Genomic DNA, 72,089 nt, shown 5'->3' with positions numbered 1-72,089 from the left:
ACCTGTACTATTACAATGATTGCAGCCACAATAGGAGGGCCAATTATTATGGAAAGAAAAATGCCTTTTATCATGTCCCTGAAGAATAACCATGGTGTTTGCTGTAGGAAAGATGATAAAAATGTAAGGTAGCAAACAAATATGAATTTTAGAACAGATAAACTTATCAATATCAGGAAAAATGAGATATCAAATCAAGTCAAATGTAGTGAACTAGAAAGGTAAATGAGATCATAGATAGACGGTAGATTTGAAAGAAAGATGTGAACCTTATTAAAACCATGACGGGCCTCAATCACAAAAGTTTTGTACAGAGAAAAGGGCAAATCAGTTGTCTGCACAAAATGTAGAAGAGCACAATAAATTTCATTGAAATAAAGATTGATATAATGATTTCCAATGGACAGTTATCACAAGCACCAGAAAACTACTATATACCACTGATCCTCCAAAACCAAAATTTAGTAAAACCAGAGAATATCAAATAGAGGAATATTGGATTACAGAGCACCCAAATAGTCCTGGTGAAGCTGAACATGTACTAAAACTGGTAATCTCCATTACACATGATAGACCAGTTTACAATATGAGTTAGGCCTAAAAGCTAAGCTAACTCAAGGGGTCAAATTGCTCATGTTTTATAACAATTTCTTAAACTATAAGCCAATGTGGGATCGAAAGACACCAGCTCACGCCTAAGATTAGATATTAGGAGCATGGATAGAAGTGGTGGTCCAATATCAGAGATCTCAACATAGTACTAATTCATACCTAGACATCTGGAGCGTGGAAAAAAGTGGGTGGTCAAATAACAAATTTAAAGTAGGCTTTGATATCATCTTAGAATTTGTGTTAAACACTAACTGAACCCCAAAAGCAAAGTTAAGGGGAGAGAACTGCTCAAGCTCTATAAGGACTAGTTCAACTATATCTCTAGTCGATTTAAAATCTCAACACCAACCTCATGTCCGGAATTTGATTTCGAAATGTAGCCCAATAACATAGATCTCAACAAACCCAAAGTCACTTCAGCCTCAAACAAAACAATAAGAAATGTCAAAAATGTACCTGCGACCAGATCATCAAACCAGCTAAAAAGCCAAGGGTGTGAAGTATTTCATTTTCTGCATTGAGACCAGCAAGTGTCACAAAATCTCCTGATTTCTGCAATCAATAGACATCCAACAGCAATTTTAAATTGAAAACATATGAGTTCATACTTCATAAACACTGCACTAAATCCTCACCTTCCAAAGCCATGGTAATACTTTAAAGTACAAAATCGTAGAGTCTGTCACAATTGTCACAAACGAGTGAACAAAATGAAAGCGGCTGCAAAAATACAGAAATGGCAATGTGTAAAAATTCTAATGAAAAAAACAGCAACAGAAATATGCAATTCTGAAAAAATCCTATAAGAAACTTTAAGATTACACCATGTTACCATCACCCAATGAAAAAAAATCATATGCGACAAAGAACAAACCTCTTATCAAGACTATAGGCTCTAGATTTCTCAAACTTCTCTTGGCTGATTACTCCTTCTAAAGACTTAGGAAGAGAAGGAAGTTTGTGTGCCGAGTGTTGTCGCAAATCCAAGTAAGTTTCAAAAATGTACATAAATACCATAAACCCTGAAAATGAAACAGCATATCATATCAGCTTCACAATCACAATCAAGGTAGTCAAGCACTAGATCTTAAGTAGAATCGGCCTGTGAAATATCGTAAAACTAGGATTGTAGCACGGCATTAAGATCTTACCGAAGGGCAAAACGGCAATTTGACATATATATCACACGCAAAAACATGAAAATGAAAATTATAATGCACGAACAAAATAACCTATAAATGACAGAATTCAACCAATTTAATTAATAACACATAACCATCCTTCCATAATTTAACAAGTTCAAAAGACTTTGTTCAAAATAAGCAGTTCAAAAAACATAAATCTAACTACCAAGTCTAATCATTTAAGATATTATGTATTCACATATCAATATCGTCAAATATAATCATATAAAAGGCAACTTCGGCATGTAAGATCGGTAGATCTTAAGACCCAGCACTCGATCTTGACCACAATGCAGGAAAAAGTTTTTCTCCAATTGTAGCACTAAAAGGCAACTTCAACACGTAAGATCGTTTGATCCAACACCCGAACTTGACTACACTGATCACAATTGTAATTGCAATTTAAAACCCTATCCAACTCTAGGTTATTCATTTCAACCTATACTTAACTAGCAACAAGAAAAGACAAAACATGGTACAAAACTGAAATAAGACAACATTGTATTAACGGTGGGAAACCAAAGAATTTCCATTTTCAAATAAAACTCCAATCATACAATAACAAAAACAGAAATGCGTATTAGTTTCAACCTAAAAGAGGCACACCATTTTCAATTCAAATATCAAACAAAAGGGGCTAAATTTGACGACGAACTCAGAATTCAGAAGCTAGCTATAAACCCTAAACCCTAAATTATTGAAAAAGTTTATTTCGAAGAAAGAGAGAAACTTGATTGGCAATAACATGATCCTGATTGAAAAAGAGAAAAGAAAGCATGAAACGAAGGTGCTCACCGACAACAGCTTCCATGTAGGGAAACGCCATGGCTGACAGAGTCGGTAATGTACTCAGCTTAGCTATTAAGAAACCGAGAATGAGAAAATCGCAAATTTTAGTCAGAGAAATCACTTATATATAAAAGCAAATAACTTTTTTTTTAATTCAAAATAGTAGAGTATAAAAATAGAAAATATACATTTTTTATTTTATTTTTTAAAAACCAAAAGAATACAGCATATTAAAAATCCATATTAACCAAATATGTGAAATTACAAAAAAGGAAAATCATCAACAAACCTAAAACCACAAGACATTACAATCCATAGATACACTAATTCCATAACAACCAAAAGGCAGCTCCAATTATAAATAATCATAGAAAAATGTGCAAAATAACCAACAAAAAGTTTGCTACAACATATTTTTAAATTAAGAGAAGGCTTATATACAATTTTTTTAGTATATATGATTATAGTATATATCTAATTTTCTTTTATTTTTACTCCTAAATAATGTTTAAGTACATTTAATATTTTCATTAAAAACATAAAAACTATATATTTTAATATTTTCACTAAAAACTAATAAAAATTATATCTAAGTTTTCACTGTTATTCTCAAAATATTAGTTAAGACATTAACAAAAAGAAAAATTTACAAATACAACAAAACTTATAATAATAATAATATTTTAAATTTAATCTTATAATATAAAAAAAAATATTTTTATATAAAAAAATCAATACAAACAAAAGGACAAATACCTATGGACCTAGGGTCCAATAAACTAATTGAAAAAAACGATTTGATTAAAAATGCGTTATTATTTTCTTTCGGGACTGTATTTTTTAAAAGGGTTTATTATTTTGAAATTTTTACGAAAATAACTCACTTTTTCAAAGAAATTCTCAAAATACCCCTAGTTTCAAAAAAAATCTCAAACTACCCCATTTTTAAGAGGAGTCGCCAATTGAATTGGAGACTCCTCTTAAAAATTGAATGGAGGCGCCAATTGAATTGGCTAGGGCAGGTGCCCTAGCCAATCCAATTGGCGCCCCTGTGTAGGTTTAAGAGGAGGCGCCAATTCAATTGGAGACTCCTCCTGAAATGCAATTTTTGTGTTATAAATAGATGTGTTGTGTGAGTATATATTCCACATCTCATACAATCATTTGGCAATCATGTTTGGTGTTCGTCGCCGATACGGTAAGGTGATTTATGCGAGAGACGAACCTCAGATGCTGATGTTGTTCTGGAACATCACTACGTTCGATCAACTGAAGCGGGAGCTGGTTCGTTGGTTAGATGGGAAAATACCAGAAGGGAAAAATTAGAAGTATTGAGAGACTTGACAGTATCTTTGGTTGGGTGCGAATGAAGACTGATAAGGATGTTAGAAAAATGATGTTCGGTCGAGACGACATCAATTTGATTATTGTAATCAGTTAGAAATATTTCTGTTTTCAGATAACTTATTTTGTACTGATGTTTGTTGTGAACCTCATTGTAGCAAAAACTTAATGATATATAATGATTGAAGGTTACAGAAATACAATGTTACAAAAAGCTTAAGACCTAGATGATGTTCCTCGATTGGGACAGTTGTTCTTGTTGTGTCCTGGTTGACGACAGATACTACATAATCTTATCATTTTATCTGTGGAATCCATCTCTGTTCCGATACGTGTGTTGTTTGGCCTTCCTTTTTTCTTTCTACGCATCTCGTCATTGTGCCAAACAATATCACCTTCATATGGAGGCCAGTAATCCTCCATTGGTAGTACCGAGAAGCTTTGATTATATACATTCATGACGGTGTCGGCCTTGTACACATCAGATAAATGGTTATAAGCATCTTAACGAGTATAAGCGCATGCTGCAATGACATGGGAGCAAGGTATGTGGAAGGCCTAGAATTTTCCACAATCGCACCAACTTTTGTTTAGTCTAACAGCGTAGGTTAAATTTGGTCTCCCCTCGTTGTGATCCATTGTTTCCTGGATGCTGAAATTTTGCCTATGACGGTCAAAGACTGTTACAGCGTGTGTACTAGCTTTGATGCTCTCCTCTTTCATGACCTTCATGCAACACTCACTGAATACTTGCCTGAACATTAACACCGCACTCTATCTTTCACCTCTGGTTGCAAACATAGAAGCCAACCTATAATAGGTCGATCTTACCAAGGCGGTTATCGGCAGATTTCGAATTCCTTTGAATACCTCGTTCATGCATTCCACAAGGTTTGTTGTCATGTGGTCCCATCGATAACCTCTGTCAAATGCCCTTATCCACTGCTCTACTAGTATGTTATTTAGCCATCTCTCTGCGTCTTCATTAGACAGTCTAATTTCATCACGATAATATTGAAATGACGGTTGAGTTAGAGTATACCCAACATTCACCACCTTCTTGCGAAGATTCTTATCTTTTATAGCACGCATGAAGTTTTGTGCAATGTGTCTGATGCAATAGACATGGATAGAAGGAGGATCATGTCATCCGTTGTCATGGTTGTTGTAGGCACTCTCAATGGCAGCATGTCTATCAGAAATCAAACAGAGATTGGCTTGCGGAGCCACGTGCGTTCTAAGATGTCGTAGAAAGAAACCTCATCCACCAGCCGTTTCACCTTCAACAAGAGCAAAGGCAATGGGAAAGACATTGTTGTTGCCGTTTTGTGCAACCGCCAAGAGCAAAGTACTCTTGTATTTGTCGTATAACCAGGTGCCATCAATTTGAATAATAGGTTTGCAGAATGTGAAACCTTTTATGCACAGGTCAAATGCCCAAAAGAGACGGTGAAAGATTCTATTACTTGTAGCACAGGTTCCGTCTCGCATCATCGCTGGCAATATCTCCATAATTGCCACAGTTCTTGGGACATATATTTTTAGTGCCCATAAAAACCGTGGCAATTCCTTGTATGAATCCTTCCAGTTGCCGAAAACTTGTTCAACAACCTTTGTCCTCGCAATCCAGGCTTTCTTGTAAGATGGAGTATAATTATATGTTGATTTGATATGGGATATAATTATACTCACCTTCATTGATGGGTATTTATTAACCAACAGCAGAATGTCTTAACATATCAACGTTGCGTTTAGTTTACGGTGATCTTGTTCAACGTTAGTTGCAATGCAACTTTGAGGTGGGTCTTTTGAAGCGATCTCCCAAGAGTCATTTTTCTTCTTGTAAGACGCAGCCAAACGAAACTTACAAAGCATGTTACGACATTCGATAACATACCTTCTAGAGTCAGTGTGTTTCACTGTAAAATCAGCAGAGTTGTTCATGTGGAATTTTTTGATAGCCAGAACACATTCTTCTTTGGTACGAAACATGTCTCCCACCTTTAATTCGCCTTCTGATCTCGGATACGGATTATAGAAAACATTGTTGGATGTTTCATCGTCGTGAAGATCCATATTTGTCATATGTTAAGGCGGATTATAGACATGACTAGGAGGTATTGGTTGTGGTTGATCATCATCTTTATCGTTGTTGTTCAGCATGTGATCAACCTGTATCTCGGTCTCCTCTTCTTCTTCATCAACGACGTCCACTTCTGCTTCTGCTTCTGGGTTGACGTCATCTAACCATTGTGGATCATCTTCACCAGATTCATCCTGACTGGTTAGTTGAGACTGTTGAGATGGTATACATGGTTGAAGAGTAATGTACAACTCAATATAGTTGCAGCCTGAATGTTCATGACTAACAAACATGTATTCAACATCTTCATCGTCTCGTACCTTAAGGGGGAAATACTTGCATTGACTATTCTCAAAAAATATTGGATTTTGATATATGATCTTTGACACAATACCCGATCCTATACAGGATTGTATTCTTTTTTTCAAATGCAAGAAGGTTGCATTTCTCTTGATCGTGAGTCTAATGGTATCGGTGTTTCGAAAACAAAAACCATATAGCTCAGACTCGTATGTTTCACCGTTGTAGTGAACGTTGACACTGTATAATGATGAAGATGACATTGTGTAGATGAAAACTATTTTCTTACTGCAGATGAATGTGAGTGAAGTGTCTTGGATGTTGATAGTAAGACACTTAAATAGAGGAGTGAAGTGTCTCACATGCTAGCTAGTTCGAAGTGACGTGCCGCACATGCAAGCTACTCCGAAATGACGTGTCGCACGTGCAAGCTACTCCGAAATGATGTGTCAACCATGCAAGCTACTAAGAAGTGACATGTTCAGCATGCAAGAGAGAGGACAGCCACGTGTCAGACATGCAGACACACACTCCAAATGAATTGGCGCCCCCACTCATTCCTTGCACATGGGCGCCAATTCAAGTGGAGACACCTTGTCAAAGCATGCATTCAGACCTCGAAACCAAGCAATCATACCTAGGTCTTGCATGCATGTCCCTATGGAGGCACCAATTTGAATGGCGACCCCTCTTAAAGGTTGTACATGGTCTCCAATTCAATTGGAGACACCATGCAAGCACAACTTTTCATGCTCCCATCCATTTGCCTATAAATACATCCACTCCATCAACACTTCTTCCACAACCGGTAAGTGTGCCGTGACGTTAGAAGACGTCTACATGCTTTTGGGACTACCCATTGAAGGTAAGGCTGTTAATGGTAAAACCAACTATGCAAATTCAATTTGCATGGATCTCTTAGAGACTGATTTGTTAGATGATAACACAAGAGGTCAAGGTATACTACTCTCACGCCTTAAGTCATACTATAATAGTTTATACTTAGATGAGCATTCTACCGAAGACGCTCGAATAATAAAAACTAGGTGTTACATTATGTTGTTAATTAGCTCGTTTTTATTTCCCGAAGGTAGTGGTTCTAGCATGCATATTATGTATTTACCTCTACTTAGACATGTAGATAGAATAGAAAGTTACAGTTGGGGATCTGCTTGTCTAGCCTATCTCTATAGCTCCTTGTGCAAAAACTCACACAAAGACACATCTACATTTTCTGAATGTGTTGTTTTGCTACAAGCATGGGGTTGGTCAAGACTACCGTCTCTAGCACCCGTCAATAACAACCCTTTCACATTTCCGTATGCACAAAAGTAAGTTGTTTAAATTGTTATATCTTTACTTACTTCTTTAAAGATTATTACCTCTAACTAATATTTTTTAACTTTTTGGTGTATATGGTCTGCACGTGGTATGAGTTACAACAGATGTCCAAGACACTGTATTACTCAGTATCGCAACCTATTGGATCACCTTCAACCGACACACGTAAGGAAAATAACTTAATTATTTCATTATATTTTGTTAACTTCTTCTACCTTGACTATAATCCAATCTTCTTTTACATTTCAGTTTATTTGGCGTCCATACCTTAATTTGGATCATGACCATCAAGTCAACGCTGAAGACGCGGTTGTATGGACTGCATGCACACCGATAATACGGTTCACAACTGTGGAGATGCACAATAGTGATCGTGTGAAGCTGCAGTTCGGTATGCTCCAAAATATCCCAGATCCCCCAGCTAGCCTAGGAGAATGGCATCTGCGCAAAGTTAACGACCAATGGAACTTCAATCCATGGCAAAGCTTCGTAAGATCAGAGTGTCGCAAATGGAAGCACTGTCATGACCATGTGTTAACTGACGCAATCATGCCAACTGAAGAAAAACCAAGTCGTACTTATATGGCTTGGTACAGATCGGTTGGTTTTCAGTTCATCGCCGAGGATATGTACTTGTATGACCCACGTCAGATGACTTACACACCTGGCACCTCAACATCAAACCCCTAACAACAGTGCCAGACCGGATACACACAACCTCATATCCGTCAAATGTTCTGTTCAACCAACACACAAACATACAACCAAAACATTCCATACACCCAACCCCAACACCAAGAGCATACCCCATACCACCACCAACAAATTGACCATCAACCTGAGACTCAACATCGTTTCGCACCCACCTCATCACCCTACCAAAGTCGCCTAAGCCAGAACACCCAACGATCATTCAACACCAACCACCCTTCCTCCTACCGTAGCCAAGAAGCCCAAACCTCACAAAACCAAAACATCCAACAACCCTATCTCTACCAAACACCCCAACAACCTTTCCAACCTTTCCTCGACGCATCGTTCACACCCATATCTCCCTTCAACCGTCCCGGTCACCTATCAATGAGTCAACCATATCCCAACTTCTCTAGCATGGGTCATGAGCTCAACTACGGCGGTACACCATCGATGCATACTGAAGACTATACCGACTTGTCTGACTACCTCAACAGACCTTCTCCTGTAATTGGTAGTGACGCTCCTGGCCCTCAGATGCTCAAACACCGGTACCGAATCGTCAGCGTGGGTTAGGGCCACGGGTTAGGGTAGCTAGAGGATGTGGGACCAGAGGTCAGTTAGGTGATCCTGGTCATCACCATTAGGTTTCTTTGTGTAAACGGAAAATTTTATTAATATCAAGTGGTCCTATATCAAATTTATCTATCACGTATACCATTTACCAAAAAAAATTGCATTTTAGGAGGAGTCTCCAATTGAATTGGCGCCTCCTCTTAAACCCTACACAAGGGCGCCAATTCACACATGAGAGACTTATAATCATTACCAAAGTATCATACCAAACCACATTCAAATAGGGAAGCAAAAGATGAACATGGTGAAACCTAAGCATGCCTCTAAATGGAAACAAACATCATGTTAAGCAAAAGTAAGGATGGAACATGGAAATTAGGTATCAAAATCCATAAGTCATAAGCAAATGACAACTATATTAATCATATAGATCACTCAAGCATTAGAAAGCAATAACACAAGATATGCTCAAGGAAAGGTCACAAAGTGGGAAAACAAACATCATGAGTAAAACTCAATTGTAATAAAAAACAAAAGGCATGGAATTACCTATAAAAATGAGTAAAGGGGATCTACCTCATGGTATCTCAATCAAGAACAAGAGAGGACAACAAACCCTAAATGGTTGCACAAGTGCATTCCCTAAACAAACAAGTAAAGCAAGCAAAATCCAATCAAATAGACATGCATTATATCACTCAAAGAAATATTTAGGAGGATCCAAAAATAAGTGAAAAATTAACAATACAACAAGAAGTCATCAACTCATAATTGTCCTAACATATGCGTACGAGTGTGGTCAAGAAGCCACTTAAGCAATCAACAATAGTCCACAAGTATCTCAACAAATAAGCATGCAATCAAGGCTCATAAAAACACAATAGACATGCATCAATTTGACATCAAAAGTCCTAAAATGCACACTCAAAACTAAGCATATAGGTTTCTAAAAATTCCCAAAAGATTAGCTCAAGAACAAGTTCAACATGGCATCAATCATCAATCATTACAATCCAACATTGATCATACAAGTCAAGCATTAAAAATGAATTCAAACATGCACTAAAATGAATGATCAAATCACAAAAATAAAACCCAAATGTCCTACATACATGTGCCTAAGTGTGTACAAAAAAAAGGATTAAAAATCAACAGGAATCATCAAGAACCAAACCCTAAATCAAAAACTAGGTCAAGCTAAACACATTTTATGATAGAATTAAAATAAAATATTAAAAAAATAAGAAAAATAAAATTAAAAATAAATAAAATTAAAAATAAATAAAATTAAATAACATGCTAAAATATAATCATGAATTTTTGGAGAATTTTAGGAGTATTAGAAATAGAAAAATAAAATTAGAATAGAAAAATAAAAGAAATAAAATGAAGCTAAATGGAAAATGGGGGTGCAGGAGCAAAATGGGACATGAACTAAAACCAAGTGAAACACGCAGATGGGTCCAAAGCAGGGGGTGGGAAAACCGAAGGTATAAAGCCCAAGACTCAATTCCAATTAATCAGAATAAAAAGGGGCGTGACATTTTAAATGAAACAAAATAATCATGTGATCGGTGTCAACCGGTCACACCCACTTAAGTCAGAAACGACAAAAATAAACGCCAGCCAATAAAAATGCTCCACACATCATCTTCAACCTCGGTCCAAAACTCAAAAATGAATAAAACCCTAATCTCATGCAATCCTAAACAACAACTTCACACATGCATAACTTCATTCATAGTCCATGAAATTAAACGAAACCAAAAGCAAAAATGTAGATCTCATAGAGTAGAACACAACCATGTCAAGCAAATCTCAAAAGGATGGATTAATCATGGATGAAGTTAGCATGAAAGTCAAGCAAAATACATTGTTTTCAAAAAGTTTTAGCAACTCAAACATCCAACATTCAAACATTCAAGCAGAACCATCATATTAAGGAGACTAAGGAGATGAAGAGAGGAGAAACTTACCTAGTGGAGAAGGTCCACTGCCTCTTGTGCTGGTTTGAGCTTCAGAAACCCCACCAACAATGCTTTGTGGCCTTCAAATGAGAGTAAGGGGGCAAGAGAAATGAAGAGGGAAGAACTTCAAATGGAGGAAAATGCTTGCAATCTCCAATAATGCAGATCCGAATTCTCTATCCTCAATGGCACGTGTGTGTGAAATCAGGTCATGAGGGACTTATATAAAGGGTATGTAATAAGGTGCAGTGTCGTACAAGGTGAAAAAACTCCGTTGAGGGCCATGATTGGAAGTAGAGTGCAAAATGAGAGTGAGGTCATAATTTGCATTTTATGTTGTTTTAAAGGCATGCTTGGTGCGTTTTGGCCAAGATAAATGAGGTGGAGAAAGCATGAGAATTCTATCTCGTGAGGGAGAGCAAGATCAGGAAGTTTGCACACTTGAACGTTTCTCCTTTTTTCCAAATGCATGGGAACAAAGTTATGCATGAAATTGCTTGGTTTTGGTCATTTAGGGAAAGAAAAAAAGGTGGTGCATGTGATGGAAATGCAACATGCTTGGTCATTTGGAGAAAAATGTGTAAAACTTGGTTAATACATGCTTTCATCTTAAGCTTAAACATGGCCATGCAACCCACTTGGCACGGATGCAACTTGATGTGTGCTCAACCAAAACTCATAAACTTGATACCAATGGAAAGAGGGAGGATCAAGAAACATTTTTCATGTTGAAAGCAAATTGAAATGAAACCTCTAACACTCCTTAAAATTTCCATGACCTTGCTTGAAAATCCTGACTTGAAACACTTAGAAAATTTTCTAAGTGTTGGACATTTAATGACTTTGAAACACCTATCTTCCAATGGTCATAACTTGAACCATGATGCTCCAAATTCTACAAACTTGGTATCTCCTTAAATCTAGGAGAAAGGAGAAAAAATTTCATGTTAAGGATAATTTGATTTGAAACCTAGGTCATAGGGAAACTTGGCCAAGAAGACAGGTGATTATTAACACCAAACTTGCCAAAAATAGTAAGTTTCCATAAAACCTTAATTCCCAAATTTGGCAATTTTGATAAAACTCTTGATTTTCTTGTTTCTTATGATTCTAATTGGATAAATATTAACCATTGGCCATATTTGACTTATGAGACCCAAGTTTGACCTTAAAAAATCAAGAGTTGACTTTTTGGTGGCACAATTGACTTTTGTTCTACCCGGTCAATTCTTCTTCCCTCTTGATCAATTGAACTTCTTATGATTAAATTCAATGGCTAATATTTCACACTTGATTGCTTTGAGACATATATAGGACCATGGGAACAAGTTTTTCTCAAAAAGTCAGTCACAAACTGACTTTAACCAAAACCCTAGTTGACATCCAAATGATAGGAGAATGATGACCATCTTCAAATCCCTTGTCAATCTCAACCATTTGAGGATATAATGAACATGTTGAAACTTCTTGAGTCATATGGAAACCTTGTGGCTTGAGTAACCCAAGAAATTGAGGACATCCCCTCATCATTGACTTGAATACTTGTCTTTCTTCTTTCTTGCTTGAGATAAGCCAATAGAACAAGACACTTTGATCCAATAACCATACAACCAATGATATGCATAAAAGGTATGATAAAGAGACATGATCCAATTAAGGTTGAAAATAAGAGGGTAAATTTTGGGGTACAACAATATGTGCAACACAACCATCCTTTCTGCTTCACTGTATGAAATTACTTACAATACTTATTCATACTAGTGGATTAATCTTGTTCTACTAGAAGATTCACATATTTATCAAAACTCTGACAAATTTATCTAATAGAATTTTTCCACTTCCCGACTCCTTTAGCACTACAGGATGGTTTGAACCATACACTACCCTTCAATTCCATATTACCATAATAACAACTCCTACTAAGACTTCAACTAAGCTAACTGGTTCTCCTTACTTTCTACTTCTTGGCTTGAGCCCACCCTTGAAGCACAAGCTCTACACAACCTCCAGAGTCCTCGTGGTCGCTCAACCATGATCCTATCTACCACACACATAGAATTAGGTTGATCAGGCCCAATCCTACATAATGTGACATTAAGAAACACACATGTGAGGCATGAATGGATTTACTTATGATATTTCAAGTCTAGGTCGGGAATCGACCTGCTCTGATACCACTTGTAACACCCCGTATAATATACATCTAGAAAATACATTATACGAGATACTAATTTGGTACTGATACAACACAAGTGCCTGACGACATCATTATATACATGTCCATAAAATAAAATACAAAGTATGGCACATGACATATAATAGTGGCTAAATAAACACTAAGATCTATGTGCAACATCTTTATTGCACACAATCCACAATAGAAGATCACAATGATCAGAATCCTTTGAAACATCAACAAACAACTTCTCTTACATATAACCTGCAAATAACACCTAAAAAACAACAATGATATTAAGGTAAGATAATAATCTTAGTGAGTTCTCCTATCCTATGGGCCCACACGACTCTATAGGGTTTCTAATCAATTTATAACTTAAGTGTATAAAGGATACTCGCAATGTATGACAACATGTCACATGAGTTCATATAACTTAATAAATCACTATTTGGATTCACAAAACATTGATCCTCACCCGGGCCTACGTCTAGGTCAAGCTTGGTTCACAAATGCTCGTATGATTCAACTTTTACGATTGATATAAGGTTCTTTGTGGGACTCTAACCCAGTTCAAGCTATCGTCACTCGTATGAGACTCGAACCCACGTTGAGTATCATTCACCGTATATGACTCGAACCCTCTTAGGTGTCCAACTCTCCCTCTTGCTCCGCCATGGTTGGGACTCAAACCCAATTGAGGCACGAAACACTGGTGCCACATCCCCATTTTCTACTTTATAAGTATCTCAAATGGTATATGCGCAATCAAGGGAAAACATCTAATACCTGATTAGGTTCCACATCGTCGTGATTGCTCCCATAAATCACTAGGTGATCACATTCACCAATTCTCATGTTATTCATCACATACCAGGTGGTCATATCGATCCATTCGCATAATAATCCACATGTTTCATACAAATCATATTGATTCATTAATCAAGCGAATACTCGTTAGCGATACACACAAAGGTACGATTGCGTCCAAGCCTCACCACATAATTCATTTCTATAACCTAGATTATCTTTCTAAGTTATTCACCTAGTTATGCTCCTAGGTTTTCCTCACTCATCTTCATAAGGTTTTAATCTTATTATTACATAATCAATGTAAACAAAAATTCACAAAATAATTCATAGCATAAATAGAGCACACATGATAATATAATAGGTTGCGACAATCATAGTCAAAGCTATTACATAATTCGCCTCAATCTATCTTATTCCACTTTGTTTGCCACATAGTCAACATCCGTCTGATCATCCTATGATGGGGTTAACCTAAGTCAAATGGAAATTTATAGTGGAATAACTCATAAATACTTATCTTTATATTATAGTTCTCTACGTTAGCTTCTTAACACATCCGTTTGCACATCATTACGAGTCACGAAACTCATTAACCAATCATTTTAACCTAATCGAGGTTCTAGGTTAAAACACACCCAAACTCATGTAATTCGACCGGTTAATCTTAACCTAATTCATACATATCATGGTATAAGTTATAATGAATCCAAGGTGGTTTAGAAACATGAAACAAGTGGTTTTAGGCAAAATAAGGAAATACCAATCGATTGAGTTGGGAGCCAATTGACTGCATGGAGTTTCTATAAAGCATATTTCACCATTTTTCCAGGACCAATCGATTATGCTTTGCGACCAATCAATTGTTGCAGTGAAAAAAAATAGTTTTTCTCCCTTTTAAGAAGAACCGATCGATTGTTTGACAATAATACCCAGAACCAATCGATGGTTCACCGTTTTTCTTCACAAATTCATCTTCTTAACACTTCCTCTTCCCATTTAATCATACCAGACCATCCCAATTCATATTCGATTTTTTTTCATGTGAAATCAATAAGAATACTTCAAGAATCAATCAAACACAACATTATGGTCTCAACGCAACAACACCAACATAGTATCACAAATCATTATGTAAAAACAACCAAACATATTTCATGATTCAAACACAAACACACAAACATGGTAAGGTTTCTTTTCAACAACTTGTAACATTCATGAATTTAACACAAACCCTAAATTCCCATGTTAGGGATTCTTCCCCCAAGGTAACTCTAACTAGTAACTCACCTTGATTGGTGAATATGGTGTAGAAGATGAGATGAAGTTAATGATGATGATGGTGATGATGAAATGATGACGATGAGCTTCCATGGTTCTTCTTCTTCTTCTTCTTCTTCTTCCCTTCTTTCTTCTTTCTCTCTTTCTCTTTTCCTTTTTCTCATTCTCTTTTCCTTTATCTCTTTTCCTGGTTTTCTTCTTTTCTTTCTTGTCCTTATTTCCGCCTCTTCTATTACCACCACACAAATATATATAATATATAACAATGTATGGTTGGGAAAAATTAAAAAGGAAATATCATTCTTTTATATTTATTACTATTATATCAATCAACAAATTATTAATGTTACCAAAATGTCTCATCTTATACTTATTAATAAAGGGCCAGTCTCTTTTAACAAGGATTGATCTCTTCAGAGTCCACTGATTACTCTATTTGTCCCAACTGAAAACATCTAGAGCACTTAAGAGTATATGGGATATTATATTTCTCATAGCCATCATCTTGTACACAACACACACAAACAAAAACATAACGAAAAAATGTTGGAAGAAAGAAAATGCAATTTTTTAGATTGAAGAAAAAGATGAAATAGTGCATAACAGAATAGGGAAAAAAAGGGGAAATGTTAAGTGGATTTTTTTATCCTTCTATCCCTTACTCTTCTATATTTCTATCATCTTTCCATATTTTTATTTAATGATGTGCATTAGGTTATAATCAGGTATGGCCATATATATTATGAGGCCAAAGGTGAATTTAAATTTGAAATCTTTTTATGAAAAAAATATATATTTTAAAAATTCATAATAAAATTCTAGTAAAACTACTTGATTTTAACCTAAATTTTATTCTGCTTATATTTTCAAATTCAATATCACTTATTAAATAAATGTAATTGTAACACCCCATATATGATAGTGTCTAAAATCATCACATTTAGAATATTAAACATTGGTATTGATACATCCAATAGTACATAACTAGCATAAGTAAATGGAAACACATAGCCTACAACATTTTGCATGCAGATACAACATGTATAAACATAAAATTCTAAGTGCAAAATACACAGCAAAAACAAAAACATAAGGAAATTCTTCACGTGCTCCTCAAGCCATCTTGCCACTTCCTTTACCATAAACTCGCGCATCTGAAAATATATTCGACAATATGGGTGAGATAATACCATCTCAATGGAGTCCTTCTAAATCCAAAAGTCCTCTAGGATATTAGGTCATCTAGAACTACTCAAGTTTCTATTGGATTCCAGTACTCGTATGACATAATAAAACCAAGGGGCTTGAGGCATAATCAACCTCATACAATATAGGAATGCCAACATACTCCCTCTCACGTCCATGTATGCCAGCAAGAGAAGGCCAGCCTCGTAAAATTCCAACTACCTACTAGCGTTTTTCAAGTCTAATTTACGGTCTTTGTGACTTCCTATTAATCATTTATGTAAAGGCCAGTTTTACAGTGTGACCTACCGTTTAGATCAGATTACCCTCCTAGTTACAGGAAATAATTTAGGAACACACATAAATTCTTGATATTCCTCACATTTGTTTCAATATATCCCTTTTGGAACCAATGTCATCGTATGCACGCTATCTTAAGATACACCTAAGTATCCAAGACTCACTATTAAATTATTTTGATTTATGACTTAGTTTACCTATGATCCTTAGGTTACCTCACAATTAAATAAAATCACAAACAACAAACATGCTAACAAGAAAATTTGTTGATTATACATATGATCACCTAACCAATTCAATTCATTCTCATACTAGCCAGATCAAACAAGCAGCATAAACATGATTTTACAAATGTTGCGACACAATTCTCATATTAGATTAATACACAAGCATTTTAACATAAGTCAACAATTTCATACTCATGTTATTCACATACTTCATGCTTATTTAAACAATCATTCATACAAAAGTCATGATAAATGATCAAATATGGATTCATCAAGGAAAACATTCCTAAGTTCCCTTCGTGCATTTCCTAATGGTGTTACCCAATCACAACCTAGGATTAGAACCCCACCTTTTTAGGCTAAAACTTGATTTTTAAGGTGATGATTAGCAAATGGTATGTTTTAATCTTGCCTTTGATGCTTCCTTTTCAAGAAATCACTCAATGCTCATACATGCAATGGAATGGTGCTTGCAATCAAGATTCTTCTTCGTCTTCTCCCAATTTCCCCTCCCTCACTCTCTCAACTCTCTTCTCTTCTCAACTTTCAGAGTTTTTAGTGAGAGAAATAAAGTGGTGAAATGAGAAATTTCTCATCTTTTAAGCTTATATAGTGATCATGCGTAAGGTCCAAAATGCCCTTGCCACTTAGCCAAAAAAACTAATGATTAGGGTTCTTGGTTAAGGTTTTTAATCTCATCCATTAGGCATTATTCTACCAATTAAAGGATGACTACATGCTTAAATATTCTAGGGTTACATGAGGCATGATTATGTAACCCTGCATTGGGTGATACATATAAGGGATTTAATAATGTGTGTGCCCAGTTATGAGAACATGTCATTAAAGTGAGACAATGAGAATCAAAGGTATAGAGAACTCTAATAAATGCCAAAATTACTTATTTAGCATAGTCACTTATTAACTAAAACACAAGAAATCACAAGAAAATCCTTTAATTTGTCATAAAAATGAGATAAAACATGTATATGAACATTTTAACTATATTTTTCATGAGAAAAGGTGAAAAAATCCAAGGAAATAACAAAATATAACATTTGAGTAGCAGAGAACTCGTTGGGCGAAACATGGGGTCACCCAACCAAAGACAAAACCAAAACAGGACAACCTTTTAGACTTTTTCTCCAAGAAAAGACATAAGCTTGCTAGGAGAGCACAATAGGCTATAAATTAGTTTTAGGCCAACTTAATTTGTATAGAGGAAAGGAAACTTGCTAAGCAAGGTGACAAATTCGTTGGGCAAAATAAGGTAGTTCAAAGACCCCTTGGTTAAGTAACTTCAGGGTGAAGGAAGGTTTTTCTCGCTTGGCAAACAAGGAGGCTCATTGGGCGAGATAAGGCAGCCAAATCCCACTTGGATGGGTTAGACAAGACTTACATATGAAGAAAATCAAGCTCGCTAGGCGAGCTAAAAACCTCGTGTGGAAAAATCACCAGATTAGAACTATATAACTAGATAGCTCAACCAATTCATTTGTAGAACCGCTAATAGATTTTAATAGAATTCAACTTATTTTTATTTTGTAACAAGAGAGAATTGAGAGGGAGAAATCCCAAGAGATGTATTGAATAATCAAAGGTGAAGGCTCTTTTCATCTGATAAATCGATATGGATGCTACTCCCTCTATTTCTTCTTGATCATCATTATAAAACTACTATAAGTAATTATTGGGGGTTAAATTTAGTTATCCAAACACTTATGTATTCATCTTTATCATAGCGTTATATATGCTCTAGTTATTCATTAACATTGATGGTTATCTATGTTCTTAATGCTTATTATGAATTGGCTACTAATAACTTGTTATTACTATTTTGAACTAATATTGAGAAATAGTTTTCTTAAATAGGTCAAATATTTTCATATGTTAAATGCTAAAGTACATATACAATTTTAGGTATAACATTCACATATATAGTTGAAACATAATGTTATCATATTGGTTAACCAACTGAGAAATCGTCAGTTAAACAATACAATTGATTTCACATCGTTGTTTAGATATAAACAACATACACAAAGTGATAGCTAATAATATTAATTGATGGCTAGGAATATATATAACTTTCAAGATGATGCATGAGGATAGGATGATGAAATATAGCCCCAACAATCTCAATTTTATCTATTAAATCTTATTTCCATTCATTGATATGTAACCTAGTTAATAAACAAAATATTCAAATACTTTGCTTAAAATTATATAAATGATCGAATGAATTTTGAATATCGCATCAATCCCTGTGAAAAGGATAAAAACAAATACTTATACTTTTGTTGCAAATACTATGATAACAATCTCAAAGTGGATAATTGTTAATAATTAATCAGGTGGCATTAATTATCCTTTAGTCGTTAATTTGTTGAAGTAAAAGTCATAATTATTAAATTATAATAATGATTATATTTGTGCGATGTTGTTAATAGTTGTTTTTAAGTGGTACGTAGTTTGTCATGGATATGACAATACAAGATATTGTATATTTTGCTCTATTGTTATTTATTTGCTTATATGGTTTGTACTTAAATTCTCACTTATGAAATATCTACAATTAATAGTGGTCTAGAGGATAGAGTGTAGACCTTCATAAGAATTTTAGTTTTAAAATGGTCTTAAAAGTTGGGAAACTTATCCTAATGCTCATTCTTAGTTCAAGTTGTATCAATGTCACCTGAGATTTTATGATTTTTTTTAATTATTAAATGGTGAAAACTATTGTGTATTATTATAATTAATATTGTGGTACTCTTTATTTGAAGTTGATTTAATTAAAAGATCTTATTATTTTCAATTTTCATTTATTTAAAATATTTGTTTTCCATAAATATCAACAATTAAGTGATTTCGGGGTATAGTGTGTCACATGCATCACATTATATGCACTAGAATAAATTCCAACCACATACATACATACATTTAAAAATTCTAAGTAACAATAAAAGAAATAAATAACACACACACACACACATATATATATATATATATATATATATATATATATATATATATATATATATATATATATATATATATATATATATATATATATATATATATATATATATATATATATATATATATATATATATATATATATATATATATATATATATATATATATATATATATATATATATATATATATATAATCACATTTGAAGTGAGATTCATGTCTCAGTTCTCCATTTATAATGATCTTCTTTTCTTCTACGATGATTTCAATCAAATATGTACTTTAGTGTTTCAAATCACGTGTAAGATATTCTTTGTACCATTTTGCTGCATTAGTCGGTATACGGTTGAGACTATCATTAAAGTCAATATGATAAAGACCTTAATTTCCATAATAACCCGCTTGAAATTCAAATGTATCAAATGCTGCCCATAAAAAGTAACCTTGAACATTTACGCCATCACTATCAATTTAAATAGAAAAATATTGAAGATGAGTCATACCGATATTTTTCAAGTTTCATCACTTTAAATTTGATTTCTTTTTTATATTAGAGATATTTAGAACCAAAAAATTATAAATACTTAAAGTGAACAATATAATTTTGAGAAAAAAATAAAAAGCTTTAAGAAATGGCATAAAATTTATTTGTAGACAATTTAAATTATCACATAGTCATTCAATTATATTTTAATACAATGTCAATTTATTTGATCATATTTTAAACTATCTCAACATAATATCTAAATATTAACATGACTTAGTAACTATGTAAAACCACTTTTTACTATCAATTCAAAATCATTGACCTTTATTATAATCAAACATGTTAGAATTTCATTCTTTTTATTTTAAAATGTTCTTGATTCAATTCATAGTAAAGACCAATACAATACAATTAAGAAACATTTTTGAATTTTTTATTACTCTCTTTACATAAGTAGAAGTATTAATAATATGTGTGCTATACAAATACAATATAATAAATAAAAGGCTCTCATACATAAATAAAATATATGCACATGTTTAATAACTAGGAGAAATACATTCAATTCTAAAAACAATCAAATATATCATGGTATATTTATTTACTATCCATATAATTATATTGATAAGTAAAAGTGACTTACTTTATTACCGTCTTGGTAGCATTTAAATGTGCAGCAAGGTCCACAAGCGGATCGAGTTCAGTGGGGCTATCCCCAGTAGATATAAGCATGGGTTGCCTCCCCTAGCAGGGTAATCGCCAAGCAGTTCGGGTTCGATGGAGTTCATCCCCAGCGAGGTTTGTCTTTCCCCAGCAGGGTGGAAATAGATGTGGTATCGAAATCTTCAGCGTAGTGCCTGGCCCGGTGTTGTTTCTGGAGGAGACGTGTGTTTATGCATTCATCATTTAGATAAGCATAGCATATTGCATCATTAGTGCATAGCATTTCCATGATCATGGGGCATTGTGTAAAACAAAAAAAAACTCATGCATCAACATTGCATACATATCCATTAGCCCTTGGCCGTGGTGACCAACCGAGAATGGATTGTTGGAAAGAGTTTAGCATCGCTTGGATCGATTTCAGAATTGGGTTCCCCAGCAGGGTTGAGAGAAGTGTTTCCCCAACAAGTGACTCTTTAGTCGAGTGGGTATCCCCGACAGTGTTACTCCCCGAAGATGACAGCATTTTGCAAGCTTGGGTCAAATTCCCTAGCAGACGTGGGTGTGTCTGATCTCTCCATGTAGAGTTGACCCCTTAAGCAGAAAGTGTCTGTCATTTCCTTCTGCATTTCCCCAGGAGTTATATCCTCGTGGATGACGGTTGTTTCCGTTCCCTCCCTCACGGGACGGGTTTCCCTATTGAGTTCTTTCCTCATTAGGATGAGTCTTGTTTCAGTCTGCCTTTTGGGATTGATCCTAAATTGGCTCCCCGTTGACTGTTTGTTGGCTTCTACCTACAAACCGGTAGCTGTAAGTCCTATCTTTGTGGTTTTCTACCCAACCGGTAGTTGTAAAATCCCACTTTCATCCCCTAGCAGAGGTAACCTTTATGGTTCATTCTGTCGGTTGGCTTCTACCTACAAACCGGTAGCTGTAAGTCCTATCGTCGTGGTTTTCTACCTACAAGCTGGTAGTTGTAAAATCCCACTTTCATCCCCTAGCAGAGGTAATCTTTGTGGTTTTCTACCTGCAAGCTGGTAGTTGTAAAATCCCACTTTCATCCCCTAGCAGAGGTAACCTTTGTGGTTCATTCTGGTTGTTGGCGGATTTTGCGGTCTTCTACTACCCGGTAGTTGTAAATCCTTTTTTCTCACTCTGTTTCTCAGCAGACTGTTTGTTGGCCTCTACCTACAAACCGGTAGTTGTAAGTCCTATCTTTGTGGTTTTCTACCTACAAGCCGGTAGTTGTAAAATCCCACTTTCATCCCCTAGCAGAGGTAGCCTTTGTGGTTCATTCTGTCGGTTGGCTTCTACCTACAACCCGGTAGTTGTAAGTCCTATCTTTGTGGTTTTCTACCTACAAATCGGTAGTTGTAAAATCCCACTTTCATCCCCTTGGTGGAGTTAACCCTGTGTGCTCATCTTATCGATGACTGATTACTTTTCCGTGGTTTTCTGCCTACTAACCGGTAGATGTAATCCCCTCTTTGCAGTTATCAGTATCCGGTTTGCGGTATTGATATTCTTTTCCCCTCTGGATACTCGCCTTGATCAAGCAGTATTGTCCCTAGTGGGTCTTCCCCTTTCCTTTGGGTATTTGCTCCGCGTTAGCAACTTTATCCTGTTTTGATTGGTCATCTTTTGCATACCTATTCCTGGTACCCCGATGCCTTTCTTTTCGGTCGATTTATCCATTTAACAACCAATTCGGTTATGGATGATCTTCCATGCGAGTGTGTTATCTATGTTTTGACAGCTATAGATAATATATCTCATGCGCTCTTGGGTCGAAGTCGTCCTCCCCAGTTGAGTAAGATTCGTATTCCTTTGTTCGGAATCGAATGTCCATCCTTTAACAAGTTTGCCTTTGCTCTCTTCAGGATGATGTTGGTCGATCTATCCATCTAACAACCTCCAACTCGGTTATGGATAATCTTCCATGCGAGTATGTTATCTACGTTTTGACGGCTATAGATAATGTATCTCATGCGCTCTTTGGTCAATCTTTTGATTGTTTTCACCAGCTGAGTAAGATTCGTATTCCCTGTGGAATTGAATGTCCATCCTCTAACAAGACTGCTTTTCTAGCCCTCTTCAGGATGTTGAGTGTTTTTTAACACAAACCAATTCACGTTTTGGTCGGTCACCTGTTTTCTGCCTACAATCCGGCATCCTTGGTGTTCCTTCCTGTCTACTCTCTGTCATGACCTTGATCCCCAGTGATTTCCTCCTCTCCGTTGGTGTCGATAAACGTCGAGTTTTTCCCCATCATCCATTGATGATTTGGTTGTGTTCGCTCTCCCTAGAAGAGTCCTCCTCTCCGTTGGTGTCGATAAACGTCGAGTTTTTCCCCATCATCCATTGATGATTTGGTTGTGTTCGCTCTCCCTAGAAGAGTCCTCCTCTCCGTTGGTGTCGATAAACGTCGAGTTTTTCCTATGCGTCCGTTGGCGTATAGTTGATATCTTTCCCCACAGGGTCTTCCCCAGTTGAACCTCCTCTCCGTTGGTGTCGATAAACGTTGAGTCTCCCTTTCGTCCGATGACGTCTGGTTGAGTTTTCTCCTTCTCCGTTGGTGTCGATAAACGTTGAGTCTCCCTTTCGTCCTATGACGTCTGGCTGAGTTTTCTCCTTCTCCGTTGGTGTCGATAAACGTTGAGTCTCCCTTTCGTCCTATGACGTCTGGTTGAGTTTTCTCCTTCTCCGTTGGTGTCGATAAACGTTGAGTCTCCCTTTCGTCCGTTGGCGTCTGGTTGAGTTTCCTCCTTCTCCGTTGGTGTCGATAAACGTCGAGCTTCTCCCTTTCGTCCTATGACGTCTGGTCGAGTCTTCCCATTCATCCTATGATGTCTGGTTACCTCTCCGTTGGTCTTGGTAAACGTTGAGTCTTTCCCATTTCGTCCGCTGACGTATGGTTGTATCACTATCCTTCCAGTCATTCATTAATGATTGGTTACCTCTCCGTTGGTCTTGGTAAACGTTGAGTTTTTCCCCATTACGTCCGCTGACGTATGGTTGTATCCTTTCCTGGTTATCCCCAGTAGAGTTGAGTTACCTCTCCGTTGGTTTTGGTAAACGTTGAGTGTTTCCTAGTTGTCCGTTGGCATCTAGTTGAGATGATTTATGTTCCCATTCATCGTGTGTCGATGTCTGGATGTGCTTTACCCTGAAAAGAAAGAAGAAAACAAGAAAATTTCTCAGCAGTGTGCAAATTTCTACAGTACTTGGTATTCAATCCCTGTTTACCCTGAAAGTCTGACAGCCGTTGCTCTCATCCGTTCGGGTTACCAGTTGATTGAATAGGGGCAGCTGTAGCACCTCAAATTTGCACCCTACCTTTTGTACATTCATTTCATATTAGGTCATAACATAACATAGGCCACTGCATAACATTGCATTGTCCATTTGCCCAAGTGCAAGCTCAGCTGACCAATTGGGTCGAACTGATCAGGAGAATCAGTCAATCAAGCAAGCAAGTGCCATTTTCATTGAGACAAAGCCCCGGGGTTGATTTATCAAGCTCATATGGTCTAAGGATCATTGTGGAGTGATTTGGACAAAGATTGGATGATCAAGGCTCATCAGTCAAGCTGAATTTCAGCTGGAACCATAGAAAGTCAACTGTGGTCAACTGTGCCCGATTTTATGGATTGGAAGGTGTAGGATGGTTTGAAAGACCTCATTCATGTCCATATAAGTCTCATTTGACATATCAAAGACCAAGGTTGAAGATTTGGAGGTCAGATCAGAAGTTTCCTAAAATGGCAGGTGACCTGTAATTTCAGCTGCCCAAAATGGGAAGTTTTTCTCCCCAAAGTTACTTCATCATAAAAGCTTCAAATGGATTTTTGTCCAACATGAAAGTTGAAGATCTTGATCTCACCATTCCAAAAAGTCCAAGAACTTGAAATTCCCATGTGTGGTTAGCAAGATATGATCCAATCATTTTCCAAAAATGCACAAAATCAAAGTGCCATAACTTTCACATGGAGTGGCCAAATTGGATGGTTTTTCTTTGAGAAAATCACATTTGATGTGCACTTTCATAATCCATCATCACATTTTGCTAAAAGCCTTCACATAAAAAGGCCATTTTTCAAGTGCACTAATTAAAATCCAAGGGCAAAATGGTCCAATTTGAGAAATACTTGGAATTTTGGCATGAGGCTTTTTGCAACACTTTCTAAATGTCATTTGTGACCTGTTGGAACCAAGTTTGGACAGAAAAATCAGCTGGTTTAAGAAAGGGCATTTTGGCCAAAGCTTAAAAATTGCACATTAACACTAATCCTTCCATTTTGCTTAATCTTAATTAATTTTGGATTAGGGAGAGGTATAAATAGATAATTGTAACTGTATTGCTTAACCAATAATCATTTTTTCAGATTCATCCAAAAAACTCTCAAATTCTCTCACTTTTTCTCCAATTTTCACATACACCTTTTCATCAATTCTTCAATAATTCACTATTGTTTCTGCGAATCCTTGGTTGAATCTTCATTTGCAGGTGATATTAGAGTTCTGTTTGTAGCAAATTGAAGCAAAAACCGTCCAAAACTCCAGCTGCTACAAGCTTGCTCTCACATGGCAGTTACGATTTTCCACTGATCCGTGCATCGTTGAGCTGCGAAATCATCATCATTCATCTTCATAACCATCAATCACGATCTGTTTTCAAGAATCAAGGCCAATAACACGAGAATTTCACGGCTGCACTTCAAGAAGGTGATTTTTCGAAATCTTTAATTCGTGAAATCAAGATATGGCTTAGATAGTTCGTGGAATGTAGGTTAATTTGATGTTTGAATCGCGCGATTCCGTTAAGTATTGAGCTAGATATGTTGATCCGAATATTTGTGTGTGAAACTTCTTTCGATTAGATCTTTTTGTACGTTAATCTTTAGCCGATTTCATGGACATAATCGCGATCTACGTTGGAAGAGGAAGAAATCGGTATATCGTTTGCGCATTTTGGTGCAATATTGCTCATGACCGAAGCTGCCGCTTGATGAACACGAACGCACGCGATGAAGACGCAGAATCTGGAAATTTTTTCTCGTTCAATCCATTAATTTCGCATGGCCATGTTCAAAATGTGTTTCCCACCAAATCTGGCCAATGGTGAGCCGCCACGGCATTAATGAAGGCTGTACCACGTTTTGGTATTTACAATAATGCCATCAGCTTAATCTAATTTATTTTCCAACTTAAATAATTATCACATAATATTACAAAACTTAAAAAATTCATAAAAAATTCAATATTAGTCCAAATTAGGTGGGATTTTTTTTGTTAGTTTCCAAATTTTATCTACTTTTTTTAGGCATAGTAGTGTAAGTTGTGTCTGGTAAAATTTTGGAATGGTATATTGATCTTTGACATGTGTGACATAATTGTATGTTTTGCCATTTTAATCACCAAATGCTCATACATTATCCAAAATTAATGAAATTTCATATGGTGATTCTTGACACATTTCTGGAGATTTTGGTATATCATTTGTGATTTTTGGATCTCTGGAGTTGTAGATATGATTTTTTCTTTTTGAGTGTGACATTATGTGTCACATTATGCCATGCTGAGTTCATGAATTAATTTACCATGCTTCCATTAGGCCTATGGCTCTGAGTTTTTGCATGAGATACAATATGTATGTTAACTTTCAACATGATTTTTTGTGGATTTAATTGGTCCATTTTCTAATTGATTTGGATTTTTGATTGCTGTTTAGCATCTTTGGGTTGTTTCTTGTGTAACAAACTTTACATGTGTTGTTGAATGCTCATACTATATCATATGAAGGTGAAATTTGATGGAGTGATTCATAACATGTTTAGGTGTAGTTTGGCTTTGGTCCCATCAATTTCTTAATTGTTTTCACTGTTTGGCATGTGATTGAAGTTAATGCTCATTTTGTTACCATGAATTGGCTTACATAATTGTGTCTGGACTTTTTGATTTTCATTGACCTACTTTCTTTTGTCCAATTGAGCTGAAAATTGACATGCTATATATTGAATATGTCCTGTTTTGGTGTGAATTTTTGTGGAATTAATTGAAGGGTTTTGGTATGCTTTTGAGTGAAATAGTTCTGTTTGGTCTTTTGGTGTTGCAAATTGCATGATTGATGTTAAATTGTGCATGAAATGATAATGGTGAATGGTATGAGCATGGGACCAATTGCATTTGCTTTTAATTTGTTTGAATATGATTTTGGTTGAATTGCACTTGCTGTTTAGAATTTTTTATCCCTTTTGGACCCTAGGCTTGGCCTAGTGGTCTAGTTTCTCACATTTGGTGTGGATTTTCAGGTTGAAATGCAAAAGGCTTAAGGGAAAAAGTGCAAGTTGATTAAATTGAGTTTTGTTGGATGTTGTAAACTAACATTGGCTTTGTGTTGTAGGTTTGATGCTTAAGCTTGAGCTCATGGCTTGCACTTATGTGCATTAATTTGTGTTGTCTGTATAGATGGACTTTTGCTGTTTACTGTTGGTTTGTCTGAGTACTGATGATACTTGATTGATTTCAGGTACATTTAGTTGCTTACAGTTCTTTAAGAACTCGCTTGCTGCTGCTTGGTTGTATAAACCAGTTGAGGTAGACTCTCTATACTTCATGTAGTCTGGAAGACCTGGCCTGTTACTTGGCCAGGCAACCGTCTGAAGTCCTCCTTAAGAGGCGATGTCTGTGATTGTTTACTTTTGTGCCAAGCAGGTAAAGACCTCAATGAGACAATTGGTGGATCAAAGAGATATGCAATCTATCTCCCACTATTCTGTTGAGTCGCCCCTCTGCTCACACCACTGTGTTGATGCATTGGGACACAAACCCAAGATCTTGTACAATGTACAGTTGTGTCAGAGTCTTGAGCGTAGAAGGGTTCCCACATTCTGAACCCACGCTCCTTTGTCTGAAGCTCTCCCTGACCAGGGATAAGAGCTGTGAAGTCTCATCTTCACTCACCTTTCATCAGCTTCACCTTAGCCCCTCAATGGCAAGGTTAAGAGCTAACCTTACCCCGATACAGAGGCTTGTTTGTTGAGGTTGATATGACCCCTCGACTAAAGCCTAGCCCTGATGTTTGAGCCCCTTGTTGGTGTGTTTATTTCATGCTGTATATGTTTGTGTGGTGTGATTGTATCCCCTAGGTTTGCTAGACTCCGCGTAGTCTCGTTTGCATGACAATTAAGGTAGCACGGTTCCTTCGTATAGGACTTCCTTTCTTGCTTGAGCTTTCCTAAAACACAAACAAACAGTATCCTCTCTTAAGGATACGTCAACTCCTTCTACTACAGGCGAGTAAGTCTCCAAAGGTCGAGCATCCGGTAGATTGCGTAGTGACGTTGTCCACTTAAAAAACACAAACCAACAGGAATAGTTTAGCCGAACTACGGCAACTCTGATTCTCATGTCCAGATGAGATACGTAGGCACGAGATGCGATGTCTTGTCGAGTTTGACTAACAACTAACACTAATTCTTTTCTCTCGCCCTCGTTGCGATTGAGACCTCCCCTTTCTCTTGCCCTAGTTGCAATCGAGACCCTTCTTCTGCCTGTGTCTTCGTTTTGTGTTGTTGTGTGCTTGGAAGCTGACGTAAGTCCATCGAGTGGCATTCGGGTTCCAGTGTGCGTGTGTTTTGGTTCGGATGCTGATGTAAGTCCAGTGATTGGCATTCAGGCTCCACGTTTGCCTCCTAGTGTGTGTTTTGGTTCGGATGCTGATGTAAGCCCAGTGATTGGCATTCAGGCTCCATGTTTGCCTTTGCCTGCATTTGTTTGTGTGCGTGTTAGCCGAGCTACGAATGCTCTGATTCTCCTTCGTCCAAAGGAGATACGTATGCATAAGATGCGATATCCTAGCGAGCATGTGTCGTTTCCCCAGTCCGAACTACTTTAACTCTGATGTCTAGGCTTGATAGACTAAGTAGGCCCAGGATGCGATATCCCGCCGAGTCAGTTTCAGTCTTGTTTGTTTCTTGTGTCTCTTTCAGCCAGTGTGTGTGTGTGAGCAGTGTTTTAGCAACCATCTTCCTTCCTTTTGTGCGTGGATCCCGTCGAGTACGACGGATGCGTAGGGGTGCTAATACCTTCCCTTCGCATAACCGACTCCCGATCCCATCTCTCTTTGGTCGCGAGACCACGTCTTTTCCAGGTTTACTCTGAGCGTTTCCTTTCCCTCTTTTGGGATAAAGAACGCACGGTGGCGGCTCTGTTGTTCTTCGTTTCCCGCCGGTTTTTCGCGTAATGCGACAGCTGGCGACTCTGCTGGGGATTCTCGGATGTAGACCTGTGCTGGTCCATCTTCCCTAAGCGAGTCTCTCCTAGCGCTCTCTAGGTTAGGGCTTTGGTTGTTATTTGCTGCTTTATTTACTGCATTCATTATTCATTGTTTGCATTCGATGTGTGCATTAATGTTTGCATTCATTCATTTCATCTGCTGTGCTGGCTGTGTGTTCTCTGATTGGGGGTGGGTGTTACTCGAGGTAAAAGGCCCAATACCCAGGCTATGAGTGCAATCTAGGAAACCTAGGAATAGAGTGAGTCATGGGAAGCGGGTGGTATGCGCCACTTAGCGGAACATCGACATCACGAGCAGTTCAGACCCTGGTAGGATGTCATCGTTACATACTTCAGGTGTGTATATGATGGTATTCTGCGAAAGGTTATTTATGCTGCGTTTCTTTCGACCTTACCCTGGCCTAGATGACACCCGTGAGTGGGAGGGGTTGATTATTACAGGTACAGTTGCTGACTGGTTGGTGACTTATTGGTGACTCTTGGTATTGATGGTGACTGTGAATTGTGGACACTTATTTCTGGGACGCCAGAGTTCTGTCTGTGGTTTATCAGTGGGTTCCGTTTATTTCGGTTCCCCGGGTTGAATTTGAGAGTACCGGTTCAGAGGATCTGGCTGTCATCCGTTCAGCGGATGTTCCTGTGATGATAGTAATGTAATCTCCAGTTCCGTTTATTTCGGAACTCCCCAAGTCGGATTTATGGTGACTCAGTTGACTGTGACTGGTTCAGAGATTGGGTCTTCAGATGACTTGGTGGCACAATGACTTGCATTCATGCATTTGCATCATCCCATTTCGCATTCATCTGCATTCAACCCATGTCGATCCGTACTCAGGGTCCATTGTTGATTGAGATTCTGGTTGAGGGACATCCAGATGTCAGATTGTTATTAATGAAAAATTATCTGTCTCAGTGATGCTAGAATCAAAGGACGGAATATTCCTGGTACGGATAGACATTGCATGTGTGAGTCATACTAACCCTTTTGCTGTTTGTAGGTGTCAACCGGTGCGCATAGCTCGTTTGTTTAAATTTCCTGCTAGGGGCAACAAATCCAAACTGATGGATCCACTTAACACCGATAAAGGCAGACATGTTTGGGATCGGTTATCGGCCAGATCAAGAGTCGTCTAGACCTAACAGAGGACGTCGTCCACCGTACATCTTTGTCAGTGCAAAAATGCTGAATCCTGATCATGCCTGTTCAGTGGGTGAAGAGATCGACTGTGACCGCGAGCTCGAGTTGTGGATGAAGTCGTGCGTACCAGACAATTGGAAAGCCTCCAAAATCACCGCGGGCGCTCATCCGGAAGTGTAGTATTTCTGTGTTTTAATGTTGTTTGCATGAAAGCCATACGTTTTGCCCGGAACGTAATGGTCCATTGTAAGGGCCATCTCATGTGTTTCATTCTGCAACATTTTGCATCAGTAATAAATGGATGTTTTTGTGATCAAAAGCGGTGTTCCCTGTTTTTCATTTTTTGCAGTTTTAAAAAATAAAAATGGCAATGTTTTTCGTTCTTCTTTTGAACTTGTCTCGTTCCAACCACAAAAGTGATTATTCTCCTGATCTCATCGATAACAATTTGGTTACACCTCTGTATGACTTCGACACTCCGATCTATCATGCCGAAGAATAAGGCGAAGAAGATTGTGATCTGCTGGAATTAGCCAGGGCGTTGAAACAAGGGGAGAAGGTGATTCAACCACACGAGGAGCGATTCAAGATTGTCATCCCAAGTACCGCCGAGGTCAGAGGGGAAACGAAAGTTGAGGCCGCTTCAGAGGCAAGTCAAGAACAGAATGGTAGCCCTGTCGAAAGAGCAGGTTGATATCTTCACCTGGTTGCATCAAGGTACACCAGGGTGGAATACCCATGTTGTGGGGCACGAGCTACCATCGAGAGAAGACTATCCTCTAGTGAAGAAGAAAACCGGCGCCACGGATCAAAGGGCTACGGTGACTTTGTTTCATGATATGACTCATCGTGAAAGCGAATGCCATGTTGATGACATGATGACAAAGTCCCAAGCAGAAGAGGGGCATCCGGTGGATCAAGTTGTTTGACAGGTAGAGATAACTCATACTGTTGAGTTCGAATTAGCGCACTTATGGAGTGCCGTCCAGCAAGCTGCCGAGGCATGTTGCGAAGGAAAGAGGAGTCGAGGTCGATCCTGCTAAAAAAAAAAAAAAAAAAAAACAATACTAGAAACGCCTGAACCGAAAAAAAAAAAATCAAATGGTCAGGTGGAATGATGACTGCCAAGGGGCATGGAAAAATGAAAAAAAGAATAAGTTGCAGGAACCTCCAATTCTAATGCCTCTCGTGGAAGGAATAAATGTTGATTTGGTACTTGACAGCCCTCAAGGGGTCTAGGAGGTGTGTGGTGGGTCAGCATGACTAGTCTTGTCGAAAAGAGCATGCAATTTACCTAAGCAAAAAGTTTATCGACTGTGAAACAATACACTCACTGTTCGAGAAAACTTGATGTACTTTGGCATAGGCTGCTCGCCGACTGAGACAGTATGCTGGTTCACACCACCTTGTGGATGTCCAAAATGGATCTGATCAAGTATGTGCTTGAGGAGATAGCGTTGAACGGATGGGTTGCGAGAGGGCAAATGGTGTCGACTGAATACGATCTTCGGTATACCTCCCAGAAAGCAATCAAGAAGAGGGTATTGTATGGTTATCTCGCCCAACAACCCATCGATGATTCTCAACCAAGGAAGTTTGAAGTCCCTGATGAGGACATCTCGAGGTACTCAAATCGAAAGATTGAGAGTGACCGATCCCGGAGGAGGGGCCTGACCCTGAATCCGAACGGATTCTGATGTCTGATGGGGAGAGTTTAAAGTGAATGAGCTAGTGCTTCCCCGATAACAGTTGAAAGCACCAACGATGGTGGCTGAGTACGAAGTTGGTATCCTGAGTGTCGTACTTCGATACGTGCATCTACTGGGGCAGCGCCTTCCTCATTCAGTATGAGATGGAAGTGATATTGCCTGCTGGAGGCCAGATCTCATTGTGGAGAATCCGGATGGATGAGAAGTTAGAAAAAGGCGAGTGGATAAGGACTCGGTATGACGCGTTGAGCATGATCAAGAAAGGAGGTTGACAGTTACTTATCATGGGGCAGTGGTACCCAGTAAATGAAGCGTGTTGTTAACTAAGAAGTGCGACCTCGTGCGTACCACGTGAGAGATGTGGTTGTGAAAAGGATCCTTCCTCCTCAAGACGATCGTGGGGCAAGTGGACACCCAATCATGAATCCCCAACATGGTCAAGAAGGTTTTCTCCGACAAAGCCTTGTTACTGACGACCATGAGTGGCGAGGATTTTCCATTCCCTGTGAATGCGGACGCAGTTAGAAGATACTTCGTGAAAAAAAGAAAGACCCGCTGGACAAAAAGAATAAAAGAGTCCAGGCAAAAAAGGGGCATCCCGGCGAACCAAGAAAAAGGAGAGAAGGTTCGGGCAAAAGTTAGGGATAATAAAAAGCTGTACACCCGGCAAGTCGAAAACCCCACAAGGGCGACTTGGGCAAAAATGGGTATCCCGATGGACTGAAACCCGAAAGGGCGGTCCAGGCAAAAGAGGGATTGAAACGAACAACTGCGTCTAGCATGACCGTGTGAGCTTTAGATGACTCGGCTAGTCTCCGACGGAGATCGATCGGAAGTGTCTTGTTCAGAAGGCCGAAAGTGCGGAAAGTCTTGAGGACATATGGGGTGTAACCGAGTTGGAACCCGATGAGATCACGGTTTCACATTGCCATTAGGATAGGTTTTTTCCTTTTGTGCGCAATCACCTCTTTCCAGGGTTTGCTTCCTGTGTGTTGCTCAATTCTGAGCCACTTTTTTTTGTTTCAGTCAATAAATGCGTTCAGTCAAATAATTTTGTTTTTGTTTTCATTACCGCTTTGATTACGAAAACATCCGTTCATTTTGATAAGAATATTTGCATTTTGAAACATAGAGGTCCCTTCCGATGCATGCTTATAAAATTGAAATCTGGAAATCTTATTCGGAGGTTTGAGTGACCCAGATGTTGAAGTGTTGGCACGCCTGGGGCACGCTTTTATCTAACAATCTCTTGTACAGGTGCTGTTAGGTATCTTCATTCGCTGACAGGTGGTGATATGAAGCCTTTTGACGAAAGATCCCCACAGAGTCCAACAAGGGGCAAGGGATAGACGAACAACGAAAGGACGGTAAAGGATGACGACGACGATCCTTGAAGGTTTAATCAAGAAGACTCTTCAAAGTCTAAGGACTGGAAAGTTTGTATGAATCCCAGGAACTCGATCTTCGTGGGATGAATCAGAAAAGTCCAGACGAGTCTGGGAGTTCTCAAAAGTGGAAAGTCAACACTGTGGTAGGATGGTGAACACCAGTGTTCGACGAATCGAAGGGCGGCCCGTGTCCGATAGGCCGTATTTCCCAATGGGTTTGAGAGTGTCATCTCCCTAGCAGATTCGAGATCGGTGCCTCCTCAACAAGCCTGAAGGTTACCATATCCCTAGCGGAGTTGTGATTGTTTTCCAAGTCTGAAGCTGTCTTCCCAGTAGAGGTTGTGTTGATGGTTTTCCCTCAGCAAGGTCCACAAGCGGATCGAGTTCAGTGGGGCTATCCCCAGTAGAGATAAGCATGGGTTGCCTCCCCTAGCAGGGTAATCGCCAAGCAGTTCGGGTTCGATGGAGTTCATCCCCAGCGAGGTTTGTCTTTCCCCAGCAGGGTGGAAATGGATGTGGTATCGAAATCTTCAGCGTAGTGCCTGGCCCGGTGTTGTTTCTGGAGGAGACGTGTGTTCATGCATTCATCATTTAGATAAGCATAGCATATTGCATCATTAGTGCATAGCATTTCCATGATCATGGGGCATTGTGTAAAAAAAAAAAAAAACTCATGCATCAACATTGCATACATATCCATTAGCCCTTGGCCGTGGTGACCAACCGAGAATGGATTGTTGGAAAGAGTTTAGCATCGCTTGGATCGATTTCAGAATTGGGTTCCCCAGCAGGGTTGAGAGAAGTGTTTCCCCAACAAGTGACTCTTTAGTCGAGTGGGTATCCCCGACAGTGTTACTCCCCGAAGATGACAACATTTTGCAAGCTTGGGTCAAATTCCCTAGCAGACGTGGGTGTGTCTGATCTCTCCATGTAGAGTTGACCCCTTAAGCAGAAAGTGTCTGTCATTTCCTTCTGCATTTCCCTAGGAGTTATATCCTCGTGGATGACGGTTGTTTCCGTTCCCTCCCTCACGGGACGGGTTTCCCTATTGAGTTCTTTCCTCATTAGGATGAGTCTTGTTTCAGTCTGCCTTTTGGGATTGATCCTAAATTGGCTCCCCGTTGACTGTTTGTTGGCTTCTACCTACAAACCGGTAGCTGTAAGTCCTATCTTTGTGGTTTTCTACCCAACCGGTAGTTGTAAAATCCCACTTTCATCCCCTAGCAGAGGTAACCTTTATGGTTCATTCTGTCGGTTGGCTTCTACCTACAAACCGGTAGCTGTAAGTCCTATCGTCGTGGTTTTCTACCTACAAGCTGGTAGTTGTAAAATCCCACTTTCATCCCCTAGCAGAGGTAATCTTTGTGGTTTTCTACCTGCAAGCTGGTAGTTGTAAAATCCCACTTTCATCCCCTAGCAGAGGTAACCTTTGTGGTTCATTCTGGTTGTTGGCGGATTTTGCGGTCTTCTACTACCCGGTAGTTGTAAATCCTTTTTTCTCACTCTGTTTCTCAACAGACTGTTTGTTGGCCTCTACCTACAAACCGGTAGTTGTAAGTCCTATCTTTGTGGTTTTCTACCTACAAGCCGGTAGTTGTAAAATCCCACTTTCATCCCCTAGCAGAGGTAGCCTTTGTGGTTCATTCTGTCGGTTGGCTTCTACCTACAACCCGGTAGTTGTAAGTCCTATCTTTGTGGTTTTCTACCTACAAATCGGTAGTTGTAAAATCCCACTTTCATCCCTTTGGTGGAGTTAACCCTGTGTGCTCATCTTATCGATGACTGATTACTTTTCCGTGGTTTTCTGCCTACTAACCGGTAGATGTAATCCCCTCTTTGCAGTTATCAGTATCCGGTTTGCGGTATTGATATTCTTTTCCCCTCTGGATACTCGCCTTGATCAAGCAGTATTGTCCCTAGTGGGTCTTCCCTTTTCCTTTGGGTATTTGCACCGCGTTAGCAACTTTATCCTATTTTGATTGGTCATCTTTTGCATACCTATTCCTGGTACCCCGATGCCTTTCTTTTCGGTCGATTTATCCATTTAACAACCAATTCGGTTATGGATGATCTTCCATGCGAGTGTGTTATCTACGTTTTGACGGCTATAGATAATATATCTCATGCGCTCTTGGGTCGAAGTCGTCCTCCCCAGTTGAGTAAGATTCGTATTCCTTTGTTCGGAATCGAATGTCCATCCTTTAACAAGTTTGCCTTTGCTCTCTTCAGGATGATGTCGGTCGATCTATCCATCTAACAACCTCCAACTCGGTTATGGATAATCTTCCATGCGAGTATGTTATCTACGTTTTGACGGCTATAGATAATGTATCTCATGCGCTCTTTGGTCAATCTTTTGATTGTTTTCACCAGCTGAGTAAGATTCGTATTCCCTGTGGAATTGAATGTCCATCCTCTAACAAGACTGCTTTTCTAGCCCTCTTCAGGATGTTGAGTGTTTTTGAACACAAACCAATTCACGTTTTGGTCGGTCACCTGTTTTCTGCCTACAACCCGACATCCTTGGTGTTCCTTCCTGTCTACTCTCTGTCATGACCTTGATCCCCAGTGATTTCCTCCTCTCCGTTGGTGTCGATAAACGTCGAGTTTTTCCCCATCATCCATTGATGATTTGGTTGTGTTCGCTCTCCCTAGAAGAGTCCTCCTCTCCGTTGGTGTCGATAAACGTCGAGTTTTTCCCCATCATCCATTGATGATTTGGTTGTGTTCGCTCTCCCTAGAAGAGTCCTCCTCTCCGTTGGTGTCGATAAACGTCGAGTTTTTCCTATGCGTCCGTTGGCGTATAGTTGATATCTTTCCCCACAGGGTCTTCCCCAGTTGAACCTCCTCTCCGTTGGTGTCGATAAACGTTGAGTCTCCCTTTCGTCCGATGACGTCTGGTTGAGTTTTCTCCTTCTCCATTGGTGTCGATAAACGTTGAGTCTCCCTTTCGTCCTATGACGTCTGGCTGAGTTTTCTCCTTCTCCGTTGGTGTAGATAAACGTTGAGTCTCCCTTTCGTCCTATGACGTCTGGTTGAGTTTTCTCCTTCTCCGTTGGTGTCGATAAACGTTGAGTCTCCCTTTCGTCCGTTGGCGTCTGGTTGAGTTTCCTCCTTCTCCGTTGGTGTCGATAAACGTCGAGCTTCTCCCTTTCGTCCTATGACGTCTGGTCGAGTCTTCCCATTCATCCTATGATGTCTGGTTACCTCTCCGTTGGTCTTGGTAAACGTTGAGTCTTTCCCATTTCGTCCGCTGACGTATGGTTGTATCACTATCCTTCCAGTCATTCATTAATGATTGGTTACCTCTCCGTTGGTCTTGGTAAACGTTGAGTTTTTCCCCATTACGTCCGCTGACGTATGGTTGTATCCTTTCCTGGTTATCCCCAGTAGAGTTGAGTTACCTCTCCGTTGGTTTTGGTAAACGTTGAGTGTTTCCTAGTTGTCCGTTGGCATCTAGTTGAGATGATTTCTGTTCCCATTCATCGTGTGTCGATGTCTGGATGTGCTTTACCCTGAAAAGAAAGAAGAAAACAAGAAAATTTCCCAGCAGTGTGCAAATTTCTACGGTACTTGGTATTCAATCCCTGTTTACCCTGAAAGTCTGACAGCCGTTGCTCTCATCCGTTCGGGTTACCAGTTGATTGAATAGGGGCAGCTGTAGCACCTCAAATTTGCACCCTACCTTTTGTACATTCATTTCATATTAGGTCATAACATAACATAGGCCACTGCATAACATTGCATTGTCCATTTGCCCAAGTGCAAGCTCAGCTGACCAATTGGGTCGAACTGATCAGGAGAATCAGTCAATCAAGCAAGCAAGTGCCATTTTCATTGAGACAAAGCCCCGGGGTTGATTTATCAAGCTCATATGGTCTAAGGATCATTGTGGAGTGATTTGGACAAAGATTGGATGATCAAGGCTCATCAGTCAAGCTGAATTTCAGCTGGAACCATAGAAAGTCAACTGTGGTCAACTGTGCCCGATTTTATGGATTGGAAGGTGTAGGATGGTTTGAAAGACCTCATTCATGTCCATATAAGTCTCATTTGACATATCAAAGACCAAGGTTGAAGATTTGGAGGTCAGATCAGAAGTTTCCTAAAATGGCAGGTGACCTGTAATTTCAGCTGCCCAAAATGGGAAGTTTTTCTCCCCAAAATTACTTCATCATAAAAGCTTCAAATGGATTTTTGTCCAACATGAAAGTTGAAGATCTTGATCTCACCATTCCAAAAAGTCCAAGAACTTGAAATTCCCATGTGTGGTTAGCAAGATATGATCCAATCATTTTCCAAAAATGCACAAAATCAAAGTGCCATAACTTTCACATGGAGTGGCCAAATTGGATGGTTTTTCTTTGAGAAAATCACATTTGATGTGCACTTTCATAATCCATCATCACATTTTGCCAAAAGCCTTCACATAAAAAGGCCATTTTTCAAGTGCACTAATTAAAATCCAAGGGCAAAATGGTCCAATTTGAGAAATACTTGGAATTTTGGCATGAGGCTTTTTGCAACACTTTCTAAATGTCATTTGTGACCTGCTGGAACCAAGTTTGGACAGAAAAATCAGCTGGTTTAAGAAAGGGCATTTTGGCCAAAGCTTAAAAATTGCACATTAACACTAATCCTTCCATTTTGCTTAATCTTAATTAATTTTGGATTAGGGAGAGGTATAAATAGATAATTGTAACTGTATTGCTTAACCAATAATCATTTATTCAGATTCATCCAAAAAACTCTCAAATTCTCTCACTTTTTCTCCAATTTTCCCATACACTTTTTCATCAATTCTTCAATAATTCACTATTGTTTCTGCGAATCCTTGGTTGAATCTTCATTTGCAGGTGATATTAGAGTTCTGTTTGTAGCAAATTGAAGCAAAAACCGTCCAAAACTCCAGCTGCTACAAGCTTGCTCTCACATGGCAGTTACGATTTTTCACTGATCCGTGCATCGTTGAGCTGCGAAATCATCATCATTCATCTTCATAACCATCAATCACAATCTGTTTTCAAGAATCAAGGCCAATAACACGAGAATTTCACGGCTGCACTTCAAGAAGGTGATTTTTCAAAATTTTTAATTCGTGAAATCAAGATATGGCTTAGATAGTTCGTGGAATGTAGGTTAATTTGATGTTTGAATCGCGCGATTCCGTTAAGTATTGAGCTAGATATGTTGATCCGAATATTTGTGTGTGAAACTTCTTTCGATTAGATCTTTTTGTACGTTAATCTTTAGCCGATTTCATGGACATAATCGCGATCTACGTTGGAAGAGGAAGAAATCGGTATATCGTTTGCGCATTTTGGTGCAATATTGCTCATGACCGAAGCTGCCGCTTGATGAACACGAACGCACGCGATGAAGACGCAGAATCTGGAAATTTTTTCTCGTTCAATCCATTAATTTCGCATGGCCATGTTCAAAATGTGTTTCCCACCAAATCTGGCCAATGGTGAGCCGCCACGGCATTAATGAAGGCTGTACCACGTTTTGGTATTTACAATAATGCCATCAGCTTAATCTAATTTATTTTCCAACTTAAATAATTATCACATAATATTACAAAACTTAAAAAATTCATAAAAAATTCAATATTAATCCAAATTAGGTGGGATTTTTTTTGTTAGTTTCCAAATTTTATCTACTTTTTTTAGGCATAATAGTGTAAGTTGTGCCTGGTAAAATTTTGGAATGGTATATTGATCTTTGACATGTGTGACATAATTGTATGTTTTGCCATTTTAATCACCAAATGCTCATACATTATCCAAAATTAATGAAATTTCATATGGTGATTCTTGACACATTTCTGGAGATTTTGGTATATCATTTGTGATTTTTGGATCTCTAGAGTTGTAGATATGATTTTTTCTTTTTGAGTGTGACATTATGTGTCACATTATGCCATGCTGAGTTCATGAATTAATTTACCATGCTTCCATTAGGCCTATGGCTCTGATTTTTTGCATGAGATACAATATGTATGTTAACTTTCAACATGATTTTTTGTGGATTTAATTGGTCCATTTTCTAATTGATTTGGGTTTTTGATTGCCGTTTAGCATCTTTGGGTTGTTTCTTGTGTAACAAACTTTATATGTGTTGTTGAATGCTCATACTATATCATATGAAGGTGAAATTTGATGGAGTGATTCATAACATGTTTAGGTGTAGTTTGGCTTTGGTCCCATCAATTTCTTAATTGTTTTCACTGTTTGGCATGTGATTGAAGTTAATGCTCATTTTGTTACCATGAATTGGCTTACATAATTGTGTCTGGACTTTTTGATTTTCATTGACCTACTTTCTTTTGTCCAATTGAGCTGAAAATTGACATGCTATATATTGAATATGTTCTGTTTTGGTGTGAATTTTTGTGGAATTAATTGAAGGGTTTTGGTATGCTTTTGAGTGAAATAGTTCTGTTTGGTCTTTTGGTGTTGCAAATTGCATGATTGATGTTAAATTGTGCATGAAATGATAATGGTGAATGGTATGAGCATGGGACCAATTGCATTTGCTTTTAATTTGTTTGAATATGATTTTGGTTGAATTGCACTTGCTGTTTAGAATTTTTTATCCCTTTTGGACCCTAGGCTTGGCCTAGTGGTCTAGTTTCTCACATTTGGTGTGGATTTTCAGGTTGAAATGCAAAAGGCTTAAGGGAAAAAGTGCAAGTTGATTAAATTGAGTTTTGTTGGATGTTGTAAACTAACATTGGCTTTGTGTTGTAGGTTTGATGCTTAAGCTTGAGCTCATGGCTTGCACTTATGTGCATTAATTTGTGTTGTCTGTATAGATGGACTTTTGCTGTTTACTGTTGGTTTGTCTGAGTACTGATGATACTTGATTGATTTCAGGTACATTTAGTTGCTTACAGTTCTTTAAGAACTCGCTTGCTGCTGCTTGGTTGTATAAACCAGTTGAGGTAGACTCTCTATACTTCATGTAGTCTGGAAGACCTGGCCTGTTACTTGGCCAGGCAACCGTCTGAAGTCCTCCTTAAGAGGCGATGTCTGTGATTGTTTACTTTTGTGCCAAGCAGGTAAAGACCTCAATGAGACAATTGGTGGATCAAAGAGATATGCAATCTATCTCCCACTATTCTGTTGAGTCGCCCCTCTGCTCACACCACTGTGTTGATGCATTGGGACACAAACCCAAGATCTTGTACAATGTACAGTTGTGTCAGAGTCTTGAGCGTAGAAGGGTTCCCACATTCTGAACCCACGCTCCTTTGTCTGAAGCTCTCCCTGACCAGGGATAAGAGCTGTGAAGTCTCATCTTCACTCACCTTTCATCAGCTTCACCTTAGCCCCTCAATGGCAAGGTTAAGAGCTAACCTTACCCCGATACAGAGGCTTGTTTGTTGAGGTTGATATGACCCCTCGACTAAAGCCTAGCCCTGATGTTTGAGCCCCTTGTTGGTGTGTTTATTTCATGCTGTATATGTTTGTGTGGTGTGATTGTATCCCCTAGGTTTGCTAGACTCCGCGTAGTCTCGTTTGCATGACAATTAAGGTAGCACGGTTCCTTCGTATAGGACTTCCTTTCTTGCTTGAGCTTTCCTAAAACACAAACAAACAGTATCCTCTCTTAAGGATACGTCAACTCCTTCTACTACAGGCGAGTAAGTCTCCAAAGGTCGAGCATCCGGTAGATTGCGTAGTGACGTTGTCCACTTAAAAAACACAAACCAACAGGAATAGTTTAGCCGAACTACGGCAACTCTGATTCTCATGTCCAGATGAGATACGTAAGCACGAGATGCGATGTCTTGTCGAGTTTGACTAACAACTAACACTAATTCTTTTCTCTCGCCCTCGTTGCGATTGAGACCTCCCCTTTCTCTTGCCCTAGTTGCAATCGAGACCCTTCTTCTGCCTGTGTCTTCGTTTTGTGTTGTTGTGTGCTTGGAAGCTGACGTAAGTCCATCGAGTGGCATTCGGGTTCCAGTGTGCGTGTGTTTTGGTTCGGATGCTGATGTAAGTCCAGTGATTGGCATTCAGGCTCCACGTTTGCCTCCTAGTGTGTGTTTTGGTTCGGATGCTGATGTAAGCCCAGTGATTGGCATTCAGGCTCCATGTTTGCCTTTGCCTGCATTTGTTTGTGTGCGTGTTAGCCGAGCTACGAATGCTCTGATTCTCCTTCGTCCAAAGGAGATACGTATGCATAAGATGCGATATCCTAGCGAGCATGTGTCGTTTCCCCAGTCCGAACTACTTTAACTCTGATGTCTAGGCTTGATAGACTAAGTAGGCCCAGGATGCGATATCCCGCCGAGTCAGTTTCAGTCTTGTTTGTTTCTTGTGTCTCTTTCAGCCAGTGTGTGTGTGTGAGCAGTGTTTTAGCAACCATCTTCCTTCCTTTTGTGCGTGGATCCCGTCGAGTACGACGGATGCGTAGGGGTGCTAATACCTTCCCTTCGCATAACCGACTCCCGATCCCATCTCTCTTTGGTCGCGAGACCATGTCTTTTCCAAGTTTACTCTGAGCGTTTCCTTTCCCTCTTTTGGGATAAATAACACACGGTGGCGGCTCTGTTGTTCTTCGTTTCCCGCCGGTTTTTCGCGTAATGCGACAGATATAGTTTATGTACCATTTTTTCCGACTTAAAAGTAGAATTTAATTTAAGAAAAAACCTACCTTCTGAAACTGCTAAAGCATCATAATTGTCTGCCGTAATCTTGGTTCTATTTGGTTCGTGTCTAGCAAAATGAGAAGTATAATAATTTATCCCAATAAAATTTGTGCTTCCTTTTAATATACGTTTCTCCTCTTCAGTGAATTCTGGTAGTCTATTCCCTACCAACTCTTTCATTATTCTTGGATAATCTCCATGAAACACGGGATCTAAAACCCTACACATTGAAATATAATGTAGCTAAAATATTTTTTTATATGTATATGCAATTACCATTTAAAGAAGATATATAAAAGTTAAATAAACATAACATCGAACTTGTGATAATGCATACATGGTGTGTTGTTTGTAGGGTAAGTAAAATAGACTAACCATCCCCAATAAAAATCCATTAGTCTTTGAGCAGCAACCACATCTTCTGGGTTAGAACTATAGGGAACATATCTTCCTGATGAAAGAGCAAGTCCAATTTCTCCCCATTGTATTGCCTATATCAAATAATTCTCCTTATTTTATAATCTTTAATTAATGTTACCAATTGTCAATGTACTTTTTAATTTTTTTTTTTAACTAATTCAATTATAACTATTATTATTATTTTTATCAATGGTTTATATTTTATTCACTATGTTGTGAATCTCAATTGTTAATCTACATATACTTTAAGCTAACATTCATACTATATATGTAAAATAGAATATCTAAAATATGTCTTACTTGGAATTTTGTTGTGTATAATTTTGAGGTTGTACCATGGGCAAGAAGGAAGTTATGAAGTAGAGTATATACTTGTGTACATGTTTTAGTATTTGTGCATGCTTGATCAGTACATAAATTATCAATATTGAACATGTGTTGAACTATAGCCGTGAACTCTGCCTCATTGATTGTAGTCCAATGTTTTACTCGATCTCCATATGTTTTGAATAAGAGCTCACTATAATCCTTGTAATATTTTCTGATTTTTTTTTACATAAGTAATATAAGCATAAATGTTGAAATTCCATTATCTTGGTGTACACTAACATCAAGGTTAAATAAATTAATTGAAAATAAAATATCAAGAGGAGATGCTATTGAGGAAAATTTACACAATGGACCGATTTAAGAAGCCACCGTATTTTTGTTTAAGAGCTAGCGGGTAGTCAAAGTGCATGATACCCACAAAAGGTTCAATACCTACATATATAGATAAAAAAATGGATCATGTAAAAGCGGAAAAAAGTGTATGTATTTTATTTTTAACAAAATTCTTGTTAAATCTGATTATTGCAATAAATATTAGATACTTCACACCATACCATTATTTAGTAATTCATCAATCAAGTTGTTGTAGAAGTTGATACCTTCTTGATTTATACCTCCATTCAAAGTTCCATCTATATAATCAATCATTAAAAATAAACAAAAAGATAAATATATTAGTATTATTAAGTATTTCAATAAAAGAATATATTAAATCACTAATTGTTGTGCATTTAAAAATGATTATTTTTCTCATATCTTTAGTATGAATAACAACAAACATCAAAGTTTAATATCAGAAAGAAAGACACTATGAAGAGTCATTTACAAAATAAGTATAAATTAACACATAAAATATATTATATTCATTCAAATCGAGTATCGACGAAGATAGCTAAAATCTCTAACATTTAAAATGAAAAAAAAACTTAAAGAATAAATTTAAAATATAAAAATAAGTTAGAAGAATAAAAGTATAATCTAGCCAACTTAAATATATGAAATTATCTTTGTATTTATAGATTAAAGTGTCTAACTTTTGTATCTTAAGAATAAGAAAAATAGAACACAAATTTAAAACACAAAACTAAAACCTAAAAACAACTTAAATGACCAAAATTATAATTTATAATTTTAAACAACCATTGAAATATGAGATTCCTTGCTTAAATTTCAAACTCAAACTTTGTTTAATATTCTTCACTTTAGATATTAATTAAAGATGTAATGCAAAATAAATATAAAGATCTAACTAAAGTAAACACACTTACAAAAATATGTTAGAGAATATAATTTATGCTCAAGCACAACTTATTTTAGATTCAAAGATAGAAATAAAAGGAAGAACCAAAGCACCAAACATAACTCAAATATTTAATTACTTAATATTCTTCTTCTAACAAATATGAGAGTGTATTAACTAACAACTCTTGTTGATATTTTTTTTTAACATATACCCTCTCTTTTTTATAAAGTCAACATTAGAAACTTAATATCTTTATCTTTGTGGTATTGTATTAGATATTTTATTATTCTAGATGTTAAAATATATTCTTATAGTTTTAAAAATTACCTGGTAATATTCTACTCCAAGAGATAGACATTCGATAAGAATTTACTCCAAGTTTCTTTAAATGTTACACGTCCTCCTACAAAATCCTAGAAATTAAAATAAAGAAAATAAGTTCAAAAAATTAACTGTCCTAAGGTGTTCACTTTTTTCTAAATTTATTTCTACATTATCAATCTATTATGTTTATGGTTGGAGACTTGGAGTCAAGAATTCCGACAAAAAATGGATGTATTCTTACTTTCATCAAAATAATAATTAACGTATAATATTTGAAAATAAAAATATAATACTTATCAAAAGAAAAAACAATTGAGTTCATATTTGATGAACTCACCTCATATCTTTTATAATGTTCAATTTTTGATGAAAATTTATCAGCATCTAAATATTGACCTGCTTGTTAAGAAGAAAGAAAAAAATGATTATTGTTAATCATTATAACTGAGAATTATACTTCAAGATGAATAGAAATAATCAAGTAACAATACTACATATTTCAAGATAAATAGAAAAATAAAAGTTAATCACTGAAATTGGGAAGGATGTAATAAATTATTAAAAAGATAAGTTGTTTGTCACAAGTTCATTAGATAATATCTTTCGATAATTGGATCCAAAAACAAAGTTCAAATTTTATAAGATAATTGTTTTGTTGTAAAGTGACCATGTCACCTTTCATTGTAGTAACTTTTACAATTTGTTAAAAGTTGTTTGTCATTTCATCTATCAACTTTATTTGATAATTTAATTTTGAAAATATTTTGGTAAATTAAAGTTTTATTGAATACTAGTACTATATGAAAGATAAAATAACATTAAATTATTGAATATTGGTTAACATACGTAGCAAAATATAAAAGTACCAAAGTACTCACATTTTTATTCTTACTATAAGTATATATTTCAAACCTTTGTGTTGTTCAACTATATCATCCCAGATATCAAGTCCTCTCTCTCCTTCATGTGAACCTCCTTCAATTTGATGTTACCAAAATTTTATTAGTAATACGAAACTTTTATAATTTTAAACTAGTAAATATCTTTTTTTAATCAAAGTTATTATTATATATCTAAGCATATATGACTTTTAAAATGTATCTGAAGGGCAGAAGATCCGGTACCAAATAAAAATCCATGTGAAAATCATTCATGATTTGGAAATTTTGAAGAATTTAAAAATTTCAATATAGAGGTATATGAATTAGATGTATTTCCTTCTTCAATCTATAAATCTCAACAACAAAAAAATATGTTAACAAAAAAACTAAAATTAAGTAACTATTACTCAATTAATATTATTGTATATATGGATAAACTAATTAACTTAATCAGAAGTGAAATAGATAAGTCATATTTGATTGTCATGTGCTTGGGAAGTAGATCTACAATCGTAACATAATATAGACAATTATGACAATGTAAATAGTTAAATAATTTATATTAGAAAATAAAGAGCACAAATTTCATTACAATTATATATATATATATATATATATATATATATATATATATATATATATATATATATATATATATATATATATATATATATATATATATATATATATATATATATATATATATATATATATATATATCATATAACATTTTGTATAGTTATTATGTACAATAAGTGTATGACTATTACTAAATTATCATTTGTGTATATTATATTGACCTTAATTTAAAATTTTGATGATGAAATTATAATACTAATAAGTGATATATTTCAAAATTAATAAATAAATGTATCTAAAATTTTGAAAAATATCTTATATTTAGGAAAAAATAAATATTTAAAATGATAAGAGATTAACAAGTAGATATAGAAGGAACATATATTAACATGGTTTGATGAAGATAAAATATTGAATTGTATTTTATTTTACATATGTGTAAGTTTAATTTTTCTAAAGTTTTAATGGTTTAAATTAAGAGAACTATTATCAGAAAAATCAAAATACATACACCCATATGCTTGAGAAGGAATGTTAAAAATCAAAATAAGAGACAAGATTGTAATAGTAGTTTTAGAAATTCTCAAAGCTAACAAAATCTCCATTTTGCGCAATGAGGAGAATGCCAAAATTTGATATAAAATTCAAAAATTTACTTTATTTATAGTTCGAAAAAATAAACAAATATAGCAATCTGTTAGATCACTTTCTAATTTAAAAAAGACCAGACTAGTCTTCTAAAATATTTTAACAAAAATATATTATTGTGCTGTCTGAAATTACTTTGACCTTTTTTTGACCACATATTTGTTTGATCATGGTGAATATAAATCTTAATATATATAAATATATATATATATATATATATATATATATATATATATATATATATATATATATATATATATATATATATATATATATATATATTCCAACAAAATAACATTGTTAGTTTGTTATTTTATATAAAATATAGTTTATTTGTTACAATTGTACATCATCATGTTAAAAATACATTTGCATATATTAATTTATTTCTAAAATAAATATATTAAAAAAATGAGTAAATGATAAACTTATTTAAAGTATGTCATAAATAATTATGATCTACACCTGCCCATCATCATCATAGCTTTGATTATTTAAAGTTAACTTCACTTGTTATTTTTAAATTATATTACTTAATAACACAAAGATTAATATTACTTATGTTGTTATTATATTATAGAAGTTATATCACATTACAAGTGTTCACCTTCGTAACTAAGGTAGATATATTCGAATAAGAAACATTTTCTTCGTGTTATTTAATTCTACTTCACCCAATTACTTAAAACCCCTCATGTTTTTGGTCAGACTCATATCGCTTTTATCTAATACATTCTTTGATTTCATACTAATGTGTTTATCCCAACAAAAAAAAGAATACTAATTTTCATAAATTTGCTACACCTAGCTAATGAGTAATGTTCGAGTAAGCCCTAGAGGCCAATATTTTTATTAGAACTCGATATTTATATTGAATTATCTATTAATAATAATAAGGTTTTTTTATCATGTTTTTTTCCCACGGTAATAAAGTCCCTAGAATAGCTAGTCTCTTTGATGAAGCATCGAGTATGATTTAATCATGAGACTCTGTTAAACATAAATATATTATTCTTAAAACATATGTAGTCAATTTTTATTGTGAAGTGGGATAATGTAATACCCCAACCAGATATGATCTAAAATATCGTAACAGAGATACTATAATAGATGGTACTTATACATAAAATAACATATAACTGCCATTTTTAAAATATAAAAATACTAATAACACCCAACACAAATCAAAATATAAGGAAAGTCTTATTGCATCCATCAAATCATCTTGCATTTCCCTTTATCAGCGATCTGTCCATCTTAAAAGATAATAAAAAATATGGGTGTGAGATAATATTATCTCAGTGGAGTTCTACCAAAGCCAAAAGTCCACACACACATACACACACACACACACGCACGTACGCGCGCGCACACACACACATACACACACACACAAATATATATATATATATATATATATATATATATATATATATATATATATATATATATATATATATATATATATATATATATATATATATATATATAGAGAGAGAGAGAGAGAGAGAGAGAGAGAGAGAGAGAGAGAGAGAGAGAGAGAGAGAGAGAGAGAGAGAGAGAGAGAGAGAGAGAGAGAGAGAGAGAGAGAGAAGAATTATAACTCTTTACCATAACATAGATCCTTGAATTGACTTTCTAATGCAACTGATTGTATCTCAATTGGAGTTACCAAACTCTATTATTTTCAATTCTGCTTCAAAATTTGTAACATTATTAGTCGAATATAAAATAATGGTAATCGACTACCACTCACCCAGAAGTCATATTTTCACATTTTCAACATTAGTAGTCAAATACCAATTAATGGTGGTCGACTACCACTCATACAAGAACTAAAAGGACAACATTTTATTGCATAAACTTGTATCAAAACAATCCCTAAGGTTCCTCTTTACTACAAACATTATTTTAAGGCATAATCCAAACATTCAGAGGTAGGAAACAAGTATGCACTCATAATCAAGACATCAAAACACAATCAAATAAACTTTTCAAACGTGCAAACAAAACATTTCATAACTTAGGATACCCATTTTCCCACATGAAACCCTATGTTAAACTATCCCAATCATCACCTAAAGAACCCCACCTTTAAGTGATAAAAAACCTTAAATTAGAAAGAGGATGAAGATGATTGATGAAGAGCCTTGATGATGTATTTTGACATTCTTCCTTATACATGGTTGGATAACTCCTTCTTTGACACTACTTGCAAGAATCAGGACTATTATATAGATAACATTAAAGCATTTTATATAGATAACATTAAAGCATTGAGACTATTATATGGATAGCTTGATGATTACATCTCAAGAATCATGGATGAAGAATTATAAAGTTTTCATATAGGTATAAATATTATGAGTAATATTTATATTTGATTCGTCCGCCATGAGAATACTACATAAAATGTTATGCATGTTTCATAAGCTATTCTCACGATGATAGTGGTGTATACCGCCCTTCAATCTAAAACCATTAAGGATCAGCGTAAGGTATAATGTACTTAAGTAAAACACGAAACACTATAAGGTATGATAGTGGAATTTATAACATTGTAACATATGATGTCCTAAAGTGAAATACAGTACACTGTAAGGTATAATATGCTTAGTTGGCTTGTTCAACTTGCAACCCACACAAGCAATTATATAAATAGAACCCTTGTCCTGAAGTATTAATTTCCTAACCAAACTCGATTTGTGAAACTCTCTCTGTACTTACCTCTCTTAAATTCTTCATTCATAATAAATAGAATTAAGATTGGTGGCACTATGTTTGTATGAAATGAGTATAGGTGTTTTGTTTTGTTCAACAATTGCGACCATTCTCTGATTCTGCATCAATGGTTAATTGCCACAAGAGGTAACCATTATATCATTGATCATGTACATTCATAAGGAGTAAGTTAAGGGTTATTTTTATTTTCTTCTCTGCATTTTAATCATGATATTCCTTCAAGTAAAAACTCTTAAGTAATCACAAACATTTCATTATTATTCATAATTCTCATTATATATAAGCATGCAACTCCTTGAAATCTTTAAGAGTTTGACATTTTCGCATCAATAAAAACATTTCTAATGGGTTTTATATCATTTTAGAAAATTTAAAATATCAAATTTTCCAAACATTAAAACTATTTATATTTGTCTTTAAAACTGTGTATCATACTCTACTTTCATCTTCATGCAAAGAGGAAACTTTTAACTTCTTTAAGAGAATAATATCTTAGACTTAATCTCTTCGCCAGATATATTTGGAGTTTTCTTCCCATCCTTTTGTTACTTATGACGTGGGATCTAGCTTGGGGTTTAAAGTTGTTAGGTGGTGAGGTTGTCTAATGAATGATCTCAAAAGAGAAATGTGTGGCTTTTGAGTTGACTAGATCTTTATGGTTTAGGTATATGACTAAAGTTGATTTGATTCTAATTTGACACCCTATGGTGTGTTCTAATTTGAAATTCCAAAATGATTCTATTTCTTGAGGTACGACAATGACCTTGGAGGAAATTGTGGGTATGATCATTTTCTCTTTTGGAAATTGATTTTTAAGGAAGAACATATTTTACTCTTGAACTTTTCAAAACTTGATGTCATAACCTATTATCTTCCTAAATCAGTAGAGCTGGGATGGTTGGTCAATTTTTGCTTTAGGAGATGTTTTGCAAGTTTTTGTTGATTTATGCTTATGATATTCTTTTAGTTTTGCCAGATTCCTTTTTCATATGCTTTTTCTTAAGGATCGAGGTCTTTTCTCCAATAATGTTATCAATTTTTTAAGAGGTTCCTTTTGGTTGGTGGTTTTTTAGGATTGCAGTGCACCTCTAATCCTTTTTGCTTTCCTTTTGTTTTTTCATATTTTGGTGGATACATTTTATAATTTATTCCTTTATTTTTCTTCCTATTTATCTCTATTATATTTGTCTTTAAAAAATTGTGCAAATAGTTTATAATACATTCATAAGTTTTTTTAAAAAAAGTTTACACATGAAATTCACCTACCATAAGTGTGGAGAAGAGATGTATTGTGGGTTCGAACAATCATCCCCCTATGAATCATCTTATAAATACACACATACAAAAACACAACACCAAAATATTAGAAGAAAGAAAATACAATTTGTTAAATTGAAGCAAAATATGAAACAATGCATAACACAATTGAGAAAAACAGAGAAAAATGTTGAGTGAATTTTTTTATCCTACTATCATTTACTCTTCTATATTTCTATCATCTTCCCATATTTTTATTTAATGATGTGCATTAGGTAATAGTCAGGCCTGACCATATATATTATGAAACCAAAGGTGAGTTTAAATTTGAAATCTTTTTATGAAAAAAAGAGACATTTTAAAAGTTCATAATAATTTTTGTTAGTAAAACTACTTGATTTTAGCCTAAATTTTATTCTCCTTATATTTTAGAATTCAATATCGCTTATTAAATAAATATAATTGTAACACCCCCATATACGATAGTGTCTAAAATCATCACATTCAGAATATTAAATATTAGTATTGATACTTTTAATAGTACATAACTAGCATAAGTATATAGAAACACATAGCCTACAATATTGTGCATGCAGATACAACATGTCTAAACATAAAATTCTAAGAGTAAAATACACAATAGAAAAAAAACATAAGGAAAGTCTTCACGTGCTCATCAAGTCATCTTGTCATTTCCTTTACAGGAAACCTATTCATTTGAAAATATATTCAACAATATGGGGTGAGATAATACCATCTCAGTGGAGTCCTTATAAAACCACAAGTCCTCTAGGATATTAGGTCATCTAGAACTACTCAAGTTTCTACTAAATTCCAGTACTCGTGTGACATAAAATAAAACTAAGGGGTTCGAGGCATAATCAACCTCATACAATGTATGAATGCCAACATACTCCCTCTCACGTCCATGTATGCCAACAAAAGATGGTCAGCCTCGTAAAATGTCAACTACCTACTAGCGCTTCTAAAGCCTAGTTTTATCGTCTTTTTTATTTCTTGTTGATCCTTTCTGTCAAGGTTAATTTTATAGTGTGACCTACGTTTCTGATCAGATTACCCTCCTAGTTAAAGGAAACAATTCAGGAACGCACATAAATTCTCGACATTCCTCACATGTATTTCAATATATCCCTTTTGGAACCAATGTCATCGTATGCTCATTATCTCAAGAACACCTAAGTATCCAAGTCTCACTATGAAATTATTTTGATTTATGACTTAGTTTACCTTTGATCCTTAGGTTACCTCATAATTAGTTACTTTCATAAACAACAAACATAAATACAAACACTATAATACTTTACTATAGGATATATTTTTGAATTAGCTTTCCAACATAAATGATTGTGTCTCAATCAAAGTTATCTAACTCAAGATACGTTTGTTACGAGTTGACTCTATTTTCCAGACAATGGGCATTACAGGTCAACAATAATTTGGCTTACGGGCGTAAGCAACCCAATATTTTTCACTATTTTGAGGCAGTCATCTTTACAATCGAGTTGCATGCTTGATTACAGCCATAAGGGAGCCCGTAAGCATGGCTTACGACCGTAAAAGGCTTAGACACCCTCAAATATTTCAATTTCACCTATTTTAGTCATGTATTCTGTAACATCCCATATTCTCTTAAATGCTCAATTGGTTATCAGTTGAGATCAACTGAGTTCCTACGTACTCTATTTGGTGTCAGTTGAGACAGATTGAACTTCTATATGCTTTAAATGTTGTCAGTTGAGACCAATGGAGTAACAAGTGAACTCTTAAAATATCATTTATTATTAAAAGAGACTGGCCTTTATTAATAAGTACAAGAATGAGAATTTTGGTAATATTAATAATTTGTCAATTGGTATTAGAAGGAAAATCCCAATTAAGTTATTTCTCTACTTTCTTTATATTATATGTTATATATGTGTGGTGGCAAGAAGAAAAGAAAAAGAAGAAAATCAGAAAAGGGAAGAAAGGAAAGGAAAGAAGGAAAAATAGAGGAGGATAAAAAGTAAAGAGGGGAGCTTGGAGGAAGAAGAAGATTCATGGGAGATCATCATCATCATCACCAACTTCATCTCCAAACTTCATCATGTTCATCTTATCAAGGTGAGTCCTTAGTTAGAACTTCGGGGATTTAGATAATCTTAGGGTTTTAATGATCAATACATGATTTTTGTGAATTGTGTTTGAATAACCATGGTGTCCATGTGATCTTGATGATATGAATCATGTTGATGATTAACTGTTGTGTAGTTGAATGTTGTGATGATACCATGTTATTGTTGTCATTATGAATGCATGTTATTCTTGATGTTATGTTTGGTGTTGTTGTGATGGATTGGGGTTTTGTGTTATGATTATGTTGTGGTTGTTTCTAATAGGAATACATGTTCCAATAATTGGAAGTTATGCTATTGTGGTTGTTTCTACTATGAATACATGTTCCAACAATTGAAAGCTATGTTGTTGTGGTATTGATATCATGATGTTGTTGACGGTCTTTTTCCAACCTGTGTGTTGATGATCTTTTTCCAACCTGTGTGTTGATGATCTTTTTCCAACCTTTATGTTGATTATCTTTTTCCAACCTTCGTGTTGATGATCTGTTTTTAACCTCCATGTTTGACGATCTTTTTCCAACCTCCGTGTTGATGATCTTTTAACAAAATTCATGTTGTTGATCTTTTTCTAATCTCCGTGTTTATGATTTGTTTCTAACAATCGTGTCGTTTCCAACCAACGAGTCGATGACGATCTTCCTTTTGTTAGACATTCCTCTCATAAAGGATCAAACTGGAACCTCCAACAGCAGTGACATCCTAAAACTCTCTTAATCAACTTGTGAGTTCCTCGATTCAGTTACTGAATGTCAGAGAATCAAAGTTCACCACCAGACCAAAAACCAGACCCAAAGTCTACCTCTGTCAATACCAGTCACTCCTTTCACCTAGCAATCCCCATTATTGCATAACATACAAGTCAAGCATAAGTACTTCATGCATAATGCATAGAAAATCATACAACATGCAAAATATGACGACAAACATCTCTTTTACGACTAATTTATTCTCCAACAAAGCATTTCAGTTAATCCCTAACAAATAAGTTCTCAAAAGAAATGCATCTAGTCTCATTGCATTACATTAAATTTTATTTCTTTCAAGGGGAAAAATTTGGGTCTTCTATATTTAACTACCTTCAATCATATCATCTGATTTTAGATAGTTAAATAAGGGCAGTTGTCATACCCCAATTTCCCCCCACTTTTTTCCCATTTTCTTTCTTTTCTTGCTCAAGTTAAATTCATCTGATACACCATAAAAAGTTTCATATGGTCCACCTTACATTTGATTTTACTTAATGGTTTAAAGGTTTTCCGTTAATCTTTATATTTTGTTGGTTTGTGACTTATAATTAACTATTGATTGACTTTGATCATTTCAATTTTGTTAACCATGCTCTGACCAATGTTGACTTTTACCATTATTGTTGACTTTTTTCACATGTTGACTTTCATCATGATGATTGACTTTATCATTACCATTGACTTTTAATTATTATTGACTTTTCGTCATTGATTGGATGTTATTGACCTTGAATCATTATAAACATTAATCATTATTGACTATTTCCTTAATATTTTTTCTTTGACCATACTTTGACTTTTATTGACTTTTTGGAAAGAAAGGAAATGTCTTCATTCATGAGTAATTGGAATACATTACAAGCATTACAAGCTTTATTACAAGGAAAGTATCAATTACAAAAAAAACTGCAAAATTTAGGTATAGTTGACTTTTAGTCAACAATTGACTTTTGGTTAACTATTGACTATTGACTTGATTTTGGCTTCTGAATTTTCCTAGACCTATTTTAAAAATATTTGACCAAAGGATTCATCATTGTTCATCATAAATAAATTATTCCATGATTATGTTGCAAATGCTAATTTCCAACAACTCAAGATTTCATCTACTATCAAACTCCATTCTCATGTCTTTTTTTCATTCTTCGATGTCCCCTCAAGCTCATTCTTCCACCAAAATGTTGACTTTGCTACAAGTAAGAAGGTACACCAAGTTATATATTCATATCATGGATTAAATTCATCAAAATGCTATGGAAAAGTCATAAAAAAAGTATGCACTACTTCACAAAATTATGCACTATTTCACAAAAATTATGCACTATTTCATAAATTCATCACTTGTTTTTTCAACACTTTCCAACATTGATTCATGCCCAAAAGTAAGAATTTGATCCATAAGTTTACACCATTAAAAATTGCACATTTTCAACACAAAATCACTTCTCAAAAGCACTTAAAGTCATGTGATAACTCACCAAAAATTCCAGGTAAAAGTGACAAAAAATCAAAGACAAAAGCATTCAAAAATTCCAAGTTTCATGCATAATAACCAATGACCTTCTATCTTACATTCCAACTTTGTACTTTTTCAAAAACCTACTCCCTTTGAAAAACTATAAAAACCTACTATTTTTCATCATTCTAAGAGGGAAAAAACCATGACTTCATAGTAAAGTTATTATGTCAAAATTCATCACCATCATAAAAAGCCCATAAACCAAGTTGATGGAATTTCATCACTTGAAACTCCATTGAATTGAGCATACATTCCTACCATTTTTCCATAACCATCTTCATTCTAAACTCATAAAAAATGCAACATTTCCATCACCATTCACAAAATTCAGCACTATTTCTATCAATAATTCAAGGGTTTCTATCAACATTCATCAAGGATTCAACCTTTCTATCTTATAGTCATCAATAAAAAATTCTTTAACATATTCATCATCTAAAGTTTAATTCAAAAAAGTTTCAAGCATCATCAATATTAAACAATAATTTACCAAGGTTTTCCATTCAAGAATAATCACTATCATCCACAATCATATGTTCATCAAGAGCTTGGAAATTAATTGGATTAAAGGAGCTTACTTTGAAGTTTTTCGAGTTTCTCATCGGTAAATTCGTCGGCGATTTTCAACACTAACCGTGGAAAACCTCTGCTCTATTGGTAATATATTTCACCTCTTTTTTCCGTGTTATACATTATCTCTTCCGAATTGGTTGAGCCATCTTACCGAGCATCTTGTGAGCAAGAACGAATTTCACATTTTTCTTCACTTTTATCGGTAATCTTTCATCCACTTCTATTATTTAATGTGATATGCTTGTTGTAGTTCTAACTTAAGTCAAAACTTGTACCAAATGAGTCATAATAAAACCATGATATAAACCATAAAAATGAGCCAAACCGAATGTGAATGCTTATCGAAACTGGATTGAAACTGAATCCAAATCTAGATTAATCTATGTTGATAGTTTAAGGGGTGTCTTCGAATTTTCACTCAATTTCTTGAATGATATAGTTAAGGTTCGAGCGTCATGTATTGGGTTGTTGTGTTGTTCTAGTATTCCTGATATGGGTGTTTACTATGTTAGTAATCCGATTACACATTAGTTTCAATTACTTCCAAAGAGTAGGGAAAAACCAATGACTCAATTTTATCCTGACAATGAAGCTACTTTGGTGGGGTTACATGTGATTCGGTGTATCAGAAGTTCAATGTTGTGCTTGTTGGTAGTCACCGTACTTCTGGTCATTGGTCGCATGGGAAATTCATATGTTTGGTGTTTGATTCAGAGTTGAACAAGTGTAGGAAGTTGACTTCTTTTCAAGATGAACATTTTACTCATATGAATCATATGAATAAGAATAAGTTGTTTTTTCAATAATGCTTTGCACTGGTTGACCGCTAGCTCTAGTTATTTACTCGTGCTTGATATAAGTTGTGATATTTAGAGGAAGATAAAAACAATTTCTGATGCAGAAGCTTAATATTGAGAAGTAGAAGTCTTTCTCATCTCATATATAGTTTACTTTGAGTGTTAATGTCCTAGCTATTGAATCATGTTTTCAATGACTAAACATTCTTCAATCTTATCTTTCTAAGTAGTAGCATAACATAGTGTAATTATTTTATAATATAGCAAATTTCAACTATAGTGATATAAGACCATGTGATTTTACCATTATATGTTGAATATAAATTGAGATGCAATTGGAATAAATTTGTGACTATCAACAACCCTCTTATTACACATACTTATGACTTATAATATCCTGGTTAATACTGATATAACACATATGCCATACTATACATATTTCTAATTACTATAATACATATGACACACGTCACTATGTATTTCTAATTACTATTATACTTGTTTATCTTATATAATATAATGGACATGTCACTATTTGATTGGTAATTTAATTAAGTTTAAAAAATGGTTCTATGCATTTCCTATAAAAAATCATTATGGTCATGTACAATTATTTTTAGGATCTAATTTTTTCTTAATTAACATTAAAGTTAAACTAGTTTTTTATAATAAAAATAGGATATTAGTTCTCTTGATTGATTAATATCAGGATTGATCTTGACTTTAATCTTGGTTATTTTCTTTTATTCATATCATTAATCCTTGATTTTTCTCTTTTTCTTTATCTTAGTTCATAATTCTTGATAGCTTGCTCTTAATGTATGTAGCTTGACCTATTATTTTGCATGACCCCATGTGTCTTGATTCAATTAATTGATGGAACTTATTTTGGTCAATTAATTGAATTAATGAATTTAGGACTTTTTTGTCACTCCTTTGATCAACAATTACATGTTCCCTTAGGTTCTTTTATTCAATCAGGTGATAAAAAGTATCTTGATCATTTAACTTGAATTATAAATATTAGGACGTTTACCAATACATATTTCCTTAGGAAAAACCCAATTCCATTCATATTTAAAACCCTAGAAATAGGTAACGATCAAAACATGACAACAACAAGCTTCATTCCTCATCTTTAGTATCATATCCCATTATTTCAATCATACCTCTATCTTTGTCCATTCAAGACTAAAACCATTTTTGAAAATAAACTAAATCCAATGTCAAGTATAAACTAAAACACTTAACAAATACGATGCGAATTGTGTGCCACGAGCCTTAAGAAATGGAGAAGAATGAGAGGGAGCATTCATATCCTTATTCTGAATACTTTTGGATACAAGAGGTATGATCCAGTTTTTCAAAGTATTCACCTTCATTCATAGACTTTAGTATAATTCAAATCAAGGCAATTTTCAACATTTGCCTTCAAATTAAAATCAATCACAATCAATATCAAAGACATTTCATAATCTTTTTCTCTCAAACTCTTTGGGCGAATCACCATCTCTTGATTAAAACACCCCTATCATTGGTTTAATCACCATCTCTTGGTTAAAATACCCCTCTCTTTGGGTTAATCATCATCTATTTGTTAAAACAACTCTCTCTTGGGGTTAATCACCATCTCTTGGTTAAAACACCCCTCTCTTTAGGTTAATCACCATACCTTGGTTAAAACACCATTCTCTTTGGTTTAATCATAATCTCCTGGTTAAAACACCCTCTCTTTGGGTTAATCATCATCTCTTGGTTAAAACACCACTCTCTTTGGATTAATCACAATCTCTTGGTTAAAACACCTCTCTTTGGGTTAATCACCATCTCTTGGTTAAAACACCTCTCTTTGGCTTTAAACACCACTTCTTTGGTTGAAACACCACTCTCTTAGTTCAATAATTATCTCTTGGTTAAAACATCTCTCTTTTGGTTAATCACCATTGATCAGTGCATTTTGATTCACTTTCTTATACTATTGTACTTAGGCAAATCTATAATTTATTATATTATTTTTAATATTTTAGTATGTTTTAATATTTAAGTTTATTTTTTGCTTTATTTTATTTTCGTACTTTATTTTCAGCATATATGGTTATTTGATATCTTGTCACTATTCATATCATAACTTGGGCTATATGAGTCGGATTGACGCGTTCTAATATGCGTTGGAAATCTAAGAGAAAGAAATACAAATTTCATGTTGAAGTCAAAAGTAGATTAGGAATGAAGAAGGGTCGGATAATTCGTTAAAGTTCCAGACTTAATTAAAATAGTTAGTTTAGACCGGTTTTTGTAATTTTCGGGTCGAATCCCATAAGGGCCAGAATTTTCCTTTTATTATATTAAGTCTTTCACTGCTACATGAATCCTAATCCTGAATTTTGATGATACAATATTGCTTAGAAGATTTCATGGAGAGCTAATTCCCAAAGAGCTGATCTGTTGTATTCGATTCCACTTTGAGGTTTTTATTAACTTCAGTTTAATTTCAATTTCTTTTCAATTCTTTCTATAAACTCATTTGCTTAATTTGATTACTTTCGTTTGCTTAATTCAATTGTTTCTTATAGGATAGAGTAGCTCTTTCGTTATCGTGTTTGATTAAGTAGCTCTTTCGTTTGCTTAATTCAATTGTTCAATTGTATGATCCTTAACTATAATCACGTTAGCGTAGCTCTTTCGTTATCGTGTTTGATTAAGTCGCGTTTGCTTAATTCGTGTCTGCTTAAATTCGTTTGCTTAATTAGGAAATTAGGAACATAAATCATATAATACCAATTTGTGCTTGTCAGTGGGTATTGTAATCGAATGAGATTGAATCCGCTAGGGAATTGAAATTATAAGAATCGATGATAAGTCAGAAATCGATATAATGAATTAGCTTATTTATCAATTTTGCTTTTACCTTTAATCATCTTCGATTTAAGTTTTGAACCTTAAAAACCCCCTCTTTCTATTCGTTTGGTTATAACATTCAAGAGTCCTTGTGATATGATATTCGAGTGTCGCTTCCGTTTTACTACACTTTTAAACTCGTTTTTGACCCGTGTGCGACAGCGGATCAAATTGGTGCCGTTGCCGGGGACTTTTGTAGATTTTAACCATTATTATAGTCTAACCATTATTATAGTCATAGGTGTTGTTTTTTAGCATTTTTTTGCCCTAACTTTCTTGCGTATTGGTCTTTTTGCGGTTTAGGATAAAAAAAAAACTTGTTTTTAAAAAGATTGCCTCAGATTATTCAAATCCTTTGTCGATTCATTAGGAAAATATTAAGGATCGAAAGCCTCTATTTAGGAACTAAATACTGGAAGCCGCTCTAAAAAACCGAAATTCCTTATTTTTCTATTATTTATTTATTTATTTTCTGTTTTGATAGTTTTAGAAAATTCCGAAAAAATTCTCAAAATTTTTAATTGACGTTATTAGATTAGTTTTTGTGTTTTTGTATTTTTTGTATTTTATTTTAATCGGTTTTTTCGTATTTCAATTGTTTTACTTAATAGGGATATTGTCAGTATTTTTCTATTTGTTGATGCATTGCTGAATTAGTTGTGTTTTCTCATTGTTTGTTGATTTTTTTTCTTTTCTATTGAGTTTAACACGGCTGACCAAAGAACCCTAAGAGAACTTGTTGCCCCTGATGTTGATTATAATGCTTTGTGTATTGAATATCTTGTTGCTGCCAAATCCTTGATTGAGAACATGTCACTTAACTCCCAACAGTTCACAACAAGGGATAATTTTATGGTTCAAGAAAAAGGTATGAATGAGATTCAAGTTTCTTCTTCCAGCAAGGCTCTAGAAACCAAAATTGATGAACTTACCTCTTTAGTGAAACAATTGATGTTACCCATTACACCACCACCACCATATAACCCTCCACAAGTAACAACCTCTTCACATTCTAAACCTTCACTAGAGGAACTTGTCAAGCAAATGGTTGTAAACAGTCTCCAATTTCAGCAGCAAACAAATTATAGTATTCAGACTTTGCAAACACAAATTGGACAACTTTCCACTTCAATGAGTGTCATGCAACAAGCTCAAGGATCAAATCAACTACATGCCCAAATAATAGTTAATCCAAAAGTCTCTAATATGAGTGCAATTTCCTTGAGATCCGAAAAAGTTACAGAACCAGCCCCAGAAAAAAATAAAAAAATTGTTAGTGTAACACATGAAGATAAACTTGAACCTTCTATTATTGTTGAGGTTGAAAAAAAGTATGTATCACCAATCCCTTTCCCATAAAGAGTATTGAAAAATAAGAAGATTGACGAGGAAGATCATTCTATTTTTCAAATAGAGTTGCTTTCTGAAGTTGTTGATGAAACTTGTTCTGATTTGTTTTCAGCTGATTTTCCAACTTGATCTAGTTTTGATGATATTTACTCATGTAATGATTGTACTAACACTAACCTTTGTGCTGTTTGTGCTGAGATTGACGCTGCCTTGCAGGGTGACAATGTAAATGAAGTTGTTTATATAGCTGAAGCTCTTGACATTCCGGCTGCCCGAAACATACCATCCATTGAACAACCACATTCTGTAGAGCCTAAACCACTTCCCGAGGATTCATATTATTCATCAAAGCTTCAACTTAAGCAGAAACATAAGAAGGGAATTGGATGGACCTTGGTTGACACTCGTGATATTAGCCATTCCATATGTATGCATAGGATCTCACTTAAAGATGAAATAAAAGTAGTGAGACAGCCCCGTAATCCTTTGATTCTTAATATTATGAAAAAGGAGATCACTTTCACGCGTTCATTCAACACTTTTACTTATCAAAGATTCTTCTTTGATCCTGGGATACAAGGCGAATGCACTAATCAAAATTTCAAGGTCAATGGACACTATCCAAAGCTACTACATGAGAACCCGACTTTGGAAGAAGAGACTGTAGAAGAACTCTCTTTGGGAAAGGCTGCTTATGCAATCACTTATCCGCCTTGACTCCTGTGGTGTGTTCTTTCCTTTCTCTCACTCTTATTTTATATTTATGCTCTTTCATTTAGGACAATGTATGGTTTAAGTGTGGGGGAGAGAACCGTTTTTTTTTTGTTTTTTTTGTTTTTTCTCTGTTTTGGTTTTGGTTTGCTTTCTTAAAAATAAAATAAAAATTGCATGCTTTTTCCTTTGGTTTTTGAGTTACAATTTGTAATACCCCAAAATTTACCCTTCATTTTTCAAAAAATAAATAAATAAAATAAATAAATAAATAAATAAATAAATAAATAAATAAATAAATTAATTAAATAAATAAATAAAATAAATAAATAAAATATAACAAATTATTTTGGACTTGGGTCTCCCTCATTTGAGCCCACTACCCACGAAAATCAGTCTATAAATACAGAAGTTTCAGTATAGGAGTGACAGTTGGAGTTACACTGGGAGATTCACTGGAGAAAGATAGTGAGAGAAAGAAGACAGAACAAAGGGGGATTTTGAGGAGAAACAAAATACTCTGAGGTTTCCTTGGAACAAAACCCTGAGGAAAAAGATAGTGAGAGAAGACCTGACAGAGAACTCAGAGGAGCCTCCAAACCCTGAAGGGAACTCAACTTGTAAACCTCACGGGTGCAACTCAATTTCAATCAAGCTCTCCAATCAGGTTTGCCCTATATCCATCATCTTTATGCCTTTTATTTGAATGCTCTAAATGTATGAGGTATTATGGGTGAATTTGATACCTTTTTTGTGAGCCTTTTGTGAATTTTGATGGAATTATTCATGTGGTTACATTTTGATTTAGGGGCAACTCTGGGTTACCCTATTTTGTTTCTCTAACCTGTCTTTGTGTTGCCATGGCATTGTTTTCCCTGGATTTCACCTTGTTTGTCTAACCTTTCTGTTGAGTTTTCGCGAGGACTCACATACTCTTGCAGGGATACCATCCGGAGGTTTATCCTGATTAATCGTATTGACTGATTTTCTTTGATGGTCTAGCTGGAGAGATCTCAGGGTTGCTACTCCTTTAATTGCTGTAACTTTGGATCTTTATCCGTGTGGTAATTTTTTCCTTTTCTCGTACTTTATCGCTTTCTTAGCTGGAAGACCTCGATAGGAGGCAATGTTTGGGCCCCTTGGTGGCATTTTACTTTGAGATACATGTTTTGTGTTTTGTATTCATATCCCCACATGTAGCGCGGTTCCTTCGTCAAGGACTGCCTGTTTGCCCTCGAGCATCCCAAACCCTAAAACCCAAAGCAACACGTTTACTCCTTCTACTACAGGCGAGTAAGTCTCCAAAGGTCGAGCATCCGGTAGATTGCGTAGTGACGTCGTTCGTCCAAAACCCAATCCATAACCCCGTAGTTAGCCGAACTACGGCTTGCTCTGATTCTCATTCCAGATGAGATACGTAGGCATAAGACGCGATGTCTTAGCGAGCACACATCCCCCCAACCCATAGGTCAGCCGAGCTACGAAGACTCTGATTCTCATATTCAGATAAGATACGTATGCAGTGGATGCGACATCCACGCGAGTCATTTCTCTTAACCTTTTAGTAAATAGTACATTAGATAAACTCACACCCTTTAGACAAAACTACAAAAGTGGATCCCGTAGAGTACTATGGATGCGTAGGGGTGCTAATACCTTCCCTTCGCATAACCGACTCCCGAACCCAAGATTTGGTTGCGAGACCCTGTCTTGTCCTTTCCCTTTTTCAGGTTTACTTCGAGCGTTTCCTTTCTCTCCTTTGGGATGAATAACGCACGGTGGCGACTCTTCTGTCATTTTCTTTCGCCGGTTGTTTTTTTCGCACTGTATTTTTCAGGTTGCGACACAATTATGAGTATTTTTCTTAGTTCTCTTGACTAAAGTCTTGTGGTGTGATGTGAAAAATCTGCTATGCATTTTTAGTATGATAGGCAGAACTAAACTCTAAATTGTACATCATTTGTGGTAGATCAATTAGCCTTATATGGATAACATACAAAAATCCATCTCTTTCTTTATTGTGTGATTCACTCATGTCTGTTAGTCTCTAGAACTTGAATTGACTCTTGTTGATGCTGTTGTTTACTTGTGCACACTGATATGATAAAGGCAATTTTATTTTTTGTTTTTTTAGCCAGTTAGCCAAAAAGCCACCCTGAAATAATATCATCCTTTGTTTAAAACCCCCTTGAGCCTATTATCCTTTTTTTGTTTAAAACTCATTACAAACCGAGAAGTGAAAAACAATGTTATCGTCCTATTCAAAGGATTGAAAGAGTCTTGTTTGGAGTTGTGTGAGGTTGAATGATTATGTTTGTAATATTTCAGAAGTTGGTAGAAAAAGAAAAGAAAAATAGAAAATAAAAAAAAATGAATGAAAAAAAAATAGAAGGATGTATACATGTCAATACACACTCCTTATGAAAAAGAAAAAAAAGAAAGAAAGGAGAAGAAAAATATGAATGAAAATAGTTGCTATAGAGTTGTTGGAGTGAATGAAATCTTTTATAAATTCAACTCCCGCAGTTTCTTTCAAGTCTCTTTTGTCTCTTTGAATTTTAGCCTAGTACCCCTTTAGGATTTATCTCACCCTTACCTTGGCCACGTTACAACCAAATAAAAGTCCTTTTGATCTTTGTGTGCATGTATTTCAATTGTGGATGTTAGAGTCTTTTCAAGCTTATGGTAGTACTAACTTTCATGTTGTGCTTTGAGTGTAAACAGTTAATCTAAACACTTGAGAGTTGAATGAATAATATCATGTGAGGATCTTACTACTGTTGATGTACTCTTTGGTAACCTGTTTTCCTATTTGCTTTGAATGTCACAAAAAGTTGCTTACTAACACCATATTCTTGAAGCTTAGACTTAGAACTTTGCTTGCACCTTGTATCTTGATAACCTTTGGAATTACATGTTTTGTTTGTTCTTATTTTTCTGTTTTGAGTTTTGAATTTATAATTTTGCTCGGAGTGCAAAAGTTCAAGTGTGGGGGATTTTGATCAGTGTATTTTGATTCACTTTCTTCTACTATTGTACTTAGGCAAATCTATAGTTTATTATATTATTTTTAATATTTTAGTGTGTTTTAATATTTAAGTTTATTTTTTGCTTTATTTTATTTTCGTACTTTATTTTCAGCACAAATAGTTCTTTGGTTGAAACACCACTCTCTTAGTTCAATCATTATCTCTTGGTTAAAACATCTCTCTTTTGGTTAATCACCATCTCTTAGTTAAAACACCTCTCTTTGGATTAGTCACCATCTCTTGGATAAAACATCTCTCTTTGGGTTAATTTCCACCTCTTGGTTAAAACACTTGTACTTGGTTAAGACACGACTTTTACAATTCTTGGCCCTTGGTTAAGACACCACCCTTTGCAATTCTTTGTCTTTGGTTAAAACACCACTTTTTGCAATTATTTGTCCTTGGTTCATACACCACCCTTACAATTATTTGTCTTTCTTTCAAACCAAACATCAGTTTCTTTTCATAAAAGAACTATTATAATCCATTCCTTAGCAGTTAGATTAACAACTTAGAGCATCCAAACTAAGATCAAACAGCTAATGTCAAAACACTTCTAGGATACGACTATAACATTGCTCCCTAAAATCAACCAACAAATACTCATTTTCTACTCCACGAACTACAGAGCTTTGATTTTCTCATTGCACTTTGAGAATATGTAGACATTAGGTTTTGAAACCTTTGCGAGCACATTAATTAAAAACTTATTTTCCCATAATTAAAACCAGTCACAAGTAACCTTTAGATAATAACACACATATGCATAAAGAACAATTAAAACGGTTCCTGTTGAGTACAACGGATGTAAGGGGTGTTCATACCTTCCCCTTGCATAACCGACTTCCATACCCTTTTTCTCTTCCTTTTGGATTTTATTAATATTTTCCCTTTCTTTTAGAATAAATCAAATTCAATGACGACTCTGTTGTATTTTGAGCATGCAATGCGCTCGGGTATTTTTCGCGGTGCGACAGCTGGTGACTCTGCTGGGGAGTACCTAAGCAAGTCAAGCCTAATTTTGTTTATTTTTGCATGTTTGTATGTTTATCTTTATTGCTTTAATTTTTTTATTTTATTGCATATTTATTGCTTTTATATATTTATTATATTCTGGATATTATCTATATTCTCTATTAAGGGTTGGGTTTCATAATGTTACTTGAGAGAAAAGATCTACACTTGAGCTTGAGCACACACAAAATAGTAAGTGGTAGATTCGTGTTGACCTCCTTGATGTTATGTCCCGATTATGGTCAACATGAGATGCTACACCTGGAGTAGATCCTTTTGGGAGCATCACTGTCTTACTAGTCATTCATTTCAGACAGTGGTATCTCAAAATGGGTTCATGACTCTAGGGGCCTTTTTAGGAACCTCCTTCTTTGAAGAATATTACCTACATGTGAAGGGATTAGATTTGTTTGTACAATGAACCTTATCCATAGGTTACCCGGTCTTCCCTCCAGATCTATACTCGGTTCCCATTGTACAACAAACCTTTAAACCTATATTATCGCATACCATTATTGCATCATCATATATATACCAAACTTTTGAACCTAAATTATTGCATCATAAAACCTTTGAACTATTTAAACAAAAAATAATGCATATCTATTTGCATTCCATCCACGTGAAAAATCCATATGCATTGTTTCCAGGGAATCCCAAATTCCTAGTCATTATTGAACATTCAAAAAAGATAAAACCACACAGAAGAGATACATACCAGTTCATAAATACATAAGTTCTTTTCTCTTTTTCCCATATTGGTTTCCTCTTTTATCTTTACTTCCATACTCTATAATTGACGATAATTCTCGGATTCCCTGAAAACTAAAAACATATTCATACATTCATGCATTCATGCATTTGCATTTCATGCATATAAACCAAAAAATGGTCACCATTTCCCTTCCTCATCTAGAAGATGATGAGTCCCTAACAACGATATTTGACTAAAAGACATTCACCAAATAATTATGGAAAAGTTTGAGCATGAGAATGCAATGTGCAAGGAAAGCTTGGATCACGCCTAAGGCAAGGTCGACATGATCTTAGAAATATTAATAGGCAATATGACAACGGGCTTATTGGATCAAGTTGAGATTGGTGAATGAAATGAGAACGGACTAAAGACAGGTAAAATCCAGAATGAAACTGCAAGCAATCTTCCAATTTATGTCCAAGAGAAATATCTTGTACTGAATCAAAAGCCCACTCAAGGCAACCAGAAATAGGAGCAGAAGCAAAACAACCAATGGAATAATGATCAAGAGATGGGATGTCCATGATTTGATCCAATTCCAATATCTTATACGCATCTACCTCCTATTCTGATTCATGTTGGGGAAATTGTGTCCCAGGAGATCAAACCTGTCAGGTTTCCCTATCATCATAAGTATAATCCTAATACCGCGTGCAAATGCCATGCAGGATACATGGGGCACTCTACAGAAGTTTACTACAGTTTCAAGACAAAAGTTTAATAGCTCCTTGATCAGTAGTTGTCATGCTTTATAGAGAAGCCTTTCCAGATCATCCTTAGGCCATCTTTGGCTTTTTTATTCGCATTTTATTTTTGTAAAGTACTGTTTGCTTTTAACATTGTTACTCATAATGGTGATATTAATGAAATGAGCATGCATTTTTGAGTCAATCTATTTGTATGTATTCACTCCATGCTTAACTCACCATTTTATTTTATTTTTCATAAAAAAATTGGAAAAATGATATCAATACTTCTACACTTCACTTAAGCAAGGATCAAATGGAGAATGATGAAGAATAAATACCTAAATTTTTTGACAGTATGCTTTCGAATAAAACATTGATAACGATGTAAGACATTGTTTCACCCCCTAAACACCATAGATATAAGGAAGATAATCCTTAATCAACCCCATTGAGCCTATAAGTTGGTGTTTCTTTCTATATGAAAAAACCTTTTAATCTTAACTAGGGGCAGGGTAGATGTTTGTTAATTTTGTTGAGATATAAGATATAATCCAAGTAGTGTGAGGCCCAAGCCCAAAGATAATTAGGGTTTAGGGTTTCTTACTTAGTTTTTTACTTAATAGTCAAGTAACTTTCAATATAAATACATGCATATGTAAATCAGTTTGTAATACAATTATTCTTTAATAATATAATCCTTATTTTCATATTCTCTCTCTTTCTCTCCTCACTACAAGTGCCTAACGCACTAACAAATTGGTATCTAGAGTATGCTTAGGTTCTTGACCGTGTTTTCAAGAATCACATATCAATGATTATTTTTTCATAATCGTGGGTTGTTAACCGTGATTGCTGCAAAGGTGAATGACACTAACGACATTCCAGATTCTCTTCCGATTCTTGACAGCAAGAATTGGATCCGATGGAGAAAACAGATGAAATCTCTATTTAGCTTTCATGAAACCCTTGAAGTGGTCACTAATGGTGTCCTTGATCTTGCTGATAATACAACTAATGCTCAGAGAGTCACGAACAAGGAGGCCAAGAAGAAAGATTGCAAGGTTGCATATTGCATTCAATCGACGGTAGATTAAGTGAATTTCAACAAGAGATCTCATGCTGAATCGGAGAAAGAGGCATGGGATATTCTTGTCAAGTACTATGAAGGAGGTGGGAAAGTCAAAGTTGTCAAATTAAAGACTTTGTGACGGCAATATGAATTTCTACAGATGGGAGAAGATGAAAAGATTGCAGGCTATGTGTCGAAAGTGCAGAATCCCGCCCATCTCATGAAGGGTTGTGGTGAAATCCTAACTAATAAGATGATAGTTGAGAAGGTAATACGTATGTTGACCTCTTACTTTGATCACACTATCATATCTATTCAAGAATCCATCAAGATTGAAACCATGAAACTGGAAGATTTGGTTGGTTTGTTGGAGGCGCATGAGATTAGGATTGTTGAACGGAAAGGGGTTCAAGATTTGATACAAGCATTGTAGGCTCAGGCTTGGAAGAAACATGGTGGTTATGAAAATTTCAAAGTAAAAGGAGACAAGACTCAAAGCAAGTAGTCTTGGTCAAACCCTCAAAAGCACAAGTTCCATGATAGGGCTTATGAATCCTCGAAAAGAGGAGGATGAAACTCCTCTTAGAAAGTCAAAGAGAAAAAAGGTGTGTAGTGGTATAACTGTGAAAAGTGGGGTCACATGGCCAAGAATTATTGGTACAATAAAGACAAGAGATCGACAAAAGGCAAGGAGGAAGGAACGAACCTTGCACGTCAAGATTCAGATGATTATGAAGATATGGTGTTTATGGATGCAATTGTAGGTGACCATGTCGAATCCAAGCTATGGTTCCTTAATTCTGGCTGCTCAAATCACATGACTGGTCGAAAAACGTGGTTAGAAAATTTCGACTCGTCGAAGAAGAGCAAGGTAAAACTTGCTAATAATAGCTCATTGCTAGCAGAAGGTACTAGTGACATAGTTGTTCAGTGGAGAAATCAAGGAAAAGCTATGATTAAAGATGTACTATATGTACCTATAATGAAGTGCAATTTTCTAAGTGTTGGACAATTGGTCAAAAAAGGTTTCTTGGTGATTATGAAAGATGGGGCCTTGGAATTGTTCGACACTCAGAATAATTTGGTCTTGAAGTCTCCTCTGTCGAAGAATGGGACATTTAAGACCATGATTAGTACGACTGAAGTACATTGTCTAAGAACCAATGTCAATCACAAGAATAGTTGGCTGTGGTATTTTAAGTTTGGACATCTGATATTTCGATCTCTCAGTCAACTTATCACTTAAGATACGGTAATTGGTATACCAAGTCTGGAGATGCCCGACAAACTCTGTGAAGGTTGTTTAGTAGGAAAGTAATCCAGAAAGTCTTTCATCTCGACTATGCCAATGAGATCCTCCTGCATACTCGAAGTTGTACATTCAGATGTATGTAGACCTTTTGAAGAGCATACCATTGGTGGAAACAAGTATTTTGTTTTGTTTGTTGATGATTTTTGTTAAAAGATGTGGATCTATGTGATCAAGCGAAAGGATGAAGTATTCAAAATCTTTAAGAGATTCAAGATGCTTGTTAAAAACCAAAGTGAGAAGAAGATCAAAGTTCTGCGAACAGATGGAAATGGTGAATATAGATAAAAAATGTTTGAAGAATTATGTGCAAAACATGGTATTCATCATGAGGTAACTTCTCCTTACACGCCTCAACGTAATGGAATAGCAAAAAGAAGAAATATGACCATATTGGACACAGCGAGATGCATATTGAAGCAGAAGAATTTGCCAAAATCCTTATGGGGTAAAGTTGTTTCTACTGTTATTTATATTTTGAACAGGTGCCCTACTTAGATGTTGAAGAACAAGGCTCTATTTGTTACAAGCATATTCCTGATGCTAGAAGAAGGAAGCTTGATGATAAGAGTGAACCTATAATTCTGGTAGGATATCATAAAACTGGTGCATACAGGTTGTTCAATCCAATTAATTAGAAGATCATGAATATTCGAGATATTGTGATTGATGAAAATTATGCTTGGGATTGGAATTATGATGATACAATTGATAAGTCATTGATGAGATATGATTTCGACGAAGCAAGTAATGATGTCGAAGTCAAAGATATTATTGATATTCCAGTTGAAGTCGAAGCAATTGTTGACATGACTGACACAATCCAAGTCGAAGATGGTGTAGCTAGTACTAGTCAAAGACCTCAATAAAATAGATCTCGCCCAACAATACTTCAAGACTATAAAGTGGTTGGTAATGATGAAGTCACACCGGATGGAGAATTAGTTCATCTTGCCTTAATTGTAGGTGATCAACCAATCAACTATAGTGAAACCTTAAACGATAAAAAGTGGAAGTCAACTATGGTCGAAGAGTTACAAGCAATCAAAAGAAACAATACATGGGAGTTAGTAAAATTACCAACACATACAAATGCTATCAAAGTGAAGTGGGTGTTCAAGTTAAAGCACAATGTTGATGGGTTGATAGTAAGACATAAGGCAAGATTCATAGCTAGAGGTTTTCTTTAGAAAACATGTGTCGACTACTCTGAAGTATACACACCAGTAGCAAGATTAGAGATGTTCGATTGGTGGTAGCCTTGGCATGTAAGTAAGGATGGTCGACATTTCACTTAGATGTATAATAAAATTTTTTGAATGGTTTCTTAGACGAAGAAGTCTATGTCACACAACCTCATGGGTTTGTGGTTCAAGAGGAAGCAAGGAAAATGTATAAGTTGCACAAAGTACTCTATGGCCTCAAGTAGGAACCTAGGGCATGGAATAAGAAGATCGACTCATTCTTGGTCGAATTGAGATTCGTCAAATGCAAATATGAGTATGGTGTCTATGTTCAGGTTGTAGCACAAGATATAACAATCATCTTCTTATATGTCAATGACTTGTTACTAACTGGAAGTAGCTTGGAGAACTTGTCGAAGTTCAAAGAGTTGATGAAGAAGGAGTTTGAAATGTTGGATCTGGGAAACTTGTCTTATTTCCTAGGAATGGAATTTCAAATGTCAAATCAAGGTATGTTGATACATCAAAGAAAGTATGTTAAAGAGATACTCAAGATATTTAGGATGGATGATCCGACTCTTGCATCTTCACCTGTCAAACCAAATTTTAAGTTGGAGAAGCATGGAGAGGAAGGAAAAGTCGATGCAACATTGTTCAAACAAATTGTCGGATATCTGAGATATGTGTGCAACAGTCAACCTGATAATAGTTTCTTAATCGAATTAGTGAGCAGATACATGAGTAAACCAATGGTGTCACACATGAATGCTGCAAGAAGAATCCTAAGATACTTAAATGGATTGATAAACTATGGAATTATATTTTGACGAGACTCTGAAAGCAAAGAAGGTATGGTTACTTGATATTTAGATATTGATTGGTGTGGAGATAGGGAAGATCGAAGAAGCACAACTGGTTATCTCTTTCAAGTGTTTAGTTCCCCAATCTCATGGTGCTCGAGAAAGTAACAGGCGGTGGCATTATCATCGTGTGAAGCTGAATATATAGCAGGATCATATGATGCATGTCAAGAAATTTGGATCAAATATGTGCTTTAAGAAATGGAGGTCGAAGTGTAGAAACCTCTGGTGTTGCAGATCGACAACAAGTCATCCATAAATCTTGCGAAGAATCCAGTTCTGCATGGAAGGAGTAAGCACATCAAAGCTAGATTTCATTTCCTAATGGAGAAGGTAAATCGAGGTGAACTTAAAGTAAGACATTGATTAAGTGAAGCACAATTGACCAACATTTTCACCAAAGGATTGAAGATCCATAGATTCCTGAATTTGAGAAAGAAATTAGGAATACTTCAAATAGACTATGATTAGAATATGTTTGATAACTTGAATTATAAGGGGTATGTTGAGATATAAGATATAATCCAAGTTGTGTGAGGCCCAAGCCCAAAGATGATTAGGGTTTAATCTTTGTTGCTTAATTTGTTACTTAGTATTCAAGTAACTTTGTATATAAGTACATGCATATGTAAATCAGTTTGTAATACAATCATTCTTCAATAATAGAATCCTTACTTTCATATTCTCTCTCTTTCTCTCCTCACTAAAAGTGCCTCACGCAATAACAATTTCGGTTGTGCATTCAAATTCTATAAAAAAATAGCATCCCATCAAGGGATCAATCACATCTTATGCATCATCCGATGTCTAAGAGGTTAAAAATCCAAAAGTTCATAAT

At 35.6% G+C, this 72,089-nt stretch overlaps 1 protein-coding gene and 1 pseudogene across 1 annotated transcript in view; both read right to left on the bottom strand.

Moving 5' to 3' along the window:
• Positions 1-2,756, bottom strand: part of LOC127127048 (CAAX prenyl protease 1 homolog) — a 7,203-nt gene extending 4,447 nt beyond the window's left edge. Inside the window, exons 1-6 of the mRNA XM_051056130.1 lie at positions 2,592-2,756; positions 1,487-1,634; positions 1,248-1,332; positions 1,069-1,164; positions 270-335; positions 3-101 (exon numbers count right to left, since the gene is read on the bottom strand). Coding sequence (XP_050912087.1) covers positions 3-101; positions 270-335; positions 1,069-1,164; positions 1,248-1,332; positions 1,487-1,634; positions 2,592-2,622 — 525 coding nt within the window. The 5' untranslated portion in view covers positions 2,623-2,756. The remainder of the gene's footprint in view (positions 1-2; positions 102-269; positions 336-1,068; positions 1,165-1,247; positions 1,333-1,486; positions 1,635-2,591) is intronic.
• A 36,209-nt stretch (positions 2,757-38,965) lies between these two features.
• Positions 38,966-66,664, bottom strand: LOC127130876 (furostanol glycoside 26-O-beta-glucosidase-like; annotated as a pseudogene).
• Positions 66,665-72,089: the final 5,425 nt, after the last annotated feature.

The sequence above is a fragment of the Lathyrus oleraceus genome, chromosome 3, assembly GCF_024323335.1.
Source record: "Lathyrus oleraceus cultivar Zhongwan6 chromosome 3, CAAS_Psat_ZW6_1.0, whole genome shotgun sequence".
Taxonomy (NCBI): Eukaryota; Viridiplantae; Streptophyta; class Magnoliopsida; order Fabales; family Fabaceae; genus Lathyrus; species Lathyrus oleraceus.
This window is presented reverse-complemented; position numbering and strand designations above follow the sequence as displayed.